Source organism: Rosa rugosa, chromosome 3 (assembly GCF_958449725.1).
Source record: "Rosa rugosa chromosome 3, drRosRugo1.1, whole genome shotgun sequence".
Lineage (NCBI taxonomy): Eukaryota > Viridiplantae > Streptophyta > Magnoliopsida > Rosales > Rosaceae > Rosa > Rosa rugosa.
This window is the reverse complement of record NC_084822.1, coordinates 10,827,617-10,898,025: the sequence shown is the minus strand read 5'-3', so window position 1 is coordinate 10,898,025 and position 70,409 is coordinate 10,827,617. Positions and strand designations below refer to the sequence as shown.

Below are 70,409 nucleotides of genomic sequence, written 5' to 3'. Positions count from 1 at the left end.
CAACTATGGTGTCTCAGGTCAAAGGACTAATTTGTATTATTGCAATTTAGAGTTCAAGTTTGACATGTAAGTAAGACTCCATACAAGAACTCTAATGATCGCGTTCAGTGTACCCTTTAAGTTAAGAGCACCCACATACTTGTATTAGTGTCTCTACACAAATGACAAGAGACATATCATCCTCCATATTGAGCATACATAGTATGTGCTAGTCTTTCCGGATTATCAATGTCCAAGTGATAATCCTATGACTAGGAACCTTTTAGGATAAGAGTGTGAAAGAGTAAAGGTCTCACACATCTAACTCTTTAGATTACTTTCTCTTTAACTCATATTCCTTGGACCTTGTTCAATCAAATATTAAATATAAGCAATGAACAATAAACTTGCCCTTTTGATTAATAATAATTACATCAAAATGATTGTTTTAGGACACAATTCCTTCAGCGTCGCGCCAAGATAGCATCAGAAGCTTCTGAAACTGGGAACTGAAGCATATCAGTCCCACATCGAAAACAAAGAGAAGATCAACCTCTTCCTCACCTATAAAAGGTTCTCTCCTCTCTCCTCATTAATTACGCATTCAATACTTACCTACTGTTACTTTGTCAACATAAATACATTGACTAACTTAGGCATCGGAGAGTTGAAGACCGCCCAACGCGGTCTCCCTCTGACGCCCTTTGTATTTTACTTGACAGGTAGCGGAGGCTTTGAGAGCACCACAAGTATCGATCCACTCACCGGATCAGCGTTAACAAAGGTTCAGCTACCGCCGGACTTTTAGACATTAACATTGGTGCCGTCTGTGGGAACCCTTGAACAAAAGGCCATCCCACCACAATCACCATGACTAACGGCAGCGGGGGAAACGCTGAAGAGCAGGCAGACCATCCCGCCATCCCCCAACCCTCCGACCCAGCGGTAGCCGTTAACCGCGCACTATTCACAACCCCGCCCAACCCCGGCGGTGAGGCAAACCCAAGCAGCAGCCGCCCGCCGGGCCAAGATCTCGTCACTATGTACGAGCTAGCACTGGCGGATCTTCATAAGGCAAACAGAGAACGTGAGGAGGAGCGTAAGGAAAAGGCTGAAGCCCAAAGACAGGTGGCTACGCTCATGACACGTTTTGAGGAACTAAAGAGGACGCTGGAGGCCACCGCCCGCCCAGCACAGAGCGAGCAGTCACGTAGCACCAGGCGTAGTCGACCCGGCACCGGCACATTGGTACCCGGGCCGGTCATACAGATGCAAGTACCGCTGAACCCACCTGAGTTGTTGGGAATGGGACCACCGCCCATCCCCCAACTAATGTTAGAGCAGGAGGCGGAATCACTCCCGCACACCAACCGCTCGGAAGCTAGGGCGAGGACTGAAGGCAATCCGCCCGCGTCGAGGCGCAGGCAGACCCAGCGGATTATTCAGGCTGATTCCACCGACGATGCAACCGCCCAGATATTGGAAAGGATGCACCAACTGGAGCAGAGGTTGATCCGGGCGGAGTCGGGCGCCCCAGCGCCAACTCTGAATCCACTTTTCGCTTCCAGACCTGGGCCCTTCACCGCTGCGATTCTGCAAGCTATCAGACCAGCGTTTGCAAAAACCCCAAAGATGTCGCATTACGGCGGAATGTTTGATCCCTTCGTCCATATGGACACCTTCAAGAAAGTCACCAACAACAAGGGATTCGACGACGCCACCTTGTGACACTTGTTCAGCGAAACGTTGGATGGCGAGGCAATGAACTGGTTCTATGAGTGTCCGCCGGGGTCTGTCAGCTCATTCCATGCACTATCACACTCTTTCCTCTCCCGGTTCATCTTATTGTCCGCCGGGCATCACAACACAAGTCAGCTGTTCAGCGTCAAGCAGGGGGAGGACGAATCGCTGAAGGCCTTCGTCACAAGGTGGCGAGCGGCAGCGTCTCAGTGCCGTGACCTAGACAAAACAATGGCATCAGCGGCCTTCAGGAAGGGACTTCTCAAGGGACCATTCCTCTATCACCTCAACTACAGTCATCCCAATGCAACGTATGACCACGTCATGAGTGAAGCAGTCATTCACGCCCAGGCGAAATTCATCACATATGGAGAGACCCCACCGCCACCAGCAACTCCAAAGTCAACACAGCCATCCTCCATTCCTCAGGAAACCGCTGACAAGATCCCTTCAGCACTGCCAACTGACAAGAAAAGGGAGTGGCAGCAGGGCCACCACCAGAACAAGCGGCAGAAGGACCAGCATTACAACAGGGGCAACCGCCCAACCCATGGGGATAACCGCAACAAGCAGGCGGAGTCCTCGCAGCGGTATGCAGTATTCATGGTCCTCACGGCCTCATATGAAGACATCTACAATCAGTGCAAGGATCAGATCCCACCGCCACCCCCTCCAAAGTACCCAAAAACGGGCAAACCCAGGAACACCGGCAAGTGGTGCAAATACCACGAGGACAGCGGCAAGTGGTGCAAATGCTCTCAAAACGGCCGTTGAGACCTTGTACCGTGACGGCAAGTTGGAGCAGTTCAAGGTGCGCCAACCACCACCAATAATTGCCAACGTTGAGACCTTGGGCCGCATCAACACCATCGATGGCGGTGCTCCAATCACCAGCATGTCTCACAGGGCAAGAAAGCGCTATGCACGCGCTAATCATCCGAAGGAGGTCTGCAACATCCGCTACGAGAGGTCCGCCAAGCTCCCAAAATCAGGTTGGGAACCTATTACCTTCTCAGAGGAGGAGGAGCGCGGGGTGCATCTACCGCATGACGACCCATTCTTAGTCGACGTCATCCTTGGCAAATTCTCGGTGGGGAGAATCTTGGTGGACAGCGGGTCTGCTGTCAACGTCATCTTCAGCGGATGCTACAACCACCTTAAGCGGAACAAGAAACTACTCCAGGATCACGAGCCGCTCCTCAGCTTCTCCGGCGACGTCACACAACCGCTAGGGTCGGATTACATGCGACTGGTTATTGGCACTAGTCCATGCATGGCGGAGGTACATACGGAATTCATTATTGTCGACTGTTTCAGTTCGTACAACGCCATCATTGGTCGACCAGCGCTTAACAAGCTCAAGTGCATCATTGCCGGGTACATGCTTCTCATGAAGTTCCCCACGTCCAACGGCACGGGCTGTGTGAGGGGAAGCCAGCAGCTGGCACGAGAATGTTATTCAACGACTATAGCGCGGTCAACGCGCCGCCATGAAATTCTGACGGTGGGTAATGAGGCACCGCCACCAAACATCTTTGAAGATCCTAGAGATGAGGAGGAGAAATATGTAAGGAAGGAGCCGGTCAACCCGGAAACGTCGTTGAAAGTTGTCTGCATCTCAGACGAGCATCCTAAGCGGACAGTCCGCATAGGCGCCCAACTAAACCCAGAGGTGGAGGCAGAACTCACTCAATTCCTACGTGATAACGCCGCCGTCTTTGCATGGTCCTACACGGACATGCCAGGTATCTCTCCTGAAATTATCACTCATAAACTGACCATCAAACCCTCCTTTTATCCCATCACGCAGAAGCGAAGGGCCTTTGATGAGGAAAAATACCGGGCAATCGGAGAGGAGGTCGCCAAACTCCAGGACATTGGATTCATCCGCCAAGACATCTATCCCCAGTGGATCTCAAATTTGGTAATGGTCAAAAAGCCCAGCGGCAAGTGGCGGATGTGTGTCGACTTCAAAAATCTCAACAAGGCATGCCCAAAGGATAGTTTCCCGCTATCTCGTATCGATCAGCTAGTCGATTCAACCGCCGGACATGAGCTCCTCAGCATGATGGACGCTTTCTCCGGATACAATCAGATCAAGATGCACCCCAGCGACCAGGAATGCACCACCTTCACCACCGACAAAGGCCTCTACTGCTACAATGTCATGCCTTTCGGTTTGAAGAACGCCGGTGCAACTTACCAGCGGTTGATGAACGCCATGTTCGCTGAGCATCTGGGAAAAATCATCGAGGTCTATGTGGACGACATGCTAGTTAAGAGCATAAAGGCCAGCGGACATGTGGCAAACCTCAGGATCATAGTAACCATTCTCCTGGTCTATGGTATGCGCCTCAACCCAGAAAAATGTTTCTTTGCGGTCACCGCTAGCAAATTTCTGGGTTACATCGTCAGCGAGCGAGGTATCGAGGCGAACCCGGATAAGGTACAGGCCATCCTTAACCTGGCGGACCCCGAGTATAAGGTGGACGTCCAATGCTTCCAGGGCAAGTTAACCGCCCTTTCTCGATTCATCTCTCGACTCACTGATAAGTGTGCCCCATTCTTCAAACTCCTCAAAACAACTCACAAGAAGGTCATCGACTGGAACCCAGAGTGTCAGGCGGCATTCCAGGGCCTGAAGGAATACCTAGCGGCAGTCTCTCGCCTTTCTGTCCCTGTGCAAGGAGAAACACTATTCATATACCTAGCGGTCTCGGCATCGGCGGTAAGTTGCGCCATTGTCCGGCGGGAAGGCCAAGATGAGCTCCCAGTGTTCTACGCCGGCAGAGGCATGAACGGAGCAGAAACAAGATATCCTCCCTTGGAGCAACTGGCCCTCGCACTTATCGACACCGCCAGACGCCTCCGCCAATACTTCCAGGCTCACACGATCCATGTGTTAACCAATCAGCCGCTGAGGCAAGTGATGCAGAACCCTGAACACTCGGGGCGCCTCAGCAAGTGGGCCATTGAGCTCAGCGAGTTCGATATAGAATACAAGCCAAGAACCGCCATGAAGGGCCAGGCAGTGGCGGACTTCATCGCTGAACTCACCGAGCGTCAGCGAGAACCCGGTACTGGGACAGAGCCCGAAACAGAAATGGTAACCGTTGAGGAGGCAACTCCCCTACAGTCAGATTGGAACCTGCATGTGGACGGCTCCGCCAGCGCCAAGGCCAGCGGCGCCGGAGTCATCTTAACAGGACCCGGGGGACTGAACGCGGAGTACGCGTTGAAATTCAACTTCAAAGCTTCAAACAACATGGCGGAGTACGAGGCACTCATCGCCGGTCTGCTCCTCGCCATTGACTCAGGGGCTGACAGCGTCAACATATTCAGCGACTCTCAATTAGTCGTTAACCAGGTCAACGACAGCTTCCAAGCCAAGGACCAGCAGTTAGCGGCATATTTGGGTACGTCAAAACGTTGCTAAAAAAGTTCAAATTTCACACCATCACACAAATCCCCAGGGAAAAGAACGCCAAGGCTGATTCACTGGCGAGACTGGCAACCGCCCAGCCACATCAGAGTCCAGCGGACACAAGGGTGGAGTGCCTTGACAAGCCAAGCATCACAAAGACCCTGGCGGAGATCTTCAACATTGAAGTCAACCCCAGCTGGATGGACGAGATCATTGCATACAAGCGCAGCGGCACATTGCCAGAAGATAAGGTCCAGGCAAGACAGCTCAAGCGGAGAGCAACCCGCTACAACATCCAGAATGGCAAGCTTTACCACCAAGGATTTACCCATCCCAACCTCCGCTGTCTAACCCCAGAGGAGGGAAAGGTCGTCCTAGAGGAAATCCATGGCGGAGAATGTGGAAACCACTCAGGCGCCAGATCCTTGGCCAACCGCACATTGCGACAGGGCTACTTCTGGCCCACACTTAGTGATGACGCCCGGCGAATTTGGTGATGCCACAAATGCCAACAGTTTGCAGATCTCCCACATGCAACGGCAGAACCACTGTCAGTCATCATCGGCCCTTGGATTCACTCCACGTGGGGCCTCGATTTGATGGGAAAGTTCCAAACCGCCAAGGGCCAGTTCAAGTACATTATCGTCGCCATCGTCTACAACAGCAAGTGGATTGAGGCGGAGCCACTGACGGCAATAACTACCGTCAAGGTCATTCGATTCCTCTGGAAGAACATCTACTGCCGCTATGGTGTCCCACATACAATCATTACAGACAACAGTACACAGTTCAACAACAAAGAACTCATATCGTTCACCGCCAACTTGGGCACCAAGTTGAGTTTTACATCCGTCGCCCATCCCCAAACAAACGGCCAGGTCGAAGCAGCAAACAAGATAATCAAGAAGCTGCTAAAAAAGAAGCTCGACGACGCCAAGGGTTTGTGGGCGGAGAAGCTTCCAGAAGTCCTATGGGCCATCCGGACAACTCCAACTACCGCCACCGGCGAAACTCCTTTCTGTATGATGTTCGGCACAGAGGCGGTCCTACCTATTGAAGTAACTCAGCCTACCGCTAGGGTCGAAGGCTACTGCCCAGACACCAACAGCGACGGCGTCAACTTGGACAGGGACCTCCTACAAGAAAAAAGACACAAGGCCCATTTGCAGAACTTGCAAAACAAAAGACTGGTATCGCGTTTCTACAACGCCAGAGTCAAGGCCCGGAACCTCCAATTGGGGGACTGGGTAATGAAGGAAGTCATTCCGCCACCAACAAAACTCCGCCCAACTTGGGAAGGCCCATACAAAATTGTGGAAGTCGTTAGCCCAGGCACCTTCTACTTAATGGACAAGGATGGGGTCACGTTGACCCACCCTTGGAATATCGAACACCTTCGGTATTACTACAAATAGTCAGACCGCTACCCAGGAGCATCTTGACTTAGCTAAATTTTTGTTCCATATTTAGCTAAGGGAAGCTACCCAACGGGTACTACCCCACTTTTGTACACACTGATCAATCAGCTATCAACGAAACGAGGAATTATTCAAACCATTGTTACCAAGTCTAGCACTGAGGGCAACTGGCAACGCCAGCAATCGTCAGCGGACCTCGTCCACTACACGGTGCACTTGGACCAATCTTAATTCCTTTAATGTTTCATTGATTGACAAAAGAAAAATATAACTCAAAGTACTAGCAGTACAAACACATTATAGCAAACACCAATTCAAAACTTCATTTCATTTCGCAACATTCATTACAAATTGTTATGCCTCAGCGGCTACAAAAAAAAAAAAAAAAGAATCTAGTGCGGTCCCAGCTGGCTTCAGAGATTGCCCTTGGCATCTTCTGTTTCAGCAGGCGACGGCACGATCGCTCGACTCGTTTGATCGGACCCTCCCGCTGTCGGACTTGGGGTCTCTATGGTGTCGTCCGCCCAGGGTGTGCGCCGCCAGGAATCCAGCACGCGACGCCTCCGACGGGGTGGGATTGAGAGTCTGCTGGGACCCTTCCGTCGGATGTGCGCCACTTTCTCCACTGCCTGAGCGGGCGCCTCCCGCTGGGGCAGGCACGACATCTTTCTCCGGCGGGGCACTCTTGGCCGGCGGTGCATCAGGCTGTGACGCTTTGGCGAAGTCGATGGCGCCCTTCCGCTTCAGCATGTCTATGTTTACTAGGGCCCCATCCTTCGCTGACTCGATCATCGCCTTCGCATACTCCTCCGACTGCTTGAATGCTTCAACAGCGGCGGCCGCGGCAGTATCCCCTTCGGCCCTCAGGCGGGCAACCTGGCCTTCCAACCGCTTCAGCTCCGTCACCCTGGCGGCGGACTCCCGCTGCACGATAATGAGTTTCTTGTCCTTAGCGGCAATCCGCTCCTGCAGCAGCGCGACGTCCTGCTCCAACTTGGAGACGCGTTCATTCCTCTCCAAGTCCCGCTCGATGGCCACGTTTAGCTTACCACGGGCGTCGGCAAAGTCACATTCCGCCTTGGCCAGCCGCCTTTCTGTCTCCGCCAGCTTCTCCCTCGCCTCCGCCAGCTCCCTCTGGAGGTTTTCAATCTCCTCCCTGAGCTCCCCTTCGACCAGAGGCTGTTTCTTCGCCGCCTCAAACATGTCGTGCACCCCAGCTGAAATCTGACCAAACGCTGAGCTGTAGGGCGATTGGTCAATCGCTGTCGGGCGCGAGATCCCCGCTAGGCCGCCAAACCCTAGCCTTTCACACAGATGGAAGAGGAACTCCCGCTCACCGTCCGTCATAAACTACGTGTAGGCGGCGAAGGAGTCCAAGTCACTGGCGGCGGGCGCCTCCCCGTCCACCACAGCAGCTTTCGATGGGGCTTGACGGGCCTTCTTCGGCTGCCGGGCCCCGACAATCTCCACATCCTCCCCCTCTTCCTCGTCGAGGGAGTCTATCTGCCGGCGCTTCCTCTCGAGCGCCCTTGTGTTCCTCGCCGGTGGCTCCTCCCTTGGCGTGGTGACAACCCCTAGCGGCTGCACCTGTCTTTCTTTCTGGGAACCACGCCTGTTGGCGGGTACCCTTTCCTTTTGGGCAGCCACTGTAGCGGCTCCCCTTTTTGCCGCCTGCCACGGGAACCCCAGCTTGAACGACGGGCAGGCCGTCGGCACCCAGATGGGAGTGGTGCAGCATTGGCAGCACCACAGGAACCTCGGACTGGCTTACCGCCAGGGTCTCGGGGTTCACCAGGGTCTTCTAGGCTGCCAGACCCTCGGCGTACATCGTCTCCAGGAAGTTGTCAACCTCCGCACGATCCATCGCTTTTTCGAAAGCGTCGCGGCTGGCTTTATTGCCTGGCGGAGTTTCTATAAAAAAATATATATATAAACCAGTCAGTCTCGGCTACTTATTACAAAAAAAAAAAACAGAGAGCAGTCTGGCGGAAATTTCTTACCAACGGATCGAGTAAGTTTCTGTTCGACTAACAACTCCCAGCCAGTCAGAAGTCGGAAGTCCAGCAAGTTGCGGTTCCGCCAACAGCCTCTGATCCGCGCCACGCGACACTCCTCCTCGTGCGTTAGGTTGTACCGCAGTCCCGCTGCACAAACACAAGTCGATTAGTAAAAGTACCAAGTCTGTAAAATACAAGAACCCGCCAGCTACGTCCAGCGGAAGTTGGTTACCAACCTCGGATAGGTTGGAACTCCGACTTAATCCTAAACGTCGGCCCTTCCTCGTTCGCCCCAGCCTGATACTCCCACCCCTCTGTGGCGACGCAGAAGGTGCCCCGCCAGTAGGACATTGAATTCCTTAGATTCTCGATCAGCTTGGGCGCTCCCTGGCGGCAGCTCAAGTTCACTTGCCCTCTATAACCCTGGCGCTTCACGTACACCAGCTCGTAGAAGTGAAGCACTTCCGCCACAGTAGGCCCCTCGCACCCGGACAACCGCCACAGTGAGTTCATTGCTAGCATCAACCGCCACATGTTGGGGCAAAAATGACCGAAGGCAAGGCCAAATTCGCACACCAGGATCTGGAGATTTGGCACCAGCGGGAGTGTCACTCCTTGGCGGAATATAGCCTCATGCACGGCCGTAGATCCCTCTGGGAGAATCGACGCCCTCTCATCCACCGTCGGCGGGCGCAGCTTCACCGAGCCCGGCAACCGGAACGTCTTCTTCATTCGAGTCACGGCGGCGGCGTTCATCCACCCTCCTGCCTCGTCAACGGCGGTGCCATCCTGGAGGAACCACACTGACTCAGCATTCTCCCCCGCTGTTTCTTCTTCCCCAGCGGAGCCGCTGGCAGAGCTATTACTCGCCAAATGCTCGTCGCGCCTAGCTTTGGCAGCAGCGGCCTCACCCGCCCTAGAGCTTTCTGGACGTGGACCACGGCCCATAGCTACTTCCCAAGGTATGGTCTGTAGCGGCTCAACCTCTAGCGGTTCTAGCAATGAGGTTCCTGCATGGGCAGACGGACGCAACGAGTCAATAAATATCCTATCCGCCGCGCTGAACAACACATCAGACCCGGAATCCTCACTGCTCGAAATCTCTATGACGTTAGCCATCCCAAACCCTAAAACCCACACTAGTTAGCACAAACACAGATCTAGCCTATTCTTACATCAGTTATAGCCAAGATCATCTAGCAAAAGCCAAAATGCCAAAATAAGAACAAACGCACTCAACCCAGATTCGACCATCTAGCAAATCCCTAAACGCCAACTCTCTGCCAACCACCATAACCCAACCCCCCCCCCCCCCCCAAATCTCACTTTACACCTTAGAACACGCCAGAGAAACACAGAAATCATCCCAAAAAACCAAAAACAACAAAACCCAGAAACTAGCAGATCTAATGAAACAGGGAAATGGGAATCCAGATACCAACCTCAGTGGTGAAGCCTACGATACGATGGTGCACAGTAATCTTAGGAGGGTGAGATCTTCGTTTCTCCGGGAACGGTGTCTCCAAGCCTCCGGCAACCTCTTTCTTCAGTCTCGGACGAACAGAGCGAGAAGACGACGACTGTGAGTTTGAAGCTTTTACTAAAGTGTCAAATCTCGCTGGGTTTCCCCCCCTTTTATGTCAACATCAGCGCGTTCTCAGCCGTCCGCTAAAAAAACGACATCACACGACAGCCGTACACGTGTCACAGACCTCCACTTACTCTCCGGATTAACCGAGGCGTCGCCTCGATTACGAAATCCATAATTACTATCATTTATGGCGAGAAGACGGCCAGGCTTAGGAGACAAGCCTCCGCACGCTAACCCTCTGCGGGTTGGACACGTGTCAACCACCACCAGACGAAGCGTCTGGTGGAAGTAACTACTTGGGATGACTTCCCAAACCCTCCAAAGTCTCCGCTGAGCGAAACCCCGCCAGCGGAACTTCTCCCTTGTCACCTTCCAAGTGACGAAGTCTCCGCTGAGCGAAACCCCGCCAGCGGAACTTCTCCCTTGTCACCTTCCAAGTGACGAAGTCTCCGCTGAGCGAAACCCCGCCAGCGGAACTTCTCCCTTGTCATTTTCCAAGTGACGAAGTCTCCGCTGAGGGAAACCCCGCCAGCGGAACTTCTTCCTTGCCATCCTGCAAGAGGGGCGTCTTCCGCTACACAACCTCTAGAGGAACCCCTTTTTCATCTTGCAAGCTGCGTGCTTTGTTCAGCGCAATATCGCTCAATGAAGTACCGCCTGGCACGTCTACTGGACGCTGCTTCCTGCTGCAATCAGCGGGGGGATATCCGCCAGCGGCGGATCCCGAGGCCATGCCTCACTCTGACAACGCCCACCACGCGGCGTTACGGTCAGACCGTCCCTACGAGACACGGGGACTTGTCAACAGTCTACGACGGCCCTGATCAGGCACATTGACCCCCGTCACTCGGGTACTAAGATTGAGTTCGCTACTCAACACCCTCTGCTCCGTGCAGCTTCCCCTCAACAAACAATTTGCCGACCATCCGGAGGTCTATCTTAGCCGGGGAGTGGGGGACTCCCTGGGGGGCCTAGCAGGGGCCCACCCGAAAGGGTATAAAGCGTTTGCTCATTAAATCCATGGTTGACAACGCACTGACGCTAATTATGCTCTTGCAAGTCTATCGGAAGAAAACGCTTCAAACCGCCGAGCAACTCCCCAACCAAGATTGCCCTCCTTGACTGGGGACTTGCGGGACTTGTACATACATGTACATTTGTAAGCATAATTAGCTATAATGGGCCACGCTCATTGTACCGCCAAAGGTACTAATTCCAACCAAAGGAATGACATGCAGACACACCGCCAGGCGGGCTACAGCCTCAGCGTCGGGTCACCTCCAGATCGCCGCCGACGCGCCGCCACGCGTCGCGCCAAGATAGCATCAGAAGCTTCCGAAACTGGGAACTGAAGCATATCAGTCCCACATCGAAAACAAAGAGAAGATCAACCTCTTCCTCACCTATAAAAGGTTCTCTCCTCTCTCCTCATTAATTACGCATTCAATACTTACCTACTGTTACTTTGTCAACATAAATACATTGACTAACTTAGGCATCGGAGAGTTGAAGACCGCCCAACGCGGTCTCCCTCTGACACCCTTTGTATTTTACTTGACAGGTAGCGGAGGCTTTGAGAGCACCACAAGTATCGATCCGCTCACCGGATCAGCGTTAACAAAGGTTCAGCTACCGCCGGACTTTTAGACATTAACAGTGACAAATAAAATATAACTTATAAGTGGGTGGATCTCACCCAATTGTACCGAGGCCTTTTGTGATTAAAACCCAACACCTAACAGGTGGTTAAGTTGGGACAGTATCGGTACAATGGTGGACCACGGGCCACGCTTGTCGCTGTTTAACAGCACTTTGAAGAAAATTTTAGATTTTAGCAGCAAGGTGGCCTGGTGTAACACAGTTGTCCGTTTGAGTTCAATTCTCAGTATCATGAGAAGCACTGCCACTGCCGACAAGGAGTCAATATCACAAGTTTACTACCAATGTGAGAACATGATTACCGTCTTCTTCTACTTTGTGTACTCTTGCATTTTCTAGCATTGCTCTTTTGTGTTAAATGGTAATACATATTTAGCCAGGTTGTCCAGTTCTTTTGGCAATTACTGATATGAGGATGTCTTCCTCATTTTGTAGGCAATCAGCTCACTTTTGCACAGGTTGCATTTGGTTTAGAAGATCTTACCTTAGCATACAGAAATATCAGAAGTATCAAACATCCACAATATAGGAAATTCTTGATTTCGTCAATGACATCTGTCAACCACCTCTTCCTCTTTGGTCTGAGAATTTCTTTATTTGATAATAAATTAAGAATGTAGCATTCTTATTGAAGAGAGATCAATTGCTAAATAAGGTTCCCTGTGATACACCTTTTACATTACAAATGATATTTTATCTCGGGTATGTCCTAGGTAAATTGGTAAATCAAATTTGTTGGTCCAAAAAAAATTCCTAATCTTATTATAAAGGAATTTTTTTTACTAGTCTTCGACTGGAGGGCAGCGAAGAAGTAAAGTATAACTTTCTTGGTAATGACTAATGGCCACTGTTTTCTATCCATTCATTCTTGAAAAATGGTAATACCACTAGCTTGATGTGGTTTCAGACTTTCTCAACTTTGGATAAGAAACAAGAAACTTGACACATCACGAAACCGACCAATGTGGTTGCTTGTTTCCATCAAAGCCAACAGGTATTTCTTCTTCAAGCGTGCCTGTACGTACTGTGTGCATGCTTCTTATAAAAATATCGACCATACCTAGTTCCTATCTTCAAAACAATCCCAAGTTTCACAACAATATCTCACACTCTAATTTTGGGAAGTACTTGAAGTTGAAGATTTCTCTATCTTTGATCTATACTTGTTGAAGATTTTGAGTCATGTCTGCGCTGGTGGATATGTTGAGTAATAATGAGACCAAGGAGCAGAGCCAGAAGGATCAAACCCTTTCGTCGGATGTCTCGACCTCATCAAGCACTAATGTTGGGCTTAACCAAGCGAAAGGAAGGATGAGCTCGTCAACCTTGTCAGCTCCTATTTTCGGCAGAGTCGTGCGTGTCAACTCACTTTTGACACCAATTCGTCTGAAGCCTCAGTTTCCATGCTTGTAGAGTGGCTTAGCCCTTGAACATGGGTAGTTGTGTCAATTTATTTCTTCTGTTGTAGAGAATTGTAATTGTATGTTTATTATTGATAATAGGAGCCCTTTATATAGGGAGTTACAAGGTACACAAAAGGTAATAGAATCCGAATTCAATTGAATACCTAAAACACTTTCCTATTACAACTCTAAACCCTAGTTTGTAGAGGCACACATTATGTCGACATCCTTCAACACTCCCCCTTGTGCCGCTCAAACTTGGTGATGACGCTTTGATCGTTGCCTCACTAAAAACCTTGCCAGGTAACAAAAACCCTGTGGAACAAAAACAACCCTGGTCGAAGGACAAAAAGAGCACAACACGTCCTTCACTCTTCGAGATCGAACATGTACACATCATATCTCCCCCTGATGTCAATATCTCCCCCCTGATTGCTACAATCATGGGAGTTCGGATAACTTTGTTAATCCGATGCTCTTCACATGTTTCTCGAAGGTGGATTTAGGTAACGACTTAGTAAATAAGTCCGCTACATTATCCTCAAATCGGATTTGGTTCACTTCAATATTTAGAAGTGCCTGTTGTTGCTGATTGTAAAAGAACTTAGGCGATATATGCTTGGTGTTGTCGCCCTTGATGAAACCTAACTTCATTTGCTCAATACAAGCTGCATTATCTTCATAAATGCATGTAGGTTCATCTGTGGTAGACTTCAAACAATAAGTTCCTCGAATGTGTCTAACTACAGACCTTAGCCATATGCATTCTCGCACGGCTTCATGTAGAGCGATAATCTCTGCATGATTTGAGAAAGTAGCAACAAGGGTCTGCTTTGTAGACCTCCAAGATATCGCAGTGCTTCCCATGGTAAAGACATAACCCGTTTGGGAGCGACCTTTGTGAGGGTCAGAGAGATACCCTGCATCAGCAAAACCCATCAAGACATCGTTGTCATTTTGATGGAGGAGAGGAGGAGCACGGAAGGTGGCGTTTTTCCTTGTGGAGTCCGATCCCACACTTTTGTTATTTCTTTTCTCTCTGTAGGGATAAAACAAGTCCATATCAATCGTACCTCTCAAGTATCGAAAGATTGTCTTTACACCAATCCAATGGCGGCTTGTTGGCGCAGAACTGTGTCGAGCTAACAAGTTCACTGCAAATGAGATATCCGGTCTTATGCATTGAGCTAAGTACAATAATGCGCTTATTGCACTTAGATAGGGCACTTCAGCCTCTAATAAGTCTTCGTCCTCATCCCTTGGACGAAACGGATCTTTTTCGGGCTTAAGACTACAGCCGATCATGGGAGTACTCACAGGCTTTGCTTTATCTTCATTAAAGCGGCTTAGTAATTTTTGAGTATATGCTAACTGATGGATCATAATCCCATCACTACGGTGCTCGAGCTCTGGTCCGAGACAAAACCGTGTTTTCCCAAGATCTTTCATCTCAAATTCGGATTTTAAGTATTTAGCAGTTTCCTCTAACTCATCCAGAGTTCCAATTAGGTTCATGTCATCGACATAAAAGTACTGCTACAATTGCAAATCCGGAACTTTTCCTTTTTATAAACACGCATGGGCATATTTCATTGTTGACATATCCCTTCCCAATCAAGTAGTCACTTAGACGGTTATACCACATCCGTCCGGATTGTTTCAATCCATATAGTGAGCGTCTCAATCTTATTGAAAACGCTCTCCGTGGTTTAGAGCCACTTGACTTGGGTAATTGAAGTCCATCTGGAACCTTCATATATATCTCTGAATCTAAATCCCCATAGAGATATGCTGTAACCACATCCATAAGCTGCATGTCAAGTTTTTCAGAAACTACCAAACTGACAAGGTAGTGAAACGTTATAACGTCCATTACGGGAGAATATGTCTCCTCGTAGTCGATTCCAGGGCGTTGTGAGAAACCTTGCGCCACAAGGCGGGCTTTGTATCTAACAACCTCATTTTTCTCATTACGCTTGGGGGTGTCAGCGTATCCAACAGGCTTTATACTTGGGGGTGTCAGCGTTATAAGCCCAAATACCTGTCTCTTTGTTAGTGAATCTAATTCAACTTGGATAGCATTTTTCCATTTAGGCCAATCTGCTCTTCGTTGACATTCTTCAACGGAGCGAGGTTCGATATCATCGTGCTCTATAATTCCTTGAGCAATAGAATATGCAAACACATCATCAAGGATAATAGAATCTCGATTCAACGTCTCATGTACACTAGTGTAATTCATGGAGATCTCCCTATTCCCTAGAATTGGTTCTAACATTGGAGCGACCCCCAATGATGTCTCTTAGACATAACCATAATCCGGAATATCTTCATGAGACGGGTTATTTATGTCGATGATTAATGGATCTTTTTGTGCCAAACTTGCTTTCTTTCTTGGGCGAGAATCCATCGTACCTTTGGGCCTCCCATGTTTCCTTGCTGGGAGCCCGACCTGAGCCACATTGCCATCACCATTAGTGGTGGCGGCGCCATGCCCATGATTAGGGACATCAATCCTTGTAGGCACGTTTGCAGCAGGTATATGTGATCTTGTCACTTTAGCGATATCAGAGAAAGCATCAGGCATAGAGTCTGCTATGTTCTGAAGATCGAGAATTCTCCGCACTTCAATTTCGGACTATGCGATTCGGGGATCAAGATGAGACAAAGTGGGGACAGACCACGACAATTCCTGTCGTTCATGTTGAACATTATTGTTCTTATCTCCCCCTAACGACTGGAAGACTGTCTCATCAAAGTGACAATCCACAAATCTAGCTGTAAATAGATCGTCTGTCAAGGGTTCTAAGTAGCGGATAATGGTTGGAGAGTCATATCCAACATAAATGCCTAATCGTCTTTGAGGACCCATTTTGGTGCGCTATGGCGGCGCAATTGGCACATAAACTGCACACCCAAATATGCGTAAGTGTGAGACATCAGGCTCATACCCAGTAACCATCTGGGACGCAGAAAAGGGTTGAGTGGTAGTAGGTCTTAGACGAATGAGCACAGCTGCATGCAATATTGCATAGCCCCAAGCAGAAACAGGGAGATTGGTGCACATAACCAATGCTCTAGCGACCATTTAAAGTCTTTTAATGGCAGCTTCTGCGAGACCATTTTGGGTGTGAACATGAGGAACAGGGTGTTCAACCTCAATCCCAATGGATATGCAATAGTCATCAAATGTTTTTGATGTAAACTCTCCAGCATTGTCAAGACGAATTGACTTAATGGGATGATCAGGGTGGTGAGCCCTTAATTTAATGATTTGTGCTAGGAGTTTAGCAAATGCAGCATTTCTGGTTGACAAGAGCATGACATGTGACCAGCGTGTCGATGCATCAACGAACACCATATGTACATACCTCCAACAATGTGGAGTATTTGCTATCTCACCAAGCATAAGTAACGCCCTCTTTGGGACACCCACAAGCCATGGTGAGGCCCAACCGAGACATGCATCGTGTAGCCCTATGTTCAAGCTACGCCACGGTATCCGGAAATGGCAAATCCGTCGCCAGGAAGCCACGTTCCCGCCCTTGCCAACATGCCCTCATAACTAGGCATTTCTATACTAGAATAGTAACTTTGCTTGTCCCACATCGAAAACAATGTAAAGGAAGAGCATTCCTTCACCTATAAAAGGAACTCTCCTCCCACTTAGAACATCATCCCATTACACACTTTGTAATCTTGTTAGGCCGCAAGGCTCAACACAATAGTATAGCATTCAAGTGGACGTAGTTTCCCGCTAAGGCGGGAGATGAACCACTATACATCTTGTGTCGCTCTCTCTCTCTCTCTCTCTCTCATTCTTTATGCTAACTAGAGATCCCACGGATCACTAACGTTAACATTGGCGCCGTCTGTGGGAAGCCAACACAATGGCTTCGTCACCTACCGTGAGCTAAGTCTGCTTAGCGGAACTCAAAGAAAATTTTCCCTCCTTTGAGCTACTTCAAATTCATTGGTCACCCATTTCCCTTTGGTCATTCATGAATTTTCATTGGTTCCCAGTGCGTTCATGTTTGAAGTTGTGTTTCTTGGCGGCAACTTTTGCCAAGGCATGGTCAAACATCACTCCAGCGGTACAACTACTCAACTAGAGCAGAAATTTGCACTTTATGGGCCGGTCAACACTGGTCAACGCCGGTCAACACGTAGTCAACGCCCAAGGAGTGGTCAAAATTTGCAGAAATTGCTCAAAACACCAACATATGGGCCGGTCAATGCTTGGTCAACGCCCGGCGGAGTCGGTCAACGCCCGGCCGGGTCGGTCAACGCCCAACTCAAAGGTCAACGCTGACAATAGCTTGGTCAACGCCAGCCACCAAACAAAAAAAAAAAAAAAGGTTTGGGTGCCAATTCTCTCTGGACACCCAGATGTCTGCTTTGGCCACTCTCCCTTCTTTTTTCAGCGACACCCAGCTCCCTCCTTGGTTAATTGCACCGCCAGGAACTGCATCAAGTAGCCTTCTCCGCTGAGAACCATCTTCTCCGCTGAGAACCATCACCGCCAGGCAGCAACTCCCGCTACGTTGCACCACCAGCAGCCAAGATTCCGCTAAGTACCACAAGCGGCACAGCTCCGCTAGGCATCACCGCTCTCCACCACTGAGCATTGCTCCGCTGAGCTCCAAGTCTTCCGCCGAACTTCGATCCGCCAACGGCCACCTCCTCTTCTCCGCTCTGCTAGCCCTCTGCTCCGCTCTGCTAGCCCTCTGCTAACCTCCCTCCACCGGACTCTCTGCCGGACAATCCCCGCTCCGCTAGGAGCCACCGCCGGCCAAGGCTATCACCGGCAAAGCTCACTCCGCTAAACACCAGCGAATAGCCTGCCTGCCAGCACCGGCATCTTCCGCCTAACCTCCGCCGAACTTAGTCAGCGGTCAGACCACCGCAAACCTCACCTCTGGCCAATGGTCCGCTCCGCCGTTCATAGCCCCGCCAGCCACAACGCAGCTAGGAGCAACCGCTGGCAACATCCGCTAGCCTGCCTCCGCCGGCCTACCTCCGCTGAGCAAATTTTTTTTTTTCAAAGCTTCAACGAGCACACCTCCACCGCTAGCCATGGCCCGGACAGCCTCCGCTAGCTGGCTACCTTCTTCTTCGCTAGCCTCCGCCAGCCACAACCGCCAGCAAGGCTTCGTTCCGCCGGTCTCCGTTGAGCAGCTTCACCGCTGGGTGGTCTCCGCTGAGCAACTCTTCCGCCAGCAAGCCGCCAACACCCAATTATTTACTGTGCGTAACACGACGCTCGACCCGCCATCTATCTCGACCCCCGCCTCAATCAGCCCCTCAACGGAGCTTCTTAACGGGGATTATTGACGAAACGTCAGCTACACGGTCGTCAAGTATAAAATCAATCACGTTTACCCTTTCTACTTCGTCGGAAAAGTGGCAGAATGAAAGAGAAAGTACAAGCTGTGGGAACCCAGAACACTAAGATCTTCTCTTCACACCCAAAGAGCTACTTTGGGCACCTATTCAATGTTCCTTGATCGAAATCGGCACCCAGCGCATATCATCAATCACTCACTTGACGCCTAGCTAGCGCACATGCCGAGTTTGTCATTTCAGTTCCTTGGCGGTCAATCTTCTCGACCTTCAGCTCATCACCTTAACGCAGCTCTATAGCAAAACCAGAGAACAAGATAAGTTTTTGAACCACGTTTGAACCTGTCTTATGTGCTTCTTATTATTATAATGGTTTGGCGCATGTTAACAGTACAATAAGTGCATAGCTTCTAACAGATGTGGTCTGCTGTACTGCAATATAGTATCCGCTATGCTTTACTTCCTAAAATGATCTGATAGGCTTCAACTACTCAAAGATAAGCTTCTCTTGTTTTTATCTGTGGTATAAAGCATAACGTGTCTACACTTAAGCATAACTATTGCCTGCTGCCTACACGTCCTAGACCAAACATGTCATCTAGGAACATGTCATCTAGGAAATTGAACATATACCCTCTACCATATATCTTCGTGGGAAGACCAAATTACAGTTACCTGCTTCGATACAAGAATACCACATCCTGCCAGTTGTCATTGCAGTATATGCCTATAACATAGTCAGCTGTGCTAGCTCCAATTATCATTGCAAATTAAAACGTGCATAAGACAATTCTAAGGGCATATTTGACACTTCATAAACTCACTTGCTATTAGCATTTTTGCTGTGCACGGGTAAGCCACACAGACATTACAAGCATGTGATTATTTAAGTATATATGCCTAGAATTGTCAACATGTCATTGGTTAATTGCCTACCACAAATATTAAGATATTGTTTCACTCAATACCGCTGCTACAAATTACATTACTGTGGGTGTAGTCATTTATAAATGGTCAGAGTCTGAAAGTGCATTTTTGCATAACTTTTGACTAATTTGATCATGTGCTACCATTCTAGCCACTGGGTATTCATGCATCTTTGACACAAATGCATTCCGTGTATGCATGCTTCTTGTGTCTATAAGTTCAATCTCTCATGATAACATATCCGGTCTTTACATGTAACTTCACTAGTTGTAGGTATATATATCATTTAATGTCATGCATATATACAAGGCAGCAATATCACTATGGTTACCGGCCACCGTGACATTCTCAAACATGTGTACATTCGATATCTATGGCATATATATATTTAATCAATTTAATTATATGGAAAGAGTACTAATCACTTACTCTATCTTATGTTAAGGAGACATAATCACCGATCACTTCTCCAATCAGCGAGATTATCATCTTTCCACTTGGATGCTCCGCTAAAGCAATGGACCGTCATGCTCGGCCAACTCCGCTACCCTCCAAATCAACATAAGATAAGTAACTATATCTTATTTTTTACGCTCTCGCAATTAGAGCTTTTGCTATGCCTTTACATGCTTTTACTACTTTAAGCATGCCTACAAATATATCACACTTGATATGCATTTACATGTCTTCATAATCTCTAAGCATGTTTACAATAATGCAAAAATGTTATTAGCAACTTTACTACAAGTACATGCTATACACATATGCCATGCTTCTATTTTAATTGCAACTCAATTAGATAAACAGGGGACACTCATACAAAATATTATTACTTGCTCCGTGTTTATCATTTTTCATTCAACCGCCAAGCGGTAAGGCAACGCCTCATAATGACAATGACCGCTACGCGGCATTGCAGTCAAGTTTCTCCTCTGAGAAATAGCAAAGGGACTAGTTAACACAGCCCACGGCAGCCATTGATCCGGCAGTTAACCCCGACGCTTGGGTACCAAAGATTGGGCTCGCTACCCAACACCCTCTGCTCCGCGCAGCTCCCCTCATCAAACAATTTTCTGACCATCCGGGGGTCTATAGCCAGGAGTGGGGGACTCCTCGCAGGGCCTAGCAGGGGCCCACCCGAAAGGGCAAAAGCGTTCGATCCAACCAATTCTAGATGGACGACGCACTCGCACTAATTATGCTTCATATACGGCACAAAGTTACGCTTTGGTATCAACCCGCCGGAACACCCTCCTTGACTGGGGACTTCGGGGACTTGTACATACAGCCCGACATAATTAGCAACGGTCACGCTCATGCCTCAGGGCATCACCTCGCGCTACCCGTTAATACCTCATGGAAACACCGAGCTCCGCGCTCACGCCTCAACGGCACCCCCGAGCTCCCGCTCATGAGCTTACCGCTTATGCCTCCCCGGCAACCCTTGAGCTTCCCGCTCATGCCTTCCCGGCAATCCTCGAGCTTCCCCCCCCGGCAACCCTTGAGCTTCCGCTCATGCCTCCCCGGCAACCCTTGAGCTTCCCGCTCATGCCTTCCCGGCAATCCTCGAGCTTCCCGCTCACGCCTTTCTGGCATTCCCAAGCTTCACATTCCTGTCTACTCGACACACCACACGTTAATGGAACATGAAATTTTTCTACCATTCGTCGCCCGCGACAAATCAAATTCTTTTCGCGTTCCATTAATACGAGCGACAACCAAACAAACGCTTACCTTCGCAACGCTCATACAACTTACATTTATCATATGCAATCCATATGCTCACACGACCATACACGCTCTCGAGTTTGTACGTCATAAATCGATCGTACTCGACGCCATTCACGTGTATACATCAACATGTATCACGCACCCCATACGTTTATATATGCCAACGCATATCCATACAACTCACATTTGTTGCCCAATGCAACGAGCATTCTACGTATGCCTGCTTTTTGTCTTTGTTGTGCAGGATAGCGAGTCCCTTCTTGCTTGCGGAGCTCGGGGACTTGTAAGGGCCGTGCGCCCCTCGGATATTACTTATGCTTGATGACTTCATGATTTGAACTCCCCAACCAAGAAGCTCCTCTTACTTGGGGACTTCGGGGACTTGTACATACCTCCAACAATGTGGAGTATTTGCTATCTCACCAAGCATAAGTAACGCCCTCTTTGGGACACCCACAAGCCATGGTGAGGCCCAACCGAGACATGCATCGTGTAGCCCTATGTTCAAGCTACGCCACGGTATCCGGAAATGGCAAATCCGTCGCCGGGAAGCCACGTTCCCGCCCTTGCCAACATGCCCTCATAAAAGGAACTCTCCTCCCACTTAGAACATCATCCCATTACACACTTTGTAATCTTGTTAGGCCGCAAGGCTCAACACACTAGTATAGCATTCAAGTGGACGTAGTTTCCCGCTAAGGCGGGAGATGAACCACTATACATCTTGTGTCGCTCTCTCTCTCTCTCTCTCTCATTCTTTATGCTAACTAGAGATCCCACGGATCACTAACGTTAACACCATAAAATATCTAAATAGTCCGCAAGTTGGTTGAATAGGTCCACAAATATCACCTTGGATTCTTTGCAGGAATGGAATATTTTCCTTAGTGTCCTTTGCATAGGATGGTCTCGATCCTAATTTTGCTAAAGAGCAGGTTTTACAAAACGAATGATGAGCTTTGGAAGCAACCAAGGAAGAATTTGGTTGTACCACGAAGTCACAATTGACTTTAGAAGTAGAAAAAGGAACCGATGAGGCATTAGTGGTGTCAATACCACTTTTGGGCCGCAGGGGGTAGGCAGCTCTGGCCCTACCTTGGACCAAATTTTGGTTCTGACTTCCTTTCGTTTTGAAAAATGGATGTCCGTGTGAAGTCTTTAGTATACGGATCATCGTATCGCGACCTGGGTGTCCCAGACGATCGTGCCAAAGCCTATATGTGTCAAAATCCCATAAGTCATCTCTCATGACATGGTTGGATTCAATAATCCGAATAGTGGTTGCATACAACCCACTAGAGCGACACATAAGTTTCTCTAATACTCGTTTATGTTCGTAGTCATTAGAGGTGATGCAAAGGAACTCTTATCCATTCTCACATTGTGTTTCTACATTAATACTTGTACCATTTGGAAACATAAATTGAGCTGGTCCTCGACCACGAATCAATTGTGATGGTCCAGCCATCGTAGTCACAGAAGATCGACTAGGCGCCATCCTGAAGGAATTGTGTCCTAAAACAATCATTTTGATGTAATTATTATTAATCAAAAGGGCAAGTTTATTGTTCATTGCTTATATTTGATATTTGATTGAACAAGGTCCAAGGAATATGAGTTAAAGAGAAAGTAATCTAAAGAGTTAGATGTGTGAGACCGTTACTCTTTCACACTCTTATCCTAAAAAGTTCCTAGTCATAGGATTATCACTTGGACATTGATAATCCGGAAAGACTAGCACATACTATGTATGCTCAATATGGAGGATGATATGTCTCTTGTCATTTGTGTAGAGACACTAATATAAGTATGTGGGTGCTCTTAATTTAAAGAGTACACTGAACGCGATCATTAGAGTTCTTGTATGGAGTCTTACTTACATGTCAAACTTGAACTCTAAATTGCAATAATACAAATTAGTCCTTTGACCTGAGACACCATAGTTGTCTTATGAGTGAATGGATTATCTCTTGATGATGCAATAATATTGTGTCCCTTAATGGATATAATAGATGCATTCATTGGTATAATCAATTCGGTCATGGAGACATGTGAGTGTACAATAAGGAATCTCTATCCTTAAGTAAATAAGGTGTATGTTCAAAGATGTGATTCAATGAGTCTTTGGCCAAAGCATTGAATGAGATTAAAAATGAGTTTTTAATCACATTCTAAGAATCACATAAGAATGAAAATCACATTAGGGGATTGACATATCAATTCCATACCCCGATGATGTGATTTAGAACATAGTGTTAGAGAAGGACCGTATTGTATTGTAATTCCAATTGAATAGGTTCTTTGTCATTCTACATTAACTAGGGTAGTCATGATATGTTGCAAGACGTCACTCATGACTTGTGAAGTCCCCGAGGATTAATAAACATTTATAATCCTAATAACAAGGGAGAATCAAAAATGGAGTTTTTGATTCGTAAACAAAATAGAATGGTTTCTATAAACTTCACTGCCTTGTTAATTAGAACCTAAGAGATCGCACACCATATAAGTGGATCCTTGAGATTGTATATGAAGAAGATTAAACAAGAGTTGGTTATGACCAAATAATTAATTAGATTTATTATTTGGACATAATTAGGTTTTTCGGGTAAAACCGAACCTATTGGGCCTAAACGATTGTCGGGCTTTTCGTGTGGACTTGGGCTTCACTAAATGAGATTTAAATGAAAGCCCAAGACACATTTTTAGTGCCCAATAACAAGTATGGACCAGCCAAAATATTGGCTTTATGAAAGTCAATATTTTCTTTTAGTAATTGGAGTTATTTCCTATTATATAAAAGTGAAAGCATGGACAAAGAGAATAAGTGTGTCTCCACACTATTATTTTCAGATTTGAGAGAGAGAGAGAGAAAGAGTTCTTTCTTGGTCCATTACAAAATTAAAGGAAAGAAGAACACTTGCATAATTTCTTCTTTTCTTTCATCTTTCTTCATCTCTTGATTCACTTGGTGAAGATCCTTAGAGGCCATATCCTTTTGTGGCTTTACTTGTTACATCAAAGAGAAGATTACAAGCACAAGAAGGAGTACAAGAAGGAGTTCTTAATCCAAGGTGCTTCAAGGTGGAGGAAACACACACAAGGAGAGATCAAGGAGAGGAACTTTGGTGGTTCACTTGGATCGGATTAAAATCACGCTCCAAGGGTGAGTAGAACATAAACTCCCTCTTTGTTCTTCCTTACTATGCATGCTATGTTTATATACATATCACAATAAGCCCAGATCATGGGTTAAAGGAATGGATTTTATGTTTAGTTAGTAGTTTAATTGTTAAACTTATTCCGCACTAATTAAAAAGTTTTGAAATCCATCCATTCCTTCACATCCATAGGAAAAGTTGCCTATGTCGCATTATAGTATGTGTGTTGCCACTATCAACAAGGCATTCCAACTCTCCAGGAAACATACTGAAAAATAATAAAGTTCGGAATTAAAACATGTCCATGACATCGAATAATAATACGATACTTTATTAATAAAAATAGTCAATGATTACATCAAAGGTCCCAAAAGTCTAACCCAAAATAAAATCAAACTAAGACACATTGTAGTCACTCTATCCGTTTGGCAACTCCAATCAAATATGACCAGGAAAGTAGAGAGAGATGTTGGTGGAGCGAGGCTTTCTTAAGTACCATTAATCTCAATGACTTTCCTAGACATCATTTTTCATTGGGTGCACTACATGAGAAAGAGTTAATACAATTGTCATTTATTGACTAAGGCATATTGCCATTACAAAATACTTGGAAAATAAAAAGGACTATTCTAATCAAAGTCTGCAGCATCCTTGTACACTTCATCTTCAGCTTTGAAGTCCTCTATGGTGAGGTTGACATCTCCACAATCTTCTTCTTCTTCTGCAAGGTACACTTCTTGCTCCCTCAGGTCCCTGTATGTCCTATATCTTGCAGCTAGTTGCTCACTTGTCTTTCATAGCTTGAACCAATGCTCAGTTGATCCACATCGATAACACACATCATTGTGGTTGCCTCCCTTTAATTGAGGTGCACGTTGTGCACGTTGTGGGCGTTCCCTAGGAGGGTTGGTGCCACCACCACCACCCATGGTGCCTCCACCACGAGCCATGGCGCCACCACCACGACCACCTCACCCACGTGTGGCATTGCCACCACGTGTATCCGCACCAAACTTGCTGTTTCCTTCCTTGTTAGGGCGGTTATATGGACCCATACGTCCCTCATATCCCTTATTAGGGTTCCGCTCCTTGCGCCCTCCTTTGGGTGCATTATAATTCGCCTCATGAATGCTCTTAGTTCCAATGGGCCTTAAATTATAATTCCTCACGAATATGTTATCATGTTTCTCGGCTACAGATATGATATTGATAAGCTGATGAAACCTCGTGATCCGTCCAGCATTAACCTCAGTGCGATATTGCTTTGATACCACAATGGCTGAAACGGGGAAGGTGGAGAGAGTTTTCTCAATTAGCTCTTGCTCTGTGACAGGTTGTCCACAAAATCTCAACATGGATTGTATGCAAAGAGCTTCTGAATTATATTCAGCAACAGACTTGAAGTCAACAAAGCGCAGATTGTTCCATTGAACCTTCAAGTCAGGGAAGGAGGGAATCTTGGAAATTGCCAAAACGCTCTTCTAGCACTACCCATAGCTCTCTTGCATCCTTGATCGACATATACTCCAATCTGAGTGCTTTGTCCATATGACGTCGCATCAAGATGACTGCTTGAGCATGCTTTGTAGGTGTTCGGACGAACACAAGATCTGGGTTAGGTGCCTGGATTATGGGTAATATTCCCTTTGAAGTGAGGTGGTTCTCAACATCGGTTACCCAGCTATGGTAATCCGAGCCTATTGAGTCAAGCATGGGAAAGTCGTGTCTAGGTTCATTCGACATCCTAAAAATAAGAAGAGAAGATATATTAGTTTTGGAGTTAAACTTCCACGAAAACTAAAATAATTGGATTTCCGAGCTATGCTACCAAGAAATCAAATTTCCAAGAATCTTTGGATTAGACCAACCAATGATGGTTTAATATGGTCACAATTTGATGCTTACGGACGCTCTTAGTCCAAGCATTATGAACACTCTTAGTTCATACGAACCTCTTAGTTCGTTTAATTATGAACACTCTTAGTTCATACGAACACTCTTAGTTCGTTAAACGTGAATCCCCACAATTTCATTTTGTTAAATACTCAAAACCATTTGGCAACATATATTCCAACATTCTGCAGAAAATAAAAGGAATTTAAAGTACAAAAAAAACAGCAACTTTAATTACAAAATCTTACGTGATGATTTTGGGCTTAAGAACACGCGCGTGTTGGAGCAGGCGTGTTAGGGCAGCAGCAACAACAATTATTAGTAGCAGCAGCAGCAACTGGTTTTTCGGCAGCAGCAAGGTTTTCCGGTGCAGCAGGGAGGTTTTCGGCAGCAAGGTGTGCAGCAGCAAGAACAGCGGCAGCAGGGGTTGTAGTGGCTTGCGGCAGGTTTTAGAAGGCTGCTGCGCAGATTGCAGGAGCAGCAGCAGGTTGGGACTACAGGTCATGCAGCAGGAAGCTTGCGGTAGGAGGATGGAAGGTGCGGCAGAGGGCTTCAGGCTCGGTAGGAGGCTGGAGGCTGCAGGAAGGTTGTGGCAGGTAGACGGCTGCAGTTTTTTTTTGTTTTTAGGGTTTTTTTTTCTTTAGGCTAGGGTTAGAGCGTCGTGCTGATAACGTATTGTAGAGAATTGTAATTGTATGTTTATTATTGATAATATGAGCCCTTTATATAGGGAGTTACAAGGTGTTTGGCTCCAATTTTGCTGCAGCTGGTCAACAGTCTCTTTTCTTGCGCGGGCGTGCCAGCACCGTTCGGGTGCGGTCGTCGGGGGTGTCCCTTGACCTGACTTCTTTCAAGCGATTGTAGACGAGGAGAGCACCAACCTCGTCGCGGGATTCTTTGTGCCTTGTGGTAAGGACTTTGCTGTAGTTTCTTCTTGTTCACACAATCGATACTCAATATTGCAGATTGAGCAGAGCGAAATCACCGGGAAGTATTGAGATCTTGCTAAAGCGTGACTTTAGCTTGGCTGGGTTGCTAGGGCGTTACCCTTGCTTGGCTGGTTCTGTAACCGTTGTGGTCGCGGCACTACCGTTGGCTCCTGAGGAGACTAGGACCGAAGCACGTTGACAGAGGGTTTGGTGGCACTGAAAGTCGGCTTCTGAGAAGACTAGGACTAGAAGTGTGATCACCGGTAAGAGAAAGAGAAGGAGAGGAGTTGCTCTTAGAGAGGTTTGCTCTAGAGAGAACTTAGATCATCTTAGAGATGTTTTGTTGTTGTGTTGTGAATGTGTGTTTTGGAATGAGAAGAGAAGGTGTTTATATAGAGAAGAAAAAGAAGAGTGAAATGATGAGTGGAAGAAAAATAATGAAAGTAGATCTAAGTTCACTTGTAAAATATGGAAAAGATAGAGAAAAGATGAAATGAAAGCAAAGCATGAAGGTGCAGCAACATGGAAGTGGTGATGATCTATTAAAGAGATTGTAGAAGAAAAATATATCCAAGGAAAAAGAGAAAAACATCTAGCTTTCTTCATGTGGGTAGGAAACATGAACATGTGAATATTGAGCTGGTTTTAGGTCAGTTTCTGCCCCTTTATTCCTTCAATTATTTCTCCAACAATACTTCATTATATGCCTTCGACTTCTTCATATGAAATGTTCCACTATGAGTGTAGATAATCCTGACAAATTTTCAGATTTTTATTCCTTGTGGTTGGGCCGAAAATGCTGCTGGACCTCTTACAGGTCCAGTTTTCCAGTTTTGCTTCTGTAGAAAATTGGGCTGATTGTTTGAAGGCCTTCCACTCAAAAAAAGCTCTTGTACTCTTCATAAGAAATGATCCTTGAGCTGTCTAGAATGGATCTGGAAAGTTTCAACACATTTCGATTTCATTTGGTTAGTCTGCTACCCCTCCTTCCTTGTTTAGCTCGGTTTCTCCTAGCCGAAGTAGGAAAATGTGCTAAAGTTGACTTTTCATGTTTCCATGCTTCCATAGTAGGCTTTATTTAGCCTCTAAATATATATTTCGAGCTTGTCGACAATATATAGCTTGAGCCACTGACATTGGCTCAATTTCTCCAACACATGCCTTGTCAGGCCAAAATGTTCATTTTGGGTCCAAACATTGCCCCCCAGACCTCGAAGTCAAAGGTCCTCGTCTTGACTGAAGAGGTCTTGAATCAGCACTGCTCTTATAATGTCGTTGCTCCAAAGCCACTTGTATTGGCTTGACTAAAATTACTTGAACAGTGGCCTCTCTCCCTCTTAATTATACATAGTATACATATATTAATCGCCAGTCTTCCTTCGCGAACCATCCTTTGCGAGGCCATGTAATTAAAACCACTTCGCTGCCAACCATTCGCAACCCAGCTTTCGCCACAATTATTGGCAAAAATATTGATTTGACCTCCTCCACTGCTAATACCATACTAGGCATATTAAATGCCTCTTGTATATGTGCCCAGACCAATACCAATGGCCTCTTAAGTATATTAGCAAGTTCCAGCCACTATTAGGCAAGAACACAATTTTTTGCATCCTCCGCGACGCACAAATTTGAAACTCTTTTTGTATTTTTGTATTTTTTTTTTTTTTTAATTTTAATAAGACATTGTGAATCAAGATTTAGACATGCGGCCCAAGTATAGTCGTCTAGACACAAATTTTCTTTCAAATCCTTTGGGCAACCTTACTGAAATGGCCAGGTGGGGGAGGGCGAACAAGAGAGGCAGAATCCATTTTGGCATGAGCTACTCCCACATAGTGGTTTAGGCCCATTTGCACGCACTTCTGGATTCAAGAACCTGTCATGAACGTTGTCCCCTTTCTAGACACCATTTCACATAGGCTATACTTACTAAGATGAGAAAGGTCATAAGTGTGAAGACAGTTCAACAAGTGTTAATAAAAGCCGCCCTTAACCTTAAGGGACCTGAACTAGGCACCAATAAGGAGTTTAGGCCAATATTAACAAAAGAGACTTCACCTATTCCGTTATGATTCACAAATGACGAAAATAAAAATGAAAACTGAAAATTGACAGGAAATTTAAAAACAAAGAAAGAAGTTAGCAGCACTATATTTGGCTAACCTCCAGAAGGCCACGGGGGAGGCCATTTGTAGGGTAAAAATCCCTCCTATGAGAGCTTGTAGAAAAAGAACAAAGATACTTCTCGTTGAAGAATTTGGAGGAATTTGGCTCGTGAGAGGGGTATTCTTGCCCCCCAAGTATCTTTGTTGGTTGACGAGACATGATCTCCAATTGTAATTTGGAAGATGACGGTGTCCCAAGATCGGCTTTGTCGCCAACTGTCGCCAACTTCTCTTGATCAAAGGGATGATCATGGGTCATATCTTGCCCCCCATGCATCTGATCAGTAGCCACATATTTGGCTTGATCAGTGGAGACATCAGATATTTGTTCAGAGACAATTTTCTTGTCTGAAGAACAATCTTGTTGATGACGTTCTCCATAAGTAGCCTCTATGTAAGGCTGTGATTCACCAGTGAGGCCATTAGGTTGATTGCCACCTATAGGCAAATCAGCCTCATAAATGACCTCTTCTCGAGCGTTCTGCTCAATTTCTAGGTCCCAATCGCGAAACCTCTGCTTTGTTTTTGCGATCAAAATGGCCATGTCCCTGGCTTGCTTTTCTTTATTCCTCTCGATGTTGGCCATGATGATCGCGAGCTGTTCATCAATGCTTGCCCCCTCTGGGATGGGAATAGGCATAAACTCATCATTAATGGCGGTATCGCCAATGGTGGCAACATTGTCCATCAATTCACTTTAGGAATTTCTTTTGGTAAAGATTTTCCCCTGGCATCTCAATGATGACGAAAAAAGACTCTAGTATAGTCCCACCGGGTGTGCCAAAATGTTTGTTTTGAAGCCCGGTGGTTGAATGTGCTTCAAGAGAAAAGACTCTGATGTTGTCCCACTGGGCGTGCCAAAATGTTTGTTTTGAAGCCCGGTGGTTGAATGTGCTTCAAGAGAAAAGACTCTGATGTTGTCCCACTGGGCGTGCCAAAATGTATGTTTTGAAGCCCGATGGTTGAATGTCTTCAAGAGAAAAACTTTTGATGTAGTCCCACTGGGCGTGCCAAAATGTTTGGCACCAGTTTAAATGCAGCTGGTCAACAGTCTCTTTTCTTGCGCGGGCGTGCCAGCACCGTTCGGGTGCGGTCGTCGGGGGTGTCCCTTGACCTGACTTCTTTCAAGCGATTGTAGACGAGGAGAGCACCAACCTCGTCGCGGGATTCTTTGTGCCTTGTGGTACGGACTTTGCTGTAGTTTCTTCTTGTTCACACAATCGATACTCAATATTGCAGATTGAGCAGAGCGAAATCACCGGGAAGTATTGAGATCTTGCTAAAGCGTGACTTTAGCTTGGCTGGGTTGCTAGGGCGTTACCCTTGCTTGGCTGGTTCTGTAACCGTTGTGGTCGCGACACTACCGTCGGCTCCTGAGGAGACTAGGACCGAAGCACGTTGACAGAGGGTTTGGTGGCACTGAAAGTCGGCTTCTGAGAAGACTAGGACTAGGAGTGTGATCACCGGTAAGAGAAAGAGAAGGAGAGGAGTTGCTCTTAGAGAGGTTTGCTCTAGAGAGAACTTAGATCATCTTAGAGATGTTTTGATGTTGTGTTGTGAATGTGTGTTTTGGAATGAGAAGAGAAGGTGTTTATATAGGGAAGAAAAAGAAGAGTGAAATGATGAGTGGAAGAAAAATAATGAAAGTAGATCTAAGTTCACTTGTAAAATATGGAAAAGATAGAGAAAAGATGAAATGAAAGCAAAGCATGAAGGTGCAGCAACATGGAAGTGGTGATGATCTATTAAAGAGATTGTAGAAGAAAAATATATCCAAGGAAAAAGAGAAAAGCATCTAGCTTTCTTCATGTGGGTAGGAAACATGAACATGTGAATATTGAGCTGGTTTTAGGTCAGTTTCTGCCCCTTTATTCCTTCAATTATTTCTCCAACAAGACTTCATTATATGCCTTCGACTTCTTCATATGAAATGTTCCACTATGAGTGTAGATAATCCTGAAACATTTTCAGATTTTTATTCCATGTGGTTGGGCCGAAAATGCTGCTGGACCTCTTACAGGTCCAGTTTTCCAGTTTTGCTTCTGTAGAAAATTGGGCTGATTGTTTGAAGGCCTTCCACTCAAAAAAAGCTCTTGCACTCTTCATAAGAAATGATCCTTGGGCTGTCTAGAATGGATCTGGAAAGTTTCAGCACATTTAGATTTCATTTGGTTAGTCTGCCACCCCTCCTTCCTTGTTTAGCTCGGTTTCTCCTAGCTGAAGTAGGAAAATGTGCTAAAGTTGACTTTTCATGTTTCCATGCTTCCATAGTAGGCTTTATTTAGCCTCTAAATATATATTTCGAGCTTGTCGACAATATATAGCTTGAGCCACTGACATTGGCTCAATTTCTCCAACACATGCCTTGTCAGGCCAAAATGTTCATTTTGGATCCAAACACAAGGTACACAAAAGATAATAGAATCCGAATACAATTAAATACCTAAAACACTTTCCTATTACAACTCTAAACTCTAGTTTGTAGAGGCACACATTATGTCGACATCCTTCAACATCTTCAGCTTTTTGCTAATTCTTATCTTTTTCTTTGCTTGACTTTCAAATTAATGACAGTGTTAAGGTTTGTAATAATGAAAGTACATATGATAAATTTAAGACCCCATAGAACGTCTCAGTACATGTACGTGATATGGTCAAACTATTGACTTGAGAGTTAAGATCAAAGACCATTCTGAACTGTGTAATTAAGCCAACACTATGACAGAATCTAATTAAGCTAGCTAATTACTGGTATGATACAACTTCACTTGATAGAAGACAGAAGATAGAAGACAGAAAACAAAAGTGTTGAGATTAGAAAAGTAAGGCAGAGGGGACCAAACAGTCCAAGTGAACGGAAAAAAAAGTTTGCAGCCATGCATTCTTGAGTCTTGACTAGGTAATGTGAACGCTCATATGTATTCACACTGGAGTTTCCACTGGTGTCTGTCTCTCACTTTCGCTGAAGGTGCCAGGAAACTGCTTTGCACATTGCCAAACCGAGAGGCCTGATATATATATATATATATATATATATATATATATATATATATACAAGAGATATAGTCCTTGACATAACCAATACCATCCTAAATTCTTTCAATTCAGCCTCCGCACTCATCCTCCTGCAATCAAACACCATGGATCTGAGCAAACCTCAATTCAGAGCCTCTTCCTCTTCCTCTTCCAACCATTCATGCACATATGATGTCTTTCTGAGCTTCAGAGGTCCGGATACACGCAACTATTTCACAAGCCATTTGCACAGCAATTTGGTTAACAAGGGATTTGAGACCTTCATAGATGATGGGCTTCCGAAAGGAGAAGATATATCACAAAAGCTTCTCGAAGTAATTGAGAGATCAAAGATTTCCGTGGTTGTATTTTCTGCCAACTATGCATTTTCAAAGTGGTGCTTGAATGAACTTGTCAAGATCATTGAATGTAAAGAATCCAAGCACCAAATCGTTTGCCCAATTTTCTACAAGGTAGAACCGTCGGAGATACGATACCAGACAGGCCAGGTTGGTGATGGAATTGCTCACCTTAGCAAATACGAGGAGAACTTAAAGAAGGTGGAGAGTTGGAAGGCAGCTCTTAGAAAAGCAGCAGATTTGTCTGGGTGGCTCATCTCCGATGGAGGGTACGTATGTTCAATCTCAGGCATCTCATCTTTATATTGCAGATTTTAACATTCTACCATTCACAGATAGTTAACTTAGTTAACAGATTGCATAATGTTTAATCTTACCCATTCATCAATAGTTTCACTAACTAATAGACTACATTTAGAGTCTAATCTTGAATATGATTTAGTCCTTCATTGATCCGTCTCCTTAAAAATTAGACATGTAGGAAAGTTTAAACTAAATGTTTCATATGCTTTTACATTTACAGGAATGAAGCGAATATCATTGGTGAAATTGTTAAAGATATCTCAACCAATATAACAAAATCCACCCTTTTACATGTTGCAACACATCCTGTTGGAATAGAATCTCGTGTAGAAGACATACTTAAGCTCTTAAATGTAGGGCAAGCCGATCCTCACATGGTAGGGATATGGGGAATTGGCGGAATAGGAAAGTCAACACTTGCGAAAGCTGTTTACAATTCAATTAGCAATAAGTTTGAACATAGCTGTTTCCTGGCAAATGTTAGAGAGGAATCATCTTCATCTGGAGGTCTTGTCAAGCTACAAAACAATTTTCTTAAGAATATAGAGAGGGATCCACCTAATGTGGAAAATGTTGCTAAAGGAATCACTCTACTGAAGCAAAAACTAAGCCAGAAAAAGGTTCTCTTAGTTATTGATGATGTGGACTGCTTGGGTCAGTTAGAAGCACTTGCTGCAGAGTCTGGTTGGTTTGGTCCAGGAAGTAAAATTATCATAACAACAAGAGATACAAATTGTGTAAGTCCTGATTCAACATATGAGGTCAAGGAATTAAATCATGAAGATGCTTCAAAGCTCTTCAATTGTTATGCCTTTAAAGGAGATATATATCCGGATGGCTTCTTTGAACTTGCAACTGAGGTAATACATTATGCTAAAGGGATTCCATTAGTTTTGGAAGTTTTGGGGTCAGACCTATGTAGTAAAAAGGATAAGGACGTGTGGAAAGCTGCATTAGAGTATTACAGGAGATGTCCTAACAAAGAGATTCAAAAAATTCTCCAAAGAAGTTACGATGGATTGCATGATCAGATACAAGAAGTTTTTCTTCATATTGCATGTTTCTTTAAAGGTAATGCAAAAAGTTATGTGATTGATGTACTGCAAAGCTGTGACCTGAATCCCAAGTATGCTCTCGAAGTCCTCGTAGAAAAGGCTTTGATAAAAATTGAGGAAGACGATTGGATTTGGATGCATGATCTTATAGAGGACATGGGAAAAGAAATTGTTCGGCAAGAGTCTCCTGAGATAGGAAAACGTAGTAGACTGTGGCTTCATGAGGATGTTAGCGAGGTCCTTGAGGAAAACAAAGTAAGTGATATTTAAAATTATTTAGCTTTATGATATTTAATATATCCTTGCTTATAAAATCTTGAAGAATTTTAGAATTTAATGCAAATATTTATTATAAGAAGAAATTGCTTAATTTGACGCAATTGTTGTTAATTAGGGAACGGATAAAATTAAAGCCATCGTGTTGGGAAGAGGAGTTTGGAATTCACAAAAGATACAGTTGGATGGCGGAAGCTTCACAAACTTGAAAAATCTTAAAATTTTTAAAGTCGATTATGAGATGCTTAGTGGAGAGAGCGTGGATTATCTCCCCAACCAGTTGAGGGTCCTTGACTGGAGTGGTTGTTCATTACGATCGCTGCCAACAAATTTTAATCCGAGGAAACTTGGCATGCTGCGAATGAGTGGGCCCTGCACGACTCCTCTGGGAATGAAATTGAAGGTATTCGAAAGAAAGAATTCGATCGTTTTTTTACACTTACACATATCATTTCAACCCTTTTTCTAATTTTGATTTTTTGGGTTCTCTTTCTCCCAAACAGGAAATGCGACACTTGAAATCTATCAAATTGAGGTTCTCTAATGGTCTAACCAGAATTCCCGACTTGTCTGGATTACCATGCTTAAAGGAGCTGGAGCTGTCTTACTGTGAAGATTTAGATGAAGTTGACCCTTCGGTTGGCCGTCTCAATAAGCTCGTCCATTTGAGACTCAGCGATTGTAAAAAGCTCCAAATGTTTCCGAAGGTGATCAACTTGAAATCTTTGGAAACTCTGGATCTCTCTGGTTGCCCTAAGCTTAAGTTCTTCCCTGAAATTGAGGGAGACATGAAGTCTTTGGCAATTCTGGATCTAAGTGGGACTGCCATCAAAGAGTTACCTTGCTCGGTTGGAAATCTCACTGGCCTTAAATCCTTGAATCTAGAGAGCTGTTATAATCTGACAAATGTACCATCAAGCATTTTCTATGGATTGCAATGTCTGGAGGATCTTGATCTTTCGGAATGCGTTAACCTTGTTACATTTCCAACAAAGTCAGAATCAGTTCCTCCTCCCCCGGTCTTTTCAATTAACCTCACTTCCAGATTACAAGTTAATCTAAACGGTTGTCGCTGGGGGCTTGAAGAAATTTCAGAATTTCCACAAGAAATAGATGGCTTATCTGTGTGTGGTTGTCGGTCATTGAAAACAATTTCAAAGTTGTCAAAAATTTTGGAGGGGAAAGATCCAAAAATGTTCAGTCAGTTGGACTTGACTTGCTGCTACACACTCTGCGACAATCTGGCTCGTGGAGTGATATCAGGGGTTGACAAGCGACTATTTCATCTGGCCAACAAGAGAACCGGAGGATTGATAGAAGAATTGATGGAAGAGGAAGTGAAATTGACGGCTCTGTTGACTCTATTTTTCTCTTGTGCGAAATCTGAAGAATTCCAAGTAACATTTCCTGCACATGCTCCGCTTCCAAACTGGTTCACCTGCCGTCAAGATGTGAATGGTAAAGTGATAAATAAAGAGCACGAGTTTTGCATTGAAATTCCTCAAAACTCCAATTGGGACAACAAAGGGTTGGCTCTCTGTATTCAATCGTATTCTGATGAGGGTTTTTTCCCTCCTGAACTCACTCATTTTGTTTACATCAATGGAATAAAGTTTCATGAGAATCTCATGTCTCCGGATGAAGAAGTGTGGGTGCATTATATTCCAATCGTGACAGTAAAAAAGAGGTTGAGTGAAAGTGGGATATCGTCACCTGATATGTTTCGAGTTATGTTTCGTCTTGAAGAAAATTTTATTTCAAGGCCTTTTGGGGCAAGCTGGGGAGTCCACCTGATCGAAGATTTGGAAGGAGAAGGCCAATGATAGTTCAGCTGACTTCCAGTAGGTTCATTATCTGTTTCTTTTTGTGTGTTTTGAGGCTTCTTTTATAGCCTACTATATATCATTCTCAAAATCAAAATCATATTTGAATCAGAAACGCATTCTGTTGTCCAGGTATATGCTGATTTTGCTGCCATTGAGGATGACATTCACACACCCAAGTTACAAAACACTTACCTGGGAAGAACTACTCCTTTAAAAGCATGAGGCTTGATCATCATAACACAATGTGAAGGTAGTTATTCCCTGTCTTTGAGATAGTGGCACATGCATATGGTGTGTATATATCATATATTGTTTCTACTTCTGAACTTGCCATGTGTAGTAGAACAGAACTAGTCCGGTTGAACACTAAAACATTTATGAATTTCCTCGACTTACTTCGTTCAGGAGTGTTCAATTTAGAGGAAATGATCGAGTGAGTCTTTGGAATCAAACCTCTAGAGCATGATCAATGGAGTTGATAAGACCAACACTGAGGGTATCTATGTCTGAATTCCTTGTTTGTTCCAGAGCAGTAAAGACGCACACATTGATCAATATTTCAGAAATAAAAGGACACAGGTACACAAAAAGCCTTACACTTGAACTGATCTTTTGGTTGAAATCACGTTTTAGCTTGGCTTAATTTAGATCTGCTAGTAACATCCAATAAGTGGGCTGCTTATAAATTGCTCGAGATTGTATTTGGTAATTGGACCTAGTCTGCACTCATGTTTGTAGCCTTTGATTTTTGATGGTTTCTTTTTTTGTAGGGAAAAATCCTTATGCAATGTCTGTATTAAGTTGAGTTGCAAAGGAACTCGATGCTCCAGATATGGCTGATACAATAGGTAATTGCTTTTTTTGGGTGAATTAGTTAGCTAGTTGCTAATAATGGATTTTATTAACAATGGAACTTTTGTGTGTATTCAGAGCAAGTGGATTATGTACTTCATTAGCAAGCAAGGTCGGACATACCATGGATTTCATTCAGTTTTTCCTAAGAAGGAAGGCAATACATGCCTGTTGCAAGTTTGAGTCATCCCTGATAAAAAGGTTCAAAGGTGTAGAAGAGTTGAGGAAAACAGCATTTGGGCCTCTTAAAAATGTCTGCCCAAATTGAGGAGGACATTGATGCAGAAGAGTTGCAGGCGGGTGGAAGCATTTCACCAAGAGCTTATATTGGAACAACATGGTGATCGATCAACATATATAAAATGCTGAGGTGAACTATATATTCCTTTTGAATCAACAATTAGAGATGGTTTATGAGTTGCTATCATCTGATTAATTAAGGGCCCAGCAAGTGTGGGATGATATGCTCAACTTGAGGAAGGAATTTTTCTGTTCAACTGTGGTACAGATTTCTGCTTTTAGAGGAGACAGTCTGGTTGGACTAGTTTTAAACTTCTTTCTTTGTTTATTTTGTAGAGAGACTGATCTAATCAGTGGGATGCCAAACTGATCGAGATTTAATTAGTTTAGGACAGGGATCTACTCTACACTCATATTTGCAACTCTTGATATTTGACAAGATGAAAATCAGCAATGTTGTCCTCTTAATGCAAGCTAAGATGAATCTAGAGATCTGGTCAAGACAATAATGAATTACTGAGTTTAGGTAACTTCTTTTTCTATAAGCGACTGCTGCAGACAATCTTTGCAATATGTATTAAAGGTTGGTCTCAAGGGATTTGAACTTTTAATATCAGAGTCATAACCTCTTAATGCAACCCAACTCATATGCTTTTGCTGTGGATTCTTCTTCGTCATAAGCCCCTGCATATAGATTTTGTGTTAGATGATTGAAGATATGTTTATCTGACAATTAAGTGGTTTTGAGCAGTCTAGCTAGTAATTAAGTACTTACCTGTTTTCCCTTCTTCCTTTGTGTTGGGTTCCAAGACCCTTTGTTCCATAAATGAGCTTCATATCTACCCATCAATCTATGCCTGCATATAATTTTTTAACGTTCGGCTCTTCAACATTTAAATTTACCTGAAAAAAAAAAAAAAGGGAATTTCATACATCAAATTCAATAACCAACTTTCAAGCTACTCTTAAGAAATTCAGGCCAAGACTACAAATTAGAATCAAATTGACCCAAGATTATACTATTTCCCACAATCAATTGTCAGGGACACCAATCATATATTAAATAAAAATATCTCTCCAACTCGCACATGACTTTCCTGACCTATTTCAAAAAAAAAAAACTTTCCTGACCTGATTTCTCTAGTTTTCACAACAAATTGAAATAGAATTATATATTCAGCAATAGCAGATGTCTTGAACCAATCAGAAACAAAAAAGCACCAAAGAAAACAACGAAGTTCAACAAAATGACCTTCTTCCTATGGTCTCGGGTGACCAGTTTCACCTCCTCAGAAAATCGTAAAGTACAACGAAGATCTTTGCCAAATCCTCTTCTCTCACCCATTAGCATGAGAATAAATGATCTCATGTGCTAAATGTGCCTGAAATCACAAACCATAGAATTTGAGATTTAGTCTGACCTAAGACCTCGTAAATGTAAGAGAATTGAGTTTTAAAACTGTTTTACCGAGATAAAACCATGCCTCAGAGTCAGGTACTCATAGTAACTGCCTGAAAAACTGTCTGAAGAAGCACACCTGATAAGAAAAGAAGAATACCCTTAAACCTTGTTGTCATAGCTTTTACATACTGGATGCATTACTGAGTTAATTATTTGTAAAATCCAACAATTGCAAGTACAAATTCCTATTAACAATGCAATAATGCTCAACTTCAAAGTAGTGATTTATGTACAATGCAAAGGAAAACTGATGACTGGCTCCAGAAGTTCAAATGACTCTTTCCGAATGATGTATCCCTTGCATACTTAAACCTTTCTGAATCTGCAATGCAAACACTTTATAAGGTATAATCCAAGAAGTTCTAGCGACTAAGAAAGCTAAAAATTTGTCAACCGGTATCTGAGATGACATTATAGATTGCAAAAAGGAAAAAAAGTATAGGCCACAAAAGCTTAATTTGTAGGAACACTTGATATGTAAAGAAAGTCAGCCTGCAGACTAACTAATTGATTTGCATAGTTAAATGAATCATCATGCTGAAGAAATGGATGCATTTAGGTTTTAAGTGAAGAGATTGAACCAATTTACCATTACTAAACTGGTATGCAACTATTTTTGTCTCTTTCTCCCAATACTTCCATATTCTCATTTGTAGTCTAGAAAAACAAAAACAAAAACAATGAATTGTTGAGAGAGAGAGAGAGAGAGAGAGAGAGAGAGAGTACCTTGTGCCTCCCAAAGCTGAGGTTGTGATGCAGTAGAGCACATGAAAAACTGCTAGCACAAAGATAAATACATGGAGGTGGTGAATCCCATATGCAGATAAAAGGCAACTTTATATATGAATTCAGAGTTGGAGCTTTGAAAATGTCCCATAAGGTCCATAGAAAATTACCTTTTGATCCACACAATAAGCCAGAGAGTTTGCATATCTCTCTTGAAATAGTTGCCTAATGTCAGACAACGTACATACGTACTGGTAAATCAGAAAATCTAGCTACAGCAACCATCAGTAATGCAACAGCTTCCTTACATTTCTCAGGGAATTCCCTGCAATGACAATAATGGAGCAAACTAAACATTATAATGAGTTAATCAGTCCTCTGATAAGAGACTTTGAGGCATTCCCTGCAATGACAATATGCGATATCGCGATCGGCCTGAATAAGAATCGACCATGACTTGTAAACTTAATCACTTAATAGGTCATCACATTGCTAAAAAGGTATAAGATATTCATCAATTTCATATTATTTGGTAGTCGAAAAATCAACGAAGGGAAATGTACACAGATTTGGGACATACAAATAGTTTGTAGACTATTAATCTCCCATCTAGAGGAAGAAAAATTACTAATTTTTTGAATTTTGCATCTGCAGTTCACCAAACAAATTTCTTACAGCATCATCAAATGCATATTTCATGCTTTCCATATGACAAATTCGTAAGACTTGATTCAAAGGCACATTTCTACCTTTCAGAAAAAGAATGTGATGGATGGTCAATTACATTGTAATGTGGTAATTGAAAGGTATAAATCATATTTCGTTTACTGTCATCTTAGCAGCAGTTACTTTTGTTCATAAAAAGACAGGATTCTTCAAAGCTAAAATAGTACTACAGCATCTTAAATTCTCAAAGTCTTTGAAAGACCAATCACAAATAAACTTGTACCTCACACATCACATCACATAAACAGATCGCATAAACAACATTAGGAATTAGAAATCCAACCTGTTTTGGCTGAGATTCTGCTGCAAAACTCATCTCTTCTCATCCCTAAAAATAAAAAATAAATATGAAAACCCTTTCAATGACCTATACAAATCAATAAAATCTTAATCAAAATCAAAACCAATTCCCTACTTTATATCCCAATAATCCTAAACCAAAGAATCCAATTCTTCACCTAACATAATTTCTCAAAATCAATTCCAGATCCCACTCAAATCCGACTCCGAACCTCCAGAACTGTCACGCCCCGAATTTTGAATAACAAATTCAAATCCGAAACATGAATTTAACAACTAAATCAAATAAACGTTCTGAATTTTTTTCTCAGAACAAACACACCACTCGCCACTCAAATAAAAAGTCTCGAAGACCTCGAGTTTATTATTACAAATTCACTCTCACAAGTAAAATTGTAAAGCTCTAAATGAGCATAACAACCTCACAATAGAAAATCAGAATAACACACTTGCAGCTACTCTACGCAGCTCGATCACCTTCCTGATTCTCTTGACCTGTAGTAGTACCCGCTACACAATTTGAATAGTGTACCGGGATTGCAACAACACCAAACCCGGTAAGCTTTTGACAGCTAGTATGAGTAAACAAGAATGAACTGTTGATTTATTAAAATACATTTCCTTTAACTCAAGTATAGAAATGTAGAAACATCACAATCACAACGACCACCACAAAACCACTTCACTTTCTCACTCTCATATATATATATATATATACTTATGAGTCACTCCCCGTTACCCTCATAAGATCACTCAACATTTGGCAGACAGACTAGAGCTCTAACTGATCGTTTCCACCTACCCGGCGCGAGGGCGTGGTTCACGATTTAATGCTATTAGTTTCCACCTACCCGGTACAAGGGCGTGGTTCACTAATAGATGCCATGGTCACCCCCGTGACCTATTGATCTCCACAGATCAATATATCTCAACAAATCAACAATTTATTGTTTCTCAACAATAAATTTAATACCTCTCACAATATTGTTGCTTTTCAACAATAAACTCAACACAACCATAACAGTACATAATATCTCACAATTTCAACAATACATATTATTTCACATAAATAATATATATATAGATAGACATTCACACAGGAATGCCCATTAATACCAACTATAGTTCACAATGACGACAAAAAATAAATTAATTAAAAGTACTCGGTTCGTAATATGAACCACGTGAGGTTTACTCACCTCGATAATCCCGCTGCGTCTTCAATTCCGCTCAAAATACGATCCACAATCGTCCACTAACTCAAACCGTCAATCACCTAGTCAGATACGATCTTAACTTAGCAATCATTCATAAACCACACATATACGGAAATCCAACGGTCGGATTCTAATTTAATGATGATCCAACGGCCAGATCAAATTTATATGATGATCCAACGGTCGGATCCTCACGGATCGCCCTTAGGATCATCCTCCAAAATTATCACGAAGATCCAACGGTCAGATCTTCTTGAATCACTCTAACAAACATCTCCTCAAAATTATACGAAAATCCGACGGTCAGATTCTCACGAATCGCCTTCCGAATCACTATTTCACAATTATACGAAGATCCAATGTTGGGATCTTCGCCCGTGACCACACAAAGTCATCGGGACAGTCATACGATCAACATATTCAAATTTGAAGTAAATCTGACGGTCGGATCTTAGCGGATCGTAAACCGAAGATAAAACGTAAAAACGTTAAATAGTAACGTCAAAACATAAATCCACTATTTATCAACGTTTTCTAAAATGACCTTGTAATATATCAAAACGCTCGTAAGGATGCGTAGATCATCACCTAGATAATAAAAACTCGAAATATGGTCGAATACGCCGCCACAAGCGGCGGTCAGTGGGTGGTCAACGCGGCGGTCAACGACGGTCAACCACCTCCGATGCAAAAGTTGTCAACTACAAACTTGTTCAAAATGACGAGTTGATCCACTTTCATAACTAGCATGAAGTCTTAAAACGAAAGGAAGTGGTCGGAAATTACCTAGAACAGTCGAGGTGACTGGAAAATTTCCAGAATCCGGCGAGAAACTGCAGAAAACGGCGAGCTCCAATTCGACGTAAAAACGTCAATTTAAGGCTTCGATTCCTTCTGAAGAGTTGTTAAGAAACTCAAGAAGAACTCACTGGTTCAAGAATCACAGAAAAATATGGTCTGTAGCTCGAGATATACCGATCGAAAGCTTCGGTGGTCGGAAAAATTGCAGAATTTTGCAGAATCCGGCAAGGCTCGATTTCGACGTCAAAACTTCAATTTAAGGCTTCGATTCCTTCTGAAGAGTTGTTAAGAAACTCAAGAAGAACTCACTAGTTCAAGAATCACTCAAAACGACGTCCTGTAGCTCAAGATATTTGGATCGATAGTTCCGGTCTCGTTCTTGGTCGGGGTTGACTTGCAGCCACTGCTACGGGCCACGAAGCTGTGTAAGGCTGCTTCTGGGAGCTTCAGGAAGTTGAGGCAAGCACGAGGATGAAGTTTGGCAAGGATCGGTGGCCGGTAGCGTGAGATATCTCGATTTGGAACCAAAACGCGCTCAAACCGGCCTCGTGCTCCACCGCCGTGTACGGCTCAAGAGACAGCGAAAGGCTACCACTGGCAGCTGCGCAAGGAGGAGGCGAAGGCGTGGGACGTGGTCTGGGGTCGATCGATGGCTTGTGGAGAGAGAACAAGCTTGAAGAAAAATCTGGTGTTGTTTCGGCAGAAAGAGAGAACGAGAGAAAAATGAATTTTTTTCTTCTTCCTCCAAAGCCGGTATACCACCAATCCTATACAATTGTATAATAAAAAGCAAACTAGTGTCGCACCACTTTACTTAATGCTTGAAACACATAGCACGCCTCCATTTTTTTTTTAACAAAGTGATTGCCACTACTTTGTGTTAAAACCAAAAATATAGGATTTGATTATTAATGTAGGGGAAATTTGATTAATCCTTGCTACAACAATAACAATTGAGATTTGACGTAAAATTAATCTCCACCAAATCGAAATGAATACTTCATTGAATAAAACTGCCGCCAAGTATTGCTCGATTGAAAATCGAGGTTATTACAAGAACAAAGAACCATGCAGGAATGAAAAGAAACAGAAATCAAAAGGAAGAAAATAAAACAATACCTTTTCCAACTGATAGATATACTTCTTGATAGCTAACCAATCAATTATTCTCACATCATACATCATAGAATTGACAGGATTCAATGTGAAAATCGTACCTTGGAATTTCGATCAGAGCATATCTAATTGCTGAAGGCTCTCCCTCTTCATCTTCTTTTCCCTTCTCTCCTCTGCATCTTCGTTCCTCCCGTCGGCAGAACCCAGATCAAAACCTCCTCAATATCTCCGTCTCCTCTCGTTTCCTCTTACCCTTCTTCCCTCTTCTGCAGTATTGAGAGTTCAGATTTGAGAGAGAGTGCTTCAGTAGCTGGCAAATAAATGAAGCGGACAGTTGGAGGGACAATTCCGACCAAGCGTCTAATTATTACCACCTAACTCCTCCACCTTCTAATTTAAGAATTAAAACATTATTAAGTCACTCTAGAGCTTTGGACAAAAGGTGCAAGAAAAAAATATAAAACAAAATGCCTCACCCTTGATTTTAAATTCTAGAGCTTTGACACTTTAGCTGCTGGTGTGTTTTAAACGTGCACAAAAGGAGTTGGTCAGCGAATAAAGAAACTCTGGTTTGCAACTGAACTGGAATGCAAAATAAATATGCAAACCAAATGAATTTTCACAAAGAAACTCCGGTCTTTTGTGGACTGCAATGCCTCACACTTCACAAAGAAACTCTGGTTTGCAACTGGACTGGAATGTGAAATAAAGCAGGAGTAAACATCGAATAATCATATAGTTAAAGCCTGTCCCAATGCAAGAAAGAAATATTAAAGAAATGGCTCACCCTTTATTTTAAACTCTGCAGCTTTGACACTTTAGTTGCTATTCTGTTTTAAACCTGCACAAAAGCAGTTGGTCAAAAAAAAAAAAAGAGAAAACCAACAAAAAAAAAATGTGAAAATAAAACAGGGTAGGTACCATTAGCAATTTAGCATATCGGTAGTAGTTCAGCAAATGTATTAAGATATTCAATACTGTTATGCAAAATTCCATTAGATCACCTTTCTCACACACAGCCTTTAAAGCATATTCACTCCTTCATAAATTGATACATCTATCACATTGTCACACACAAAATCTTGCACTTTTTGGAATTACTTTTTTCTTTGTCAAATCCCAAATCCCGTTCTTTCCAGAAAAGAAAAAACCCACATGTTTATATAAATATAACAAAATCAATCAAATTGATATGACAAAACACCAAATATCTCATGTTTCATGGTTCAATCAGGTGGCATTTTCAAGTCGAACTGTCAAATTTGTAATCAAAATTAGTTGTGAACAATTTTCTGACTTGATGCATGGAGACAAAGAGGGAACAAAGAGTCAAATTTGTAATCAAAATTAGTTGTGAAACAATTTTCTGACTTGATGCATGGAGACAAAGAGGGAACAAAGAGTCAAATTTGTAATCAAAATTAGTTGTGAACAATTATTACCACCAAACTCCTCCACCTCCTAATTTAAGAATTAAGACATTATTAAGTCACTGTTCACAATTCTGTCTGATTATGGAACCAAGATTATTTTCCCCTTCTAAGTTTATCCAACCCAGATTATTTTCCCCCTTCTAAGTTTATGCAATTCAGAGAACTTAACCAATATCAACAATCCAGTTAGTTGCAGTCATAAAGATTGAAAAATCAAGGCGAAATATAAATCAAAAACAGGCAATCACACCAAAATTCTTACCACACGCAAAAACTTAGCTCCTAACCAAACATCCGATAATGACAACAACAATAAAACACAAAATCTAAACTAATAGTTTTTTTTTCTATTTTTTTTTTTTTTTGCCCTTTTTCTTCTCCTCACCAAGAATTATAAAAAGTAAAAACTTCTATCCAATCAATAACAGGTTGTCAAACATGCTCATTTATTACAATTTTAGTTTCAAATTATGTTTCCAACCACTCAAACTCACACTACTCCTATTCATTTACCTTTGTATCTTTCTAACCACCTAAATAGCTACAACCTTTGCTATTTTTGTAATATAATTGGGGTATAGTGTCTTTTACGTTAACAGAGAAACCTATTTGTCATGTCCATACTGAATCTCTACTTCATATGCTAAGAGATTGTCCTAGAGTTACTAAAATTTGGCAGAAGCTTAACTGTTCTAATAGTATCAAGAGGGCTATGCAGCTTGATTGGGTAGGCTGGTTAGCTGCCAATGGTCACTGCTCTATGAAGTGTTATGGGGGTATGAACTGGAATGTTCTCTTTACTTTTACATGTTGGTATATCTGGAAATGGAGGAACACAAATGTCTTTGAAGAATGATTCCAGTTTCCTATTAATCCAACTAAAATAATCATTGAAAGTGCTACTGAATGGTTTCTTTCCCAAGAGAAGAAGAACGTAGTGAATGAACAAGCTTCTGTGGCTCTGAAATGGCTGAAACCTGCTAATGGATGGGTCAAACTGAATGTGGATGGTGCTAGATCCAATCTTCATGGAAATATTGGAGCTGGAGGGGTTATTAGAGATCAGTTTGGAAATTGGATAAATGGTTTTGCGGCTCATTTTGGGCATGGTGAAGTTTTTGAAGCTGAGGCATGAGGTATGCTTCTTGGATTAAAATTGGCGGCTGATATTGGCATGGACAAAGTGGTTGTGGAATGCGATTCTAAAGTTTTGGTTAACTTGGTGAATAATGGGGTGGATGAGCTGCACCCTTTGAAGACTGTGATTGATTATTGTCTTCACCTTCAGGCTGGTTTTTCAGAGTGTATTATCAGTCATGTGTTTCGGGAAGTTAATACGGTTGCTGATGCACTATCAAGATGCAATTTATCTGCTGAGATCGGTGCCGTCTATTTTGAGCAACCTCCTCCACAGATCACTAGTTTTTTGTTAGATGATTTGTGTGAAGTCCTTAGATACAGGAAAGTTGTAACAGCCATTGGCTGAGGTTGGGTTGTGTTTTTTTTTGTTTCTTTTTGGGTCCTTTGGACCCCCACTTATCCAAAAAAAAAAAAAAAAAAAACTCGGTTTGCAACTGGAGTGAAACAGCATAATTCAACAGGTCAAAAATTTCAAACAAAAAAAACCAACAGTATCTGATGAGAAAGACACTAAACTCTGTCTCTTACAAATCAAACCCAAAACCAGCTCGATATTCTTCTCGAGCAGTGAGGACAAACACGCCTTTTCTAACTCTAATAAATAGTGTAACAGTAAACTCACCCTTTAAATATAGAATAATTTAAAAATGTGAACTGAGCTCATTTAATAATAGTTCGAAATTAAGGTAATAGTCAACTCAAAGCAGAGCACCACAATATCTGAGATAACTTTACCTTGGGCTATTTAATAATTAATGGAGTAAAGTTGACACGACACGACAAACACGATCAGATAATAATGGGTTAAAAGTTGGGTTTGACACGAAGACATAGCACGACGCCACGACCCATAACTCTACCCATATTAATTTCGACAATCGGCTCCCATTTTAGGCAAGCTTCTAGTCCCCTTGCGTGTCTCACTTGCATCTTTCTCTATTCTACAGTTCACTCTCCAAGCTCAGAGTCTTTGAGAGAGAGAGAGAGAGAGTCCATGGCTTTTGTAAAAGAGCAGAAACAGAGCTCCAAGGTAAATGCTCTGTCTCTCTATCTCTACTTATGTTTTAGACATGTGTGTGGGTTTTCTTGTTAGCAGAGTAAGTAAGTGAATGGTCAACTGTAGGGTTTTGCTTCGCAGAATAAGAGGGCAAGATCATCAAACAATGAACAAAAGCAGACGATTAGAAACAATGTGAGAAGAATTACGTTCTCTTTTTCCTCTGTTTCTTTCCCCCTAATTTATTACTTGTTTCTTTTCGGTTTCTTTTGCTCTTCTTCCCAGTTGTGAAATACACAAAGGCATGGCTGCATGAATGTAAAAACTTTGAATCTTTCTAAATTTGAATAGAGGATAGAGTGCCCTTTCACTAAGGGATCCGTTTTCTTGGCCATATTCAGGGATCTCTTGTGGAGTTGTGAGACACTGAGACCCATTTTTTGATTACATATCGGTATCTAATCTCGACCGTTCAGTTTTTAAATCTCATATATCAATTTTGTAAATTTTCAACCAGATGATGGTTAATGTGTTTATAATTGTGATTTATCATTTTGAACATAAACGGTTGAGATTAGACAGATTCAGTTCGTTCATTAGTTTGATTTAGTTCGGTACCTTAACAATTATCAATTTGGTTGAAAGTTTACAAAATTGATCTACTCATGAAGACCTAAGAACTGAACATTCGAGATGCCTATGTGACCAAGAAGTTGGTCTAATAAGTGATCCCTTAAAATTATTAGAAAAATAGATCTCTCACTAAACGGACCCTACTTTTGTATAAATGTGCTTTACTAGGTAACATTTAGTTGTTGAACAAATGCATGCCTTTTATAGCAACCATAGACTTCTTGCAAATCACAAATTTTGATCTGTATGTTCATTGTTTGTAAATTCCAAAATATGTAAGAAAATGGGACCTTGTTCCACATTATGGGGTCCAGAACTGTATATTTGATCCTTAAAGATAACCCCAAGTGGAAATCGTTGCGATGAACTTGCCAGGAGTACCTGATTACCTTCAGTGTTTGTTGATGGTAGTTTCTTTTCCTCGCAAATCGATTCAAGCTGAATTAACTGAATTTTTATACAAATTCTGAAATACAGGTGATCAATGTTGGTTCAGTGAAGTCTGATAGGTCAGTCATTTAATTAAATTACGTTCTGTTTCTCCCAAGTCATATTATGCCGGAAAGTAACAATAACAATTGATCATCAATCCTTTACCAACAGTAGCGAACAAAAGAAATTTAAGAGAGCCACAGAAGAAAGTTTATATGAGACTTCTGAAGCTCAGTTTTCTGTTCTCGAAAGAGCAAATGAGGTTGCAGCAAACCTAGATCCTCAGTTTCCTAGCATGGTCAAAGTTATGTTGCCATCACATGTCTCAGGAGGATTCTGGCTTGTAAGTTGGACTCACGCTGTTAACAGTATTACATGGAGGCTAGGGAAGGACTAGTATGATGATACATTTTAATGTGCTTAACTTTTGGTTGGCAGGGTCTTTCTAAAACATTCTGCATTAAGCATTTGCCAAAGCAAGACACAATGTTTGTTTTAGAAGATGAAAACGGCGAGAAGTTCGAAACGAAGTATCTTGTCAAAAAGATAGGACTGAGTGGTGGATGGAGAGGTTTTTCAATTGCTCACAAGTTGCTGGCTGGAGATGTCTTAGTTTTCCATCTAGTCACAGAATCTAAGTTCAAGGTAAATAATTTATCCTTCTTCAATTGTTTGTTTGTTTGTTTGCATGGGGATTTCAAGAAAAAGAATAAGTTTATTTCTCCCTAGTAAAGCTTCTTCATGGACTGAGACTGAGCTCTTGCTTTTGGGCTGCTGAGCATAGATTAGATATATATTTTACTTGTCTAAGATACTACTTCTGAATGCATATGAACCCTGAAATGATATGCCGCCTACATTCTAGGTTTATGTTATTAGATCAAATGGCTTAGGTGAAGTGGAATGCGCTCTTGGCCTTGTCCAATTAGATGCTGGCATTCGACCAGTAGATTCTGGTAAGTTGTTTTAACATCACCAAGTTTTTCATAAATGGCCTCACAGGTAGAAATTTTATTTGAATTTATCCCTACATCATTTACATAATTTGATTCAAGCAGCAGATACTAATGCATGTGAAAGGGCAGAAAATGAGAATAGGGAACCTACATCAGTGGAAAATCCTGATGGAGTTATTCAAAGGAACAAAACCGCAGCCTGTAATAGTAAATGTGGTACGGTGTCAGATCTGTTTGAAGATGACACTGAAGATGCTAGTTGTGAAGTTTTGGAAGGAATCAAGCTTTCAGAATCTATTGTCCCTTTTGATGAAGTGTGCGGCATAGAGAACTTCAATGTCATCTACAATGGTTTAATCATAAATCCCCTGTTTCCGAAACCCCTTCTGACCAAGTACTATGAGCTCTGCTGCAGTCAAAACTCTTTCCTTCATGAGCACCTTCTTGAGGGTCTTAACTACAAACTGGTAGCTGGAATAATTTCCGAAACAACCAATATTGCAAATGCCATTAAAGCCTGCAAGATCACTACCTTGGAGAGTAGTGTCTCAACTTGGGATAAGACTTTGCAAGCCGGCGAGATGTTAGGCATGAATGTCAGCTTCCTGCGTGAGCAACTTGAACAGCTTGCGAGTCTTGCTTCAAAATTAAAAAGGTGTGAAGAGGCTAGACTGGAAAGGGAGCAAGAAGAACAAGAGATGAGAACCAGGTTGGCAAAGCTTTTAGAAGTAAAAGAGAAGAAGGATAGGCTACAGTCTCGGATTTCAGTGAAGCTTATGTCCAGGTTCAAAGAAGTAATCGATGCTCCTTGGTAATGGCATACTTAATTATCTCTTGTTCCTTTTTAGTTTTTAGGGTACCTAGCTCAGGCTTTATAGTTCCACAACCAGATATGCGTGAGAGATAGATGATGATGCTTATGAAACGTGTTGTGTTTTGGTACAGTTACACGCACATCAATCGACAATCTAGTTATATTGTATTATGTACAGCAGCACTGTAGTTATCCTTCGCTGTGGTTTTTGACTACATGATATATAGAGGTTATGCATCAAGCAGGGAGCATCATTGTACTTTCTGGTTCTATTTCCCTCTAGGAATTTAATGAATCTTTGCAATCTGCTAATTTGCTCAGGTATGCAAAGTTGGAGATGTGTGGCAATGCATTGGGACTCTCGGCTGAAGAGTTGTCAACTATAACATGAACGATAAACATAGATGACCCTCAAGTAGACATAAATGACCGACACTTTTGGCTAAACATGTTTTAGTGGGATTGTTGCTAAAAAAGATACCCCACTACAAGATTCTCTTTCTAAAGGAGTTGTTAGTAAGGATAGATCCCACATTAAAAAAGTGACAAAAGAAATTTTGACTTATAAGTAGTTGATTTACACCCCAATTGTATTGAGGTTATTTGTGTTAAAATTCAACATTAAATGAGTAAGTTGAGACAATATCAATGAGGTTGGTCTAGTGGAAGCATGCTAGGCTGCAAGTGGGGCGGACGCTGTAGGGCTTTTCCTGATAATAGGAGGTCCCTAGTTTGAACCTCAGCTTGTAAAAAACATCCCTTGGAGATGGGCCATACCCAAATTGCTCCAGACCCGGAAGTGATAGCTCACTCGGCCACTATTTAGCACCAAAAAGTAAAATAAAGGAGAAATAAGTAATATTAAAACAATAAACCCATATTTCTAATGCCTAAAGAGCCCCTACTATTTTCAGAACTCCGTTGACAAGCTTGAAGCCTTTTGGTGTTTTAACTTTTGACGGATATACAAATTTGAACCTGAGAGTCTTTCCGACTTTCGAAGTTATATCAAGGCTCTATAATCAAACTCTTTCCATCACAGAAATATAAATCTCGAAATTGGATTCGCCTCTTGAGAGAGTTCATGGCGGTTGTTGAAGAACACAAAGAGAGCTCATCTTGCCCACAGCCCAAGGTTTGTTCTCTCTCTCTCTCTCTCTCACTCACTCACTCTCAGAGATATGTTTATGGGTTTGTTTTGTTAGTGAGTTGGTGACTGTTCAATCACAATGATTTACAGCTTGAAAAGGTGAGACAACCAAAGAACGAAGACAAAGACAAGCCCTTTTGTCAAAACTCTTCACGTCCCAAACAGATGACCAAGAACAATGTGAGAAACTCTGTTTTCTCTCTATGCTTTTCCTCAATTCATGCGCTCAATTTGTACTTATCTCTTGTGGGTTTTTGCCTTTTTATCCGATACTGAAATCTTCAATACACATGGTTGGATAATTCTTGATTAGCATAAAGTTTGAATCTTTTACCATAAAGTTTGAATCTTTCCGAATGTGATGAGAGAACAAAGATTTTAATGGGAATGATTTTAGAGAAATCCTGTTTTTCATGCTGAGGAGCCCTTTTTAGCAACTGGCATTAGTTAATGTAACTTTGATGATCAAAATGAAGAAAAGAAAACTCCTTTTCTGGAAAATTGCCTGGCCAAGACTTTTGAAAAACTTTAGTGCTTATATGGGTGGCTCTTTTTTGTTGTTTTTCATGTCTTTAAAGGTTTTTACATGGTATTATCCTTTCTTTGCGAGTAGATTTAAATGATAAGTTAACAGAACAATTTGGCAAATTATGGAAAACAGGTAGTCAGTGCTAAGCCAATGAAGTCTGACAGGTCAGTGAGTATAGTTAAATATACTTGTTAACATTCTTCCCCTAATTTTGTTTGTTAGAAGCATGATATTAAAGCCTCTTTCTTTTGCTCAATAGCCATAAACCAAAGACATGTAAGAAGGCCAAAGTCAAAAGCTTATATGATACATCCAAAGCTCAGTGTTCTGTTCTTGAAAGAGCAAATGAGCTTGCAGCAAACCTAGCACCAGAGTTTCCTAGCCTCGTCAAAGTTATGATGCCGTCACATGTTACTCGAGTCTTCTGGCTTGTAATCTCACTCACTTTCTTCACAATTCTGCATTATCGTTATATGAAGGCATGAACTACTAGAGTAACTTATATGCACTTAACTTGGGGTTGTCAGGGTATTCCTAGGTCGTTCTGCCGTGAGCATATGCCAAAGGATGACACAATGATTGTCTTGGAAGATGAAAATGGGGAAGAATACCAAACGAAATATCTTGTGGCGAAGGAAGGATTGAGCGGTGGATGGAGAGCATTCTCAGTTGCTCACAAGTTACTGGAGGGAGATGTTCTAGTTTTCCACAAAGTCATGCCATCAAAATTGAAGGTAATTGATTGAACCTCCTTGATAAGCTTGGTTCCTTTGTTTCATTGCAAGTGTTTCAATGATACAATTAGTTAATTGACGAATTGTGAAAGAAATCAAGGCCTTAAAGAAGTGTGATTACTTGCTAACCCAATCTGGTTAATCTCAAGTTGATCAAAATGTTATTTATTTAATTTTTTTTTTTGGAAGGAAAAAAATGTGATTTATTTGTAAAAGATAGTTTTGTGTATTATTCCCCCGTCCCTGATAGAGTAAGCTTTTGGAGTGTAGTGGTTGTTTAACAGTAGGAATGTCATTATGACTGCATTGGTGATGATGACGATCTTACCTCTGGTTTGAAGAAAAAGATAGTATTAGTTTAGTTGGTAATTGATTAATTTTTGAGTTTATCATATGGCTTTTAAATTTAGATGTAGTTTCCCCTGATTTGAGATTTGAAGTTAAAAGGGCGAGACTAATTCTCCTTGTTGAAGAATTGTTAATGCTTCTTGTTGAGTTGAGCCCTTGCATTTATTGTTTTAGATACTACCTGTGGTCGTGGATGCCTTACAACCGTTGCATTCTTTGTTGTTTACTTGGTTTAGGTGTATATTGTTAGATCAACTGGTTCAGATGAAGTGGATTGCTCTCTTGGTCTTATCAAATTTGATCATGGCATTAGACGAATCAAAACTAGTAAGTGTTTTTCAAAATTTCAAAATTCGTCAAATTATTTTGATAAAATGGATCGACAGTCATTGACCCCCCACAATCATTTCACAATTCATTCAGCAGAAGTTACTGCATGTGAAAGCTCAAAAAATGGGAAACTGGAACCTATTTCAGTGGAAACTCTGCATGAAAATGTTCAGAAGGAGAACACCACAGCCTGTAATACATTGTCTGGTCCAATGTCAAACCAGTATCAAATAGATAGTGAAGTTCTTTATTCTGAAGTTCTGGATGGAATAAGGGTTTCAGAGTCTGTTATCCCTTTCAAAGAAGTGAGCTGCATTGAGAACTTTAAGGTCACAGTCAGTGGTTCAATCATAAATGCTGAGATCTCCGAACACCATCTGATCAAGTACTATGAGCTCTGCCGCAGTCAAAACTCATTTCTTCATGAGCATATTCTTGAGCGTCTTAACTCCAGTCTGGTTGCTGGAATAATTTCTGAGACAGTAAATCTTTCGGATGCCATTAGAGCCTGCAAGATTTCTACTTCAGAGTGTGATTTTTGGACTTGGGATAGGACTCTGCAAGCTTCTGAGATGTTAGGCATGAATGTTGGGTTCTTGCGTGCCCGGCTGGACCAGCTTGCAAGCCTTGCTTCAAAATCAAATCTGTGTAAAGAGGCTAGACTTGCAAGAGACCAAGCAGTAAAGGATATGATAACCTTGGAAGCAAAGCTTGTAAGAGCCAGAGAGGTCATAAATAGGCTCAACTTTGAGATTGAGAGTCTAAATGCAAGTTTAAAGAAGCTTGAGGCTATGTTCAAAGAAGTGGCTAAGGCCCCTTGGTGATGACAACTTCAGTGTATTGTTCTTTTTTTGTACATCTTGGGAACGCTGAAATTCTACGACTACAAATGTGCCAAAGGTACTAGTTGATGAAGAAACATTTCATGTCATGAGAATTCAGCTTTTGGAGGAGATACTAGTTGATGAGTAGGAGATTCCTTTGCAGATATCTTGGGGTAACATGAAGCGGGGAGGATTATTGTAACATCGAGTTCTCTCTGTCATTTCCAGCTAACATTGGAAAATGATGCCTAATTAGTGGAATAGCCAGATATTAACTCTTGCTTTTTAAGGGGTGAAATTGACACAAGCCCATTGAAATATTACACACGAAGGGTGGTGTAGTTTGTAAGAAAAAGGGTGTCGATTCCAATCCCTTTTTGTCAACCTAATACGCGTTATAAAGTCCTTTTTTTAATTCTATAATTTGGCAAGATGCACATCCTCTATTCCATTAATAATGAAAATTGAGCTTAATTGCTTTTATTTTTGTATTTTAATTTTAGGTGTTTTCATGTTGTTAATAAGTTGCTACCCTTTTTGGGTAGAACGAGGTAGGTTTTATCCCGGTTTGCGCACCTTGAGTGCCGTGTCTGGCTTAGGACGGAAGCGAGTTTCTTGCATCGTCAAATGGTCGCAGCCTCCTAGTGGCAGGATGAAACTAAGTGTCACCGACATTAGTTTTCGGTGGCAACATAGTGGGAAAACTGATTTTATTTGGGTATTATGGCTCCGCGTGAGCATTATCTTTCCGGTATGTCGCCAAAATTGTAAAGCAATTGGAGTAGCCATTCGTGCACTCTTTGCTAATTGGTGCGTGTTAGAATACACAGGATTAGTGGAGGCTCCTGATATTATTTTGGGGTGTTCTCTTCAGACTTATTGTCAAATGGGGTTTAGGCACTATGTCCCCCCCTTGTATTCTATGGTTTCATTAATGGTTATGGCGTAAGGGCAGCCGTTTTGGCCCTACCTCAAAAAAAAAAAATAATGAAAATTGAGTCTACAAAACCACTGAGGGAACAAATGCCCCACGTGAAGAATCAAAACAAAACAGGAGCCTCAACCCCCGTAATGGCAGTAGTGGGAAAACTAGAACATGTTGCACTCAGTTTCTTTCTTTATTTGTTTCTATAATAGTGGTTTTTAGTAGTAACTGATTAAAAAAATTATGCCTAGTAATCTGTTTACACTTTACAAGTCATATAATCGATTATTTTTATGAAATATTACCTCATGACATCAACAAATTACAAAATAAAAATGGAGAATTTTGAGAAGTTACAGAGTTACTTATGTTGATTTGGGGCTTGTGGACAAACCGGAACTCAAAGTTGTGGGAAGACACTTCTAGCAATGCTACGGACATAATGTTCAGGTGTTTATCTTGGCTTGATGAATTCCAAAAGTCTCGAGCCACTACGTCTCCACCGAGATTGTCTACTCTACAGACTTGGAAGCCTGCCAGTTCTACAGAGTTTAAACTCAATATTGATGGGGCTTTTATGCCTCAAATGACTAAAGGGGTTATTGGTGGGCTTCTCCGGACATCAAGTGGACAGGTTGCTGCTGCTTTTCAATCTGTCTCTCCGTTTGTTAGTTTTGCATATCATGTCGAACTACTGGCCATACAAGCAGGGCTAGAGCTTATAAAACAACATCACTTTTGATCTGTTGTCATTGAAACTGACTGTCAGGTTGCTATTAATGATATATACAGCTGCTCTTCAATGCGTACAGTGTATGGCTCCCTCATTGAAGATATTCAGGAGACCTTGAAGAGTCTGCAGCGAGTGCAAATTTGCTATATATGCTCCTCGTACGTGCAATAGGGCAGCTCATAGATTAGCTAGCTTAGCTTTTGAGTCTGAGCAATGTCGATTTTGGCACAACTCAACTCCAAATTATGTATGTTCGGGATTTAATTGAAAAGGAGACTCCCACTCTTACTTCATCTAATAAAGCTCAGTTCCTTTGCCTTCAAAAAAAAATTACGAAATAAAAATTACTGATAAAACCGATCCACCACATACCAGTCAAAAGAATTTTGAATCATGGGTCCCTTCAACCACTTGAAGGATTATTATATCAGAAATGAGTAATTATTTTTATGATCTCGAAGTATGACATAACAATTGTCATGGTCCGACTCAATAATATCACTCGAATTTAGTGATTATTTTTTATGTGGTGAAAAAAATTAAATTAAATTAAATTAAGAGACCAATCAAAGATAAATACAAGTGATATTGAACAATAACATCAACACGTGTACCATGTCCGGAACCATATAATAATTTTCCATTGGGAACCCACGCTTGTACTTTTTTTTTTCTTACAATAACAGCCCACATTTCGGAAACGGCTCCATTTTAAAAATTTGAATCGAACGGGTTCTTCATCTTCCCCCTCCCATTTATTATTGCGCCTATTCAGTCTCTCAATCTTTGACTCTTGAGTCTTTACCATGAGTGAGACACAGAGACTCTCAATGGCTATTGTTCCATTCCAGGAACACATACCCTCTTGTTCACCCCCCAAGGTCCCCTCTTCTCTCTCTCTCTCCTTCTCTTCTAGATGATAATATGCTTATGGTTTTGATTGTTACCTGTGTGTCTAACTGGTTCAGAATGATTTGCAGTTCAACACCGAGAGGCCACTAAAGGAGAAGGAACATGTTTTCAGGGACAAGTCTTCATGTCTCAGAGAGATAACCAACGTGAGTTTTCCAACTCATGAGCTCTATTTTTACTTATTACTTGCCCAAAAGTTTGGAACTTTTTGAATGTGTACGCAGGATGATGTTAATCGTTTCTAATAATTTAATAGTTGAAATGGGTTATAAGAAAAAGTGTGAAACTTTTGGTATTGATTTGAAAAATTTAATGCCCAAAAGATATATAGCCTTGGTGTGACTTTCAGCTTGATATGCAGTATGGATTCATTTGTGACCATGTTTGATGATTGCTTGCTGGTTATTTGAATTTGTCTGGGATATTTTGTCTTTGATGAATTTGATGCTAATAATATGAAGAACGAATCATATGAAATAGTTTCCGACTTTCTGAAGTACCTGTTCTGAAGCTCTACTGTTGTTTGAGTCTTTTTGCTCGTCTTTTCCCGTCTTCTGTGCTGCCAAGTTTGTGATGCTTCCTTCACTTTGGTGTTTGATGAAGAATCTGTTCGAAGACCACAAAGTTGATTTATCAAAATCTGTCCTCCTTTCACTCCATGTCTCTCTTCTCATATTGATTATGCTTCTTATTTTTTGTTCTGTGATTATGCTTCTTTCTTGAAAATTTCTTTTACAACGGAAAGATATAGTAATTATTAGAGTGGTGTGAGTTAAAGTTATACTATGTTTCTTAAGAAGATGGAGTAGTAGTAATGCTTAGTTATTGTGGAAGAACTTTTGTAGAAGATAAGTGTGCGTGCGTGCGCTGTATCCGAATTCAATCACTTTAATGCTATGGGCCTAAACTCTATTGGCCTCATTCTACAACTAAGATTGAACGAAACTTCAATGTGCTTTAAATTAGTTTGTTGTTCTATAATCTATTTAGGGGCCTGGCATTGGCTACTGTGTCTTAGTGAGTTATTTTTAAAGGCCTGCGTTGGCTTTGTTTTTATTCTTTTTCAGAGGAGATCATACAGGTATCCACATCGTGGCTTACTTATCTTCTTTCAATTTATTCTAAGATCATATTCAACAAATAGGTTAGATTTGGGATTGAAAATATTCAATTTCTAGTAAGGTAAAATATTCAACTCTAGCTATTATAGGGATGCTGTTGGAGTTGGAGACTTGGAGTTTTTTAAGGGATATAATATATAGGATGTTGATTATTTGATTCCAGAAAAAGGAGTTTTTGGGAAGCTCTTGGAGTTGCTCTAACATGTTGTTGATGTCGTGGTTTTGAAATCTTGACTCCTTCCCTCATATATCACTTCATGGTAACCTACAAGTGGGAAGGCTGACCTGTATTTTTTTTTTTTTTTCCTCTTCCGTCTTTCATATGAGGAGGATAGCCGATAAGTGATTCAAGCTTATGGGCCTGAGTAGTGATTAACAATGTTGTACCCACCTATAGGTCAATGTTTTGGTGTATATTTAGCAGCAGTTTATCTCTCTCTTTTCATTTTATTTTTTACATGTGGCTTGAGTTTTCTTTTTCTTCCTTGTCAATAATTTAGATGCTCAATTAACTGATTGTTATCCTGGAATACAGGTGGTCAATGCTAATACCATGAAGTCTGAAAGGTCTGTGAATTATGTTCCTTATATTAATCTGTATGATTGTCTTAGAAAGTAACACTGAACCCTCAATCTTTTGTTAATAGTGACAAACTGAAGAGATGTAAGAAAGCTACTGTAGAAAGCTTGTATGATACTTCCGAAGCTCAGTGTTCTGTTATGGAGAGAGCGAAGAAGCTTGAAGCCAATCTAGCACCGGAGTTCCCTAGAGTGGCCAAAGTTATGCGCCCGTCAAATGTCACTGGATGCTTCTGTCTTGTAGACCTTCCTCACACTCTGCTATTTACTATATCAGGGCTTGGACTACTAGGTTGATATACTTAAATGCACTTCAATTCGTGTTTTGCAGAATCTTCCTAAGAAATTTTGCGGTGATCATTTGCCAAAGCAGGATACAATGATTGTTTTAGAAGATGAAAGTGGGAGAGAATTCCAAACGAAATATCTTGTGGGAAAGGCTGGACTTAGTGCTGGATGGAGAGGATTTTCAATTGCTCACAAGTTATTGGCTGGAGATGTTGTAGTTTTCCAGCGAGTTACTCCTTCCAAATTTAAGGTAACTGATTGAACCTTCTTGATATGTTTGTATGGATCCTTTGTTGATTGCAAGTTCCACATCCTGACTCATTTGGTTAAAATTTGATGAATAGGCAGAGTAAGGCCCAATAATTTGTTATTTTGCTATGCTAACCCAGATTGCTGTTCTCATAGTGAAGTATATATGGAGATAGATGATAGGTGCTAGCTTGATATAACTTGTTAGCCCATTCCCTCACAGCTTAAGCATTTTGGGGTGTAGTTCCACGCTTGTAAGGCCATTTTGCGACTCTGATAATGATCCTGATAAGGATACTTAACCTGTGATTTGAAGGAAAAAATAGGGTTAACTTGGTTAGTTGTTTAATCTGCGTTATCACACATCTCCTAAATTAAGGAGTCTCTCCTGAATGGGCAATTGAAGAAAAAGGAAAGACTGACTCCCATTAGTGAATAACTCTAATGCTTCTGGATGTTTACTGGTTTTAAATATAGTGGAGTTGATGAGTTATGCTAGTAGAAACTACTGAGTGTTGGATTATGAAGGAGTTATATTTTCGTATGAAATGTTAACCCATTTAAACCATTTTATTCTTCTAATGGTTTACATTTTTAGGTGTATATTGTTCGATCAAGTGGTTTAGATGTGGCAGATTGTGCTCTTGGCCTTGTTAAATTAGATGCTGACATCAGACAAATGGATACTGGTAAGTTCCTTCAAAATTCCCAAGTTCTGTTGCTAAATTGCATAACCAGTCATTGATCCCCCCTCTACCATTTCAATGATTTAAATCCTCCAGCAAACTTTACTGCATGTGAAACTGCAAAAGTGTCCATTCCTCGTGAACCTATTCAAAAGAAGAACACCATAGCCTGCAATACCTCATTGGCTCCAATGTCAGATCGCTCTGGAAATGATGGTGAAGATTTTGGTTCTGAAGTTCTAGATGGAATTAGGCTTGCAGAGTCTGTTATCCCTTTCAAAGAAGTGAAAGGCATGGAAAACTTTGATGTCATTATCAATGGTTTGGTCCTAAATTCTGAGTTTTCAAAGTACCATTTGACCAAGTACTATGAGCTCTGCTGCAGTCAAAGCTCATTCCTTCATAAGAATATTCTTGAGGGTCTCAACTTCAAACTGGTTGCTGGAATAATTTCTGAGACAATCAATATTTCAGATGCCATTAGAGCCTGCAAGATTACCACTTCAGAGTGTGATTTTTTGACTTGGGATAAGACTTTGCAAGCCTCTGAGACGTTAGGCATGAATGTTGGCTTCCTGCGTACCCGGCTAAACAAGCTTGCAAGCCTTGCTTCAGAATCAAAACGATATAGTAATCTTGATGGAGGCCGAGCAGAAGCGGAAGTAAAGCTTTTGGGGAAAAAGGAGACCACAACTTGGTTTGATTCTGAGATTGAGACTCATAATTTGTTGTCTGAGAGGCTTAAAGCTATGTTCGAAGAAGTGGCTAGGGCCCCTTGGTGATGACAAACGTCAATGCTGAGGCTACATGATGAAGATTTTTGTGTCATTTGTGTTTGGCATTTTTGTAAAGGCTATGCATACCAGCAGTTTAGCTATCCTGATTCTGTGTCGAGTACGTTAACTATTGAATAGAACTACGAACAGGGTAATGGTATCTCAGCTAACTTAATTTACTTTCCTAGTGTTAAAAGTTATTTTCCATTTCAACTCAGAATGCATAACTAGTTCGAGACTAGAAGTCAGTACGGTACTCAAAAAAAAAAAACTAATGCCACTTAGACCAAATGGTATTGGGCAGTTATTTTTTTAGTATGCAATTCTCGTAAATGTAATGGTAGTAAGTTCCAAATACCAAGCCATATCATCTATTGAAGGACATAGATTTCAATTGTTCTACACGGATCAAAATTTGCACTAATGTGGTGTGGTTGCCGTTGGCCTAAGAAAGTGCATGAAGTAAATTCTGAACTTCTGAAATTGCCTCCGATTCTTTTGTGATCTTCCCATATTACCCATGATAAAGAAAAAAATACAAAATAAACATCAAGCGGAAGTTTAAGAACAATTCTTAGGTTCACCCTTTGGGTGAATAAACATATTCACCCTCTCTTGGATTTAACACATAATTTTTTTTAACACATAATAACATTGTAATTTTCTAATCCAACCATCCATGTTGTATAACGTAATACAAAGATTAGTTCTGTAAAAAATCAATCAAATTGAATACCTTTTAGTTATTAATTTCTATGAAATATATGGACGGTTCATCATAATAGTAGTAAGTGTTGTTAGAAACATCAATTTGTTTGATTTAATTAGATAATTAAACGATTTCCGATTCGATTGATTTTTTACAGAGATGATCTTTTAAGGCTAATTTAAGATATGTGCCATTGGATTATAAATTTATTAAGTAGAAGTATGTTAATCGAAAATGAAGGTGAATTTGCTCGTTCACCCTATGAGTGAATCTAAGAATTGTCCGAAGTAACCACTGCAAGTGGCCTAGTGGCTATTGCCTAGTTGAGTGTGCTCCCCAACTTATGTTCAAACCCCGAAGCTGTCAAAGTGGCCAGGCACTGTGTTGCAATGTACAGTTGGAGCATTTCACATGCGCCGAATGGTTTTATCTTGGGCCTAGGAAACCTTTGGGTTCCCCTTGACAAAATAAAAAAGAAAGTCAAAAAAGAATTGTCCGAAATGTAATATGATACAACACTAAGGAGAAAGAAATATCCATGAGTATAATTCTATGATTTAAATACTGCCATAGGGGTCCATTGTAAACAAATTAAATCTTAAAAGTAACCAATAAACGAATATTATTGTAAAGGGATAGATGGTTATGCATAGCCTTAGCCACATATCCGATATGGTTTACGTACACATATAGAATGTAATTTTGATATCGCAACAAACACCATTATCTGTATGTGCGGGTGCGTTTGTCTGAGTATGTATGTGAGTTAATACAAGCGAAGTATAAGCATGAGTGTATGAGTTCTCTGAACGAAGTTTAACCAAGCCCAGTATGAGTATAAATTGGAACAAAATTGTATCATATATATGTAAACGATAAAAAAGACGCTTTGCAGGCGCGAACACAGTTCTTTCACACGAGCGAAGCACAATCTCTTATGGATATGTCAAATTTGAATTTGAGGGATGACGTGGAAAATTTTACATTATTTTACAATTTCTTATCTCCAATAGATATGTCAAATTAAATAGTACTTTATTATATATATATATATATAGATAGGGTTAAATATTATTTACTCCTTGAACTTTCAGGAAAAAAATATTTCAGTCCCTGCCTTTTCAATTTCACACGTTTACTCCCTCATCTATCAATTTTGAACCAATAGGTCCATTCCGTTAAAAAAACTCTATTAAAATGTGTATTATACCCTCAGTTCATCTTTTTTCTTTTTCTTAATTTATTTTTTTTAATCTTTTTTTTTCCTTTTATATTTATCTCTTCTTCTTCCACCTCTCTTCTCCTTCAACATCAAAATTTCTAAAGCGACCAAATCAATCTGAAACACAAAACCTCTCTTCATCTGCTCAATCAAAAAAAGGCAAAAAAAAAAAACAAAACAAAAGAGAAAAAAATCTTTTCAAAAAAAATTAATTAATTAATTAAAAAATTTGAGGGTAGAATAGACATTTTTGGTCAGAAAATAACAAATTGGACCTATTAGTCCAAAATTGAGAGATGAGGGAGTAAACATGTGAAATTGAAAAGGCAGGGACTGAACTGTTTTTTCCCTGAAAGTTTAGAGAGTAAACAGTATTTAACCCATATATATATATATATATATATATATATATATATATATATATATATATATATATTTGAGAGAAAGCGATAATTTCATTCTTTTATCTTGGCCAGAAGACACATACATCATATGTTATCTCATATCAAAAGAACTAGATGGTCTAAGCTATCAAACACATGACAGGTAACCCTCACTGTTGAACAAAATAAGCACACTTTTGACCTAGCCAATGAAGGCAAATCCAACACTACCTAAATCCTTGCTAGAGTAACTCTAATCGCTTAACACCTCAATTGGTGTACAATTAGAGCAACTAAACTTAAATAGCAACAGACTTGAAGCGTCAACTGCTAGGTACTGAATAAAGGAAGCTTAGAGCTTACCTTTGCCCTTCTCTATAGGGCTACTCTCTTGACCAGTTTCAATAGTAGGGTAAGTAAGACGTAGAGGAGTCCTACCCACCATCTTCTGAGGATGAGGATTCTTATTCTTGCTCCCCAGAGGCCTGCCAACCTTCTTCTTCAGGATGCCTTGCTCACTTTCTTTGTCAGTTTCCACCAAACCCAAAGCATCTGCTTGAAGAGTAAGAAGCTTACCCCCCAGAATAGTTTTAAACTTCTTCGGGGAGGGGGTACAACCTCCATTCCTGCTTCTCTTCTTGTAAACCTTAGGTTCCATGTGCACATCTTCAGTAGGAGGAATGTATTTCAGAACACCCTCCATGGAGGCGGATCCCGAGACTACCACCTCATCCATAATCGTCGTTGGCTGTAATATCTCCTCCTCTGCCATACTTTGCACAGTACCAGCAGAAGAATCTAACCCAGAAACCGATCCATCCTTTCTTCTAATGACCGGCTTCTTTTTCTTTATTAAAGCAGGAGAAGAGAAAGGTAACTCACGACTAGCTTGGGCCGAGAAGGAGAAGGAACCACCAGCAGTAGAGGGGCCGCCGAAGTGCAATTCTGTTACACCCCACACCTGATATACCTTTTTACTGAGTTACATGAAATTCTTATTGGTTACCGTTCACGATTTTAATTTTAACGTTTGGGGGGGGTGGTTAAAAATTGACTTTTTATGAGTTAATAATTTGAGAAAATTTCCTTCATGAAAGTTGTAGAGGACGTTAAACCGAGCGCGGGCATATGTGGTACGTAAAAATTGGAGTTCGTATGCAAAAGTTATGAGTGAATTACGAAAATTACTGTTCATGGTAAAAATTTAATATATATGGAAAGTTACCCGGGTAGGTTTCCAAAACCGGAAACCCACCCCTTTTTCTCTCTCCTCTCCCCCGACTCTTCTCCCTTCCCTTCGGGTTTTCTCTTCCTCCCTTCGATTCCACACTTTCCGGCCACCAACCGGCGTGCAGCCGGCCACCACAGGAGCGCCTCTTCCCTCTCTAGACCCTAGTGACCTGGGATTTTGGAGATTTGGCCGAGAAATTCCAGATCGAACCAAAGTTCGCTCCGGCTGCAGTTTGGGATTTCGCCGATTTCCGGCCATTCCGGCCACTTCCGGCCACCATATTGACATCGAAGGTTTGGTTTTTTATGGTGATCATTTCCCCTAAGGTAGTTCGTTCCAATTTGCATTGTAGAGGTTGAATTGATGATTTTTCATTTCTAGGGTTCTTGAAGCTTCGGGGCTTTCCTTCACCGGCTTGATTCGACCACTTCGAGGTAAAATTGGTTGATGTTGTAGTTGGGAAGTTGATTGGGCTTGTTGTGTAGATGCTATTGCCGGAATTTGGTGGTCATCGGAGGTAGTGGTCGCCGGCGCGTGGACCCCACGTGCCGCCACTGTAGGTGGCGCGTGGTGGCGCGTAGAGCTGTGTTTTAATTATAGTTTTAGTTCCATAAATCCTATATTGATTGTAGAATTTGATACATGAAGTTTGGTGGAAATCGGAGGAATTACGAATTGAGTATAAATGGTTTATTATTGATTTACGTGAATTCGATCGCCGGATTTCTTTCGAATTCACTTTAGATCTTACATCAATGAATGATTAATGTTGGAGTATTAAGGATGGATATTGTGGAGAGTTGAGGAGTTGGATTTTTGGAAGGGGGATGTTTTGAATTTCCATTTCTAAGTATCGTAAAGTTAATTTCCGTCCTGTGAAATATATATATATTTATGAATACTATTCGTACAGGACGAGAGGAGTCTCCATACGAGGAAAATCATGAGCGACGTCAGGATTGACCGCATACTGTGAGTGGACTTTTATTTTTAAGAATGATGCATGCATTTATTTTCATGAAATAATAATTTATTTATCATTTTTTTTATCAAGCATAATATTTTGTCTTGGATTATAATTTTGAGATTGTTTTTCCATATAAATTTCGGATACGAATTTTTTATGCTCGGAGTTTGATTTACTTGTTTTCGGGAATACGATTAAATTTTTGAAGATTAATTATGAGTTATTCTCAATTATGATTTAAGAAATGGATTTGTGATATATTTTGTGGATACTAAGCTTTTGGTGTTTATATCCGATATATGATCATTATTTGAATTTATGATTCATGCGATTTTCGACGAATTATCTTCCGAAGTATTTCCGGAATTTAAAAGTATAATTTTATTCGTCGATTTTAAGATTTTTTTTTCTGGAATAGCATTGGAATTGAGATTTCTCGAGGGAATTATTATATATTATTCATTGCTTCTTCAATTATGTTTTAGAGAATATTTTTGGCGTGTGGGACACGCCGTCGTTTCGTTATTATTTTCTCACTTATATATTTTAAGTTTTGGCGTGCGGGGTCACGTCGTTGGATTACATTTTATCTCATGAGAAATATGGGGAAGCCTTATGGATTTACTGGTTTTTGAATGTTTTTCCTCACCATACTCGGGTCATTCGATTAGGTCTCCTCCTCACTTACTTTGTGTTTGTGAGTGGCAGTTGAGGTAGCTTATTCTCCTCCTCACGTGGGTGGCAGTCGAGGTTATTAGTTCTCCTCCTCGCACAATCTATGTGTGAGTGGCAGTCGAGGGTAGGTAGAGCCTGAGAGGCTCCATTCCCGTATGGTGAACTCTCTTCCCCGTATCCTTTTATTGTTGTTCTTGACTAGCGGGGCTAGTCCGATTTCCGTTTAACCAGCGGGGCTGGTCCTATTTCTCGAGCATCGGAATTTATATTCTTCTTCGTGGTTATTTGTGACTAGCCCCATTTCTTGAGAGGAGCTTCTCGTGGCTTGTTTTCATAATTATTGCATGCATCGAAAGTTTTTAATGAAATATTTGTGGGAAAGTATAAAAATCCATTTTGTTTAAAAATTGTTTATTTTTGTCCACTCACGCTAACGTTTTTATATACTTTTCCCCTGGGCCCTTCGGTTTCAAATGCCCAGTTTTCAGTGTTGCTGCTCGGCGTTCAGGAGTGAGCCATAGTGACCGCATCCGCTTCCGTCATCATATTTTGTAGGTTATTTATTTAGCCTACGGTACTCTATGTTAAACTTTATTCCTAGAATGCTCTGATTACTAAGGGATATGTGACCCAAACTTGTATGAATTATATTTGAGGTCTATGACCTAACTTTGGTGATTGTAGTAACTTGTACCCCTTTTTTGGATAATATGTTTGACGTTGTTAGCTTGTGATGGGATTTGTTGAATTTGGGAGCAAGGCGGCTCCAGGAGTTGTGGTTGGACTATTAGAAGTGAATTTTGTTTTCCGCAGGGTTTTGGGTTATCCATTTTTAAGGGAGGTTATGCCGAAATTTTTGGTAAATCTTTTTTAAAGGTGGGTCCCGCAGGGCCACTTCGGATTCCAGGGTGGAATTCGGGGTGGGCCTTGTCAAATTCCCTAGGAGTATAGATTGCCACATTAGGTTCCTCACACTTGGCCCCAGAATGAGTAATCAGGCCACATTGAGAGCATCTACCCTTATGGTGTTCAAATTGAAATTTCAACAAAAGTTCAATTCCTTTCGCCGAGAAAATCCTGCGTTCAAGGAGAATGGGTTTGGAGATATCATGCAAAAAGAATATGCGAATAATTCCTTTTCGGAATTCTTTCTTGTCATAATCCAGAAAACCTCCCAAAAGGTTCCCAATGAGAGTAAAATTATCAGGTTCCTCATACAGCGATGGAATGCCCGAAACCCTAACCCATATACGGACATGTTTCATCGAAACCTCAGTAATAGGTAGGACTCCGTCATACTCCTCTAGGCAGACCAGAGCCCGATCAAAACACCAAACTCCTCCTATAAGAACCTTATTCTGGTCTCGGATTGATTCAAAAGAGAACAAGAAAAGATTATTCTCCATTTCCTGGACTCTAAAGTCCCTTTCCACCATCCATGTTCGGAGGAAGTGAGATTTGAAGGCAGCAGAGTCCACAGGTTTGCGAGTAAGAGGTTTTCCAAGAAGAAAAGATTGGGAGGATTTGCGCACAAGGCCTCCACCCATCTTTCCAAGGTCCGGGGCTTTACCACCCTCAGCAAGAGCCAAGGAGGCAGCAAAGCTAGCAGTGACGGCATCAATGGTAGCCATGGATAAGGAAGAAAGGTGATAGATCTGGTCTGGTAGGGGAGAGCGGTAAAGTTGCCATGCTAGGGTTTTGGGGGAGGAAAAACTAGGTTGAGAGAAACTAGGGTGAGAGAAAATCTCCTTGCATTGATCAACTTATCTTTTATATTTTTTTTATATCAAATTATTTTAGATTTATTATGGTTTGTGGGACGTGGGACCAAAGTAGTAAACCGTAGTTTCAATATGCCATTAGAGCGAAAATGTTCACCTGGTCAGTTATTGACCAAGAAAATAATGATCAACCACCCTTGGATGTAAATCCAATGGCAGAGAGAATTATATTATTAAGTTGAAGTGTTTTATTTTCCACATTTTGATGTAAATCTAAGGGTTATTGAGCATAAATTCTTTGGTCAGCAATTGACCAGGTGAACACCACTGTTGATTAGAGCTATGATTGTTAAAAATTAGGGTTTTTGTCCATTTACCCCATTTTTAGGGATTTTTTTTCCCACTTGCCTTATTAAGTTTCTATAATTCCCTTTTACCTAAAACACTTTAAGGAAGTTTTTCCTAATACCCCATTAAGTGTTTTTTTTAGACTATTTTACCCTCACACATTTGTTACTTAGAGAGAGAGAGAGAGAGAGAAACCATAGGAGACTTCGCCGAAGCCCTGTCACCGGCCGCCGGATTCTGGCCAACTTTCGCAGGAATCCGATCACCAGTCTTTTTCTTTATTAAAGCAGGAGAAGAGAAAGGTAACTCACGACTAGCTTGGGCCGAGAAGGAGAAGGAACCACCAGCAGTAGAGGGGCCGCCGAAGTGCAATTCCCTAGGAGTATAGATTGCCACATTAGGTTCCTCACACTTGGCCCCAGAATGAGTAATCAGGCCACATTGAGAGCATCTACCCTTATGGTGTTCAAATTGAAATTTCAACAAAAGTTCAATTCCTTTCGCCGAGAAAATCCTGCGTTCAAGGAGAATGGGTTTGGAGATATCATGCAAAAAGAATATGCGAATAATTCCTTTTCGGAATTCTTTCTTGTCATAATCCAGAAAACCTCCCAAAAGGTTCCCAATGAGAGTAAAATTATCAGGTTCCTCATACAGCGGTGGAATGCCCGAAACCCTAACCCATATACGGACATGTTTCATCGAAACCTCAGTAATAGGTAGGACTCCGTCATACTCCTCTAGGCAGACCAGAGCCCGATCAAAACACCAAACTCCTCCTATAAGAACCTTATTCCGGTCTCGGATTGATTCAAAAGAGAACAAGAAAAGATTATTCTCCATTTCCTGGACTCTAAAGTCCCTTTCCACCATCCATGTTCGGAGGAAGTGAGATTTGAAGGCAGCAGAGTCCACAGGTTTGCGAGTAAGAGGTTTTCCAAGAAGAAAAGATTGGGAGGATTTGCGCACAAGGCCTCCACCCATCTTTCCAAGGTCCGGGGCTTTACCACCCTCAGCAAGAGCCAAGGAGGCAGCAAAGCTAGCAGTGACGGCATCAATGGTAGCCATGGATAAGGAAGAAAGGTGATAGATCTGGTCTGGTAGGGGAGAGCGGTAAAGTTGCCATGCTAGGGTTTTGGGGGAGGAAAAACTAGGTTGAGAGAAACTAGGGTGAGAGAAAATCTCCTTGCATTGATCAACTTATCTTTTATATTTTTTTTATATCAAATTATTTTAGATTTATTATGGTTTGTGGGACGTGGGACCAAAGTAGTAAACCGTAGTTTCAATATGCCATTAGAGCGAAAATGTTCACCTGGTCAGTTATTGACCAAGAAAATAATGATCAACCACCCTTGGATGTAAATCCAATGGCAGAGAGAATTATATTATTAAGTTGAAGTGTTTTATTTTCCACATTTTGATGTAAATCTAAGGGTTATTGAGCATAAATTCTTTGGTCAGCAATTGACCAGGTGAACACCACTGTTGATTAGAGCTATGATTGTTAAAAATTAGGGTTTTTGTCCATTTACCCCATTTTTAGGGATTTTTTTTTCCCACTTGCCTTATTAAGTTTCTATAATTCCCTTTTACCTAAAACACTTTAAGGAAGTTTTTCCTAATACCCCATTAAGTGTTTTTTTTAGACTATTTTACCCTCACACATTTGTTACTTAGAGAGAGAGAGAGAGAGAGAGAGAAACCATAGGAGACTTCGCCGAAGCCCTGTCACCGGCCGCCGGATTCTAGCCAACTTTCGCAGGAATCCGATCACCAGCCGCCGCCTACCGGACTTTTCTGAAAACCTCACCTGAGGCCCCGAAAGAGGTTGTCGGAGGTCTCATAGGTCGCCGGAAAGGTTTATTGCCCCCCCCCCAATAGAACTTTCGGTCACTGGAATGAGAATTAATCTTCCTAAAATTAGAAAAATAAAACTTGATTAAAGAAAAAAAAACGAGGAGATTACATCAATTCAAAACGTCTATTACCCCCCAATAAAATTTCTTTCATTATAGGCCTTTTCTGCCCCCATTTAACCCCCCCCCCCTCCCCCGAAAAAAAAGAAAGGTTAAGGCAAATTATGTGCTCCACGAAAAGGGTTCTAAACTTCTTGAACCTTGTAGCACTTCCTGTACCTAATGTGTGTTGTAGAAGTTAAATGCATTATCATATTCTCAACTGTGACACATTTTGATCAAGATGTGGTGGTCGAAATGCCCATTTTCCTTTTAACTTCATGGTGATCACATTCTGCCCCATTTAATAATAATAATAAAGCCAGAATGATGCGGTTTCGCGAGCTCCGACCCAGAACAAAACCCCGACAAGAACTCCCGTGCTGCAGGACTTGCAGAGGCAGCAATTGCGACCATCTGGTCACCGGGCAGAGGTCGATGTACGTATTAGGCGCGGCTGGAGTTTAAAGCATCGGCGAGATCAATGCCCACCAAATCCAAAGACTTCTCTCGAAGCAGCCCCACTGCGTCCTCCACCTCAACGACATCGGCAAGCTCCACCGCGAGCTTGGCTTCCGGCGCAGCCGCAAGGTCTCCAAATCTCTCTAGCGCCACCCCTTGATCTTCAAAACGCACTGGCGACGACAATAAGCTATGGATTGGATTCACGGATTTCATAGGAGGTGGCGGTGATGGAGGTGATGGAAGCTTTCAGGTGAATTAGAGATCTGAGAGAGAGAGAGAGAGAGAGAGAGAGATGGCACATTTAATTAATTAATTACATTAAGGGCAAAACTGTCATTTTACTTTAAACTGGGTAAGTGAGAATAAAAATTTGTTGTCGGGGTAAGTGGGATAAGTTTGTTTAAATTTAGTGCTTTGAGTCAAAAACCCTAAAAATTACTGTTCAAAGGTGCCACACGGTGGAGAGGATATTCACCAAAGATGCTCTAATGCATATAGAGAATT

The 70,409-nt window shown here is 41.9% G+C and overlaps 5 protein-coding genes and 1 long non-coding RNA gene across 11 annotated transcripts; 4 read left to right on the top strand and 2 right to left on the bottom strand.

The window, feature by feature from the left end:
- Positions 1 to 32,443: 32,443 nt before the first annotated feature.
- Positions 32,444 to 37,487, top strand: LOC133740463 (disease resistance protein RUN1-like). Its single transcript, XM_062168419.1, has 8 exons — positions 32,444 to 33,006; positions 33,261 to 34,350; positions 34,490 to 34,774; positions 34,875 to 36,212; positions 36,327 to 36,447; positions 36,603 to 36,776; positions 36,968 to 37,045; positions 37,128 to 37,487. The coding sequence occupies exons 1-4, from the start codon at positions 32,504 to 32,506 to the stop codon at positions 36,192 to 36,194; spliced, it is 3,198 nt and encodes a 1,065-aa protein (XP_062024403.1). The 5' UTR covers positions 32,444 to 32,503; the 3' UTR covers positions 36,195 to 36,212; positions 36,327 to 36,447; positions 36,603 to 36,776; positions 36,968 to 37,045; positions 37,128 to 37,487.
- Positions 37,488 to 37,629: 142 nt separating this feature from the next.
- On the bottom strand, positions 37,630 to 43,970 carry LOC133740464 (uncharacterized). 2 transcript variants are annotated; one of them, XR_009861235.1, is made up of 9 exons: positions 43,739 to 43,970; positions 40,487 to 40,531; positions 39,648 to 39,802; positions 39,478 to 39,526; positions 38,985 to 39,073; positions 38,758 to 38,827; positions 38,542 to 38,671; positions 38,065 to 38,192; positions 37,630 to 37,973 (listed from the first exon to the last, which is right to left on the bottom strand). It is a non-coding gene; the product is annotated as an uncharacterized LOC133740464 (long non-coding RNA). The 2 variants fall into 2 exon arrangements; XR_009861234.1 differs by having other exon boundaries at positions 37,630 to 38,192; positions 43,739 to 43,968.
- A 3,234-nt stretch (positions 43,971 to 47,204) lies between these two features.
- Positions 47,205 to 50,684, top strand: LOC133737200 (B3 domain-containing protein Os01g0234100-like). The gene is made up of 7 exons (XM_062164808.1): positions 47,205 to 47,240; positions 47,334 to 47,402; positions 48,318 to 48,349; positions 48,447 to 48,615; positions 48,711 to 48,917; positions 49,138 to 49,228; positions 49,358 to 50,684. Exons 1-7 carry the CDS (start codon positions 47,205 to 47,207, stop codon positions 50,041 to 50,043), a joined length of 1,290 nt encoding a protein of 429 aa, XP_062020792.1. The 3' UTR covers positions 50,044 to 50,684.
- Positions 50,685 to 50,964: 280 nt separating this feature from the next.
- LOC133738244 (B3 domain-containing protein Os01g0234100-like) lies at positions 50,965 to 54,448 on the top strand. 5 transcript variants are annotated; one of them, XM_062165719.1, is made up of 7 exons: positions 50,965 to 51,177; positions 51,283 to 51,372; positions 51,827 to 51,885; positions 51,981 to 52,152; positions 52,249 to 52,455; positions 53,040 to 53,130; positions 53,230 to 54,448. In XM_062165719.1, the coding sequence occupies exons 1-7, from the start codon at positions 51,127 to 51,129 to the stop codon at positions 53,955 to 53,957; spliced, it is 1,398 nt and encodes a 465-aa protein (XP_062021703.1). In that variant the 5' UTR covers positions 50,965 to 51,126; the 3' UTR covers positions 53,958 to 54,448. The 5 variants fall into 5 exon arrangements, with proteins under 5 accessions (XP_062021703.1, XP_062021706.1, XP_062021702.1 ...); XM_062165718.1 differs by having other exon boundaries at positions 50,966 to 51,177; positions 53,227 to 54,448; XM_062165720.1 differs by having other exon boundaries at positions 50,967 to 51,177; positions 51,854 to 51,885; positions 53,227 to 54,448.
- Positions 54,449 to 56,308: 1,860 nt separating this feature from the next.
- Positions 56,309 to 60,471, top strand: LOC133740299 (B3 domain-containing protein Os01g0234100-like). Its single transcript, XM_062168228.1, has 7 exons — positions 56,309 to 56,496; positions 56,596 to 56,673; positions 58,184 to 58,215; positions 58,296 to 58,467; positions 58,559 to 58,765; positions 59,363 to 59,453; positions 59,547 to 60,471. The coding sequence occupies exons 1-7, from the start codon at positions 56,422 to 56,424 to the stop codon at positions 60,230 to 60,232; spliced, it is 1,341 nt and encodes a 446-aa protein (XP_062024212.1). The 5' UTR covers positions 56,309 to 56,421; the 3' UTR covers positions 60,233 to 60,471.
- A 2,421-nt stretch (positions 60,472 to 62,892) lies between these two features.
- On the bottom strand, positions 62,893 to 67,044 carry LOC133737199 (uncharacterized). The gene is made up of 2 exons (XM_062164807.1): positions 66,370 to 67,044; positions 62,893 to 63,501 (listed from the first exon to the last, which is right to left on the bottom strand). Exons 1-2 carry the CDS (start codon positions 67,042 to 67,044, stop codon positions 62,893 to 62,895), a joined length of 1,284 nt encoding a protein of 427 aa, XP_062020791.1.
- Between the last annotated feature and the right edge of the window lie 3,365 nt (positions 67,045 to 70,409).

Bases quoted from the DNA above. Each gene is read 5' to 3' on its own strand.
- LOC133740463 (XM_062168419.1), top strand. From the start codon at position 32,504: ATGGATCTGAGCAAACCTCAATTCAGAGCCTCTTCCTCTTCCTCTTCC. The intron at 34,351-34,489 runs GTAAGTGATATT...GTTGTTAATTAG, and splicing joins AGGTCCTTGAGGAAAACAAA to GGAACGGATAAAATTAAAGC. The intron at 34,775-34,874 runs GTATTCGAAAGA...TCTCCCAAACAG, and splicing joins CTCTGGGAATGAAATTGAAG to GAAATGCGACACTTGAAATC.
- LOC133737200 (XM_062164808.1), top strand. From the start codon at position 47,205: ATGGCTTTTGTAAAAGAGCAGAAACAGAGCTCCAAG. The intron at 48,350-48,446 runs GTCAGTCATTTA...TACCAACAGTAG, and splicing joins GGTTCAGTGAAGTCTGATAG to CGAACAAAAGAAATTTAAGA. The intron at 48,616-48,710 runs GTAAGTTGGACT...TTTGGTTGGCAG, and splicing joins TCTCAGGAGGATTCTGGCTT to GGTCTTTCTAAAACATTCTG.
- LOC133738244 (XM_062165718.1), top strand. From the start codon at position 51,127: ATGGCGGTTGTTGAAGAACACAAAGAGAGCTCATCTTGCCCACAGCCC. The intron at 51,178-51,282 runs GTTTGTTCTCTC...AATGATTTACAG, and splicing joins CATCTTGCCCACAGCCCAAG to CTTGAAAAGGTGAGACAACC. The intron at 53,131-53,226 runs GTAAGTGTTTTT...CAATTCATTCAG, and splicing joins CATTAGACGAATCAAAACTA to CAGAAGTTACTGCATGTGAA.
- LOC133740299 (XM_062168228.1), top strand. From the start codon at position 56,422: ATGAGTGAGACACAGAGACTCTCAATGGCTATTGTTCCATTCCAGGAA. The intron at 58,468-58,558 runs GTAGACCTTCCT...CGTGTTTTGCAG, and splicing joins TCACTGGATGCTTCTGTCTT to AATCTTCCTAAGAAATTTTG. The intron at 58,766-59,362 runs GTAACTGATTGA...TTACATTTTTAG, and splicing joins TTACTCCTTCCAAATTTAAG to GTGTATATTGTTCGATCAAG.
- LOC133737199 (XM_062164807.1), bottom strand. From the start codon at position 67,044: ATGGCTACCATTGATGCCGTCACTGCTAGCTTTGCTGCCTCCTTGGCT. The intron at 63,502-66,369 runs GCAATCTATACT...AAGGTATATCAG, and splicing joins AGTGTGAGGAACCTAATGTG to GTGTGGGGTGTAACAGAATT.